At 34.5% G+C, this 72,089-nt stretch overlaps 5 protein-coding genes across 5 annotated transcripts; 1 reads left to right on the forward strand and 4 right to left on the reverse strand.

Moving 5' to 3' along the window:
* Positions 1–236: 236 nt before the first annotated feature.
* On the reverse strand, positions 237–2,216 carry LOC141706416 (small ribosomal subunit protein uS10y-like). The gene is made up of 3 exons (XM_074509182.1): positions 1,767–2,216; positions 843–956; positions 237–596 (listed from the first exon to the last, which is right to left on the reverse strand). Exons 1-3 carry the CDS (start codon positions 1,972–1,974, stop codon positions 433–435), a joined length of 486 nt encoding a protein of 161 aa, XP_074365283.1. The 5' UTR covers positions 1,975–2,216; the 3' UTR covers positions 237–432.
* A 5,406-nt stretch (positions 2,217–7,622) lies between these two features.
* On the forward strand, positions 7,623–8,416 carry LOC141703878 (uncharacterized). Its single transcript, XM_074507273.1, has 2 exons — positions 7,623–7,856; positions 7,946–8,416. Exons 1-2 carry the CDS (start codon positions 7,623–7,625, stop codon positions 8,414–8,416), a joined length of 705 nt encoding a protein of 234 aa, XP_074363374.1.
* An 11,238-nt stretch (positions 8,417–19,654) lies between these two features.
* Positions 19,655–23,419, reverse strand: LOC141708808 (putative F-box protein At1g47730). Its single transcript, XM_074512601.1, has 2 exons — positions 22,072–23,419; positions 19,655–19,979 (listed from the first exon to the last, which is right to left on the reverse strand). The coding sequence occupies exons 1-2, from the start codon at positions 23,250–23,252 to the stop codon at positions 19,976–19,978; spliced, it is 1,185 nt and encodes a 394-aa protein (XP_074368702.1). The 5' UTR covers positions 23,253–23,419; the 3' UTR covers positions 19,655–19,975.
* Positions 23,420–23,874: 455 nt separating this feature from the next.
* LOC141708809 (uncharacterized) lies at positions 23,875–29,373 on the reverse strand. The gene is made up of 15 exons (XM_074512602.1): positions 29,083–29,373; positions 28,356–28,652; positions 28,143–28,231; positions 27,546–27,646; positions 27,293–27,415; positions 27,057–27,126; positions 26,695–26,781; positions 26,525–26,590; positions 26,305–26,397; positions 25,990–26,046; positions 25,763–25,891; positions 25,573–25,663; positions 25,163–25,251; positions 24,789–24,982; positions 23,875–24,244 (listed from the first exon to the last, which is right to left on the reverse strand). Exons 2-15 carry the CDS (start codon positions 28,573–28,575, stop codon positions 24,142–24,144), a joined length of 1,512 nt encoding a protein of 503 aa, XP_074368703.1. The 5' UTR covers positions 28,576–28,652; positions 29,083–29,373; the 3' UTR covers positions 23,875–24,141.
* Positions 29,374–37,023: 7,650 nt separating this feature from the next.
* On the reverse strand, positions 37,024–42,071 carry LOC141708810 (putative LRR receptor-like serine/threonine-protein kinase At4g30520). Its single transcript, XM_074512603.1, has 11 exons — positions 41,543–42,071; positions 41,315–41,447; positions 41,154–41,225; positions 40,909–41,052; positions 40,728–40,799; positions 40,504–40,563; positions 40,264–40,364; positions 40,047–40,181; positions 39,588–39,932; positions 37,869–38,257; positions 37,024–37,673 (listed from the first exon to the last, which is right to left on the reverse strand). The coding sequence occupies exons 1-11, from the start codon at positions 41,637–41,639 to the stop codon at positions 37,314–37,316; spliced, it is 1,908 nt and encodes a 635-aa protein (XP_074368704.1). The 5' UTR covers positions 41,640–42,071; the 3' UTR covers positions 37,024–37,313.
* Between the last annotated feature and the right edge of the window lie 30,018 nt (positions 42,072–72,089).

Genomic DNA, 72,089 nt, shown 5'->3' on the forward strand with positions numbered 1-72,089 from the left:
CCAGTTTTAAGATCTAATTTTAGTACGGATGTAGCTCTGAGATCAAACTTATTCAGAAAAAGCTAATTTATTATTTTGGATACCATATATCATCATTATGTTAAGTTCTTTGTATACCCAAATACGGACTTTTGGATATATGTTAAGTTCTTAAGCTTCTGATCATAGCTTAAGAGAATGCAAAAATATGAAATACCCAACCAAGAAAAGGCTGGAATAGGAAAGCATGAAATACTCTAAATTCTTATACATATGGGTTATAACTTACAAGTATGGAAGGTGAACTCAATGTTGTCTGAATTGAACATCACCATAATGTACCTACAAATCAAGGAAGTACATTTCATAAATTACTAGTAACATTTAACTTAAACCTCAGCCCTGAGGACATAATTTACTCTAAGCTTGCACCGGCTCATGGTATCTGGCCCCCTAGAACACAATTTTATACTCAATGTCGACCCCAGAACCATCGTAATCTGAAATCATCTGCTTAACCAACTCAATGGTGCCGATGAGCTCAACAACTCTCCCGTGATATATCAACTCAGTACTGCAAGCATGGTTGCATCCTGACCAAGGTACACGGTTGTATTCTGACCAACAAAACATAAAATAGTTAGTTTGAGAATATACTGCAGATCAGAATATCAGATAGGAAAAATATATTAAATTTCACAACCCAAGGCTATTCTAACGTGGACAGTCAATATCAGACAGTTTGACCCTAAGACCTTCGTTATCTCAAGCATGTCAAATATTTGTACAAGAATATCACCACACCAAAAATTAAAAACCATCTGATAAGAAAAATGTTAAAATTTTAGAAACAAGCTACATACCTTTAGGAGGTGGGATGAATGTGGTTGTAGTATTCACAACTTTGATTGGCAATATTCCAGGACCCCAGACAATGAGTTGCATGGCCCTTGCATTTCTGTCAAAAGCCTTAGCTACTGCACATCACAACACAATAGCAAAATTAGTGCACAGGTTTCACTAGTAACGTAAACTTTCCATTGAATTAATATATTATAGTATTGACCACAAATCATATAATATATTTCTGACTTTCAATTTTCTATGAGTTTAAATTTGTACCTTATTCTTAGAGCATATCGAAATATTTATTTTGATATTTTGAAACGGAGGAATTACTTTCTTCGATTTTTTCTTTCGTGTCAACACTAATTCACATCGGGTTAAGTATCAAATTTACCACTAGCGAAATATCAAATTTACTACTGATTAATTCGGGATCTCAAATTGGCCATTTTTTACACAAAAATGCTAATTGTATGTGATACTTTTGAGATGTCGTTAGCTTATGACCGACTTGAAAAGTGGTCAATTTGAGATCAACCTACTTGAAAGTTATCAGTTTGAGACCCCAAATTTGTCGGTGGTAAATTTGAAATTTTGCTAATTATATAGTGGTCAACTTGATAATTAAGTGATTCACATCCTACCTAAAACGGAAAAATTGTAATCCAGGGATTGTCATCGTAGATGCTCTAAGTCTTAAAAGGTAGCCTATATATATGTATATGTATATATACCTATCGAAATTTAACAAAAATAAAATAAAATTGAGGAGTATTTACAATGGGTTTCGAGATTTAAAGTAATCACCCCAAATTCAAAAATTCGCACCGGATATAAGTTACACTCGCAAATAATACACATAAACAATGCAATTCTACAATATAATAATTTTAGAATTATTAAAATAAAAAAGCAAAGTGGGTAGAAAATATTGGAAGTACCGTCATCGACAGTCCTTCGCCACCTGGAGGAAAAGGTAACTGATATCTTGTGAAACTGCTTCTCTGGAGGTTTCAGTTTCTCCATCTCGAGAAATTCACCTTGAGGGAAAGAGAGTCGAAGAGGGAGAGAGTAAAGCTTCTCCTCCTCTGTGGTTTGCGGAGGAGAGATAGACAGATTCTGAAATTGCTTCACCATGGCATGCTCCATCACGACCGAGAGAGAGATGGGAGAGAGATTACAGAGAGAGAAAGAGGACAAAGAGAGATTACAGAGAGAGAGATTGGAGAGACCGGGAGAGAGAGGACGGAGAGAGATTAAGAGAGATTACAGAGACGAGGAGAGAGATCACAGAGAGATTTTACAAGTTATATTATTGGAGAGATTTTGGAGAAACCGCCAAAGTTAGTGCGGATGCTTTCATAATCCGAAACTTTATTGGTCGCGACAAAAAAGAGTCTCGAATTTACTTACTATTTGATTTCGAATTGAATTGTGCTAAATTTTTCCATTGGAAAAAAGGAAGCAAAAACTAAAAGTACCTAGCCCATAAGGTAATCCAGCCGCAACAAAACCAAAACAACTATCCAGCCCAGCCCAAAGAAAATATCTTAACCCAGTAACTAGTCCCGTACATGAATGAACATAATAAACTGACAAAATAACAAAAATACTATTTACAGCATCTCCAATAACAAAAACTAAAACTGTTAGCTAAAATAAAATTAACTAAAATTTTATTGAACTTATAAGCACTTTTACTTCAGTGGTATTAGCTATATTCAAAATATTATTTTTTATTAAATTCAAATATATTTTAGTGAAAATAAAATTATAATATTTAATAAAATATATATAATACTAATATTAGAACATTTTTATATTTATGCCAATATTTTAAAGAGAACTAATAAAATAAAAAAATATTTATTAAGATTGATTGAAAATATAATAACATACTTAAAAATTAATGAAAAAATTGATTAACAAATATTACTACATATAAATAAAATATATGATTACTAAAACATATCTTTTATATTAGAATTTTTAAATATTTAGTTAACACTAAAATAAAAATTTTACACTTAATATTACATAATTTTTATTATGTTAAGTAAAAATATAAAAATATAAATAGTGCATCTATACATATAATATAATAATAATGAACATATATAGATAATTTTTATATTATAATATATATAGGCCTTTATTCCGTGAAAAACCATCTTATATGAAAAATCGTGGAGAACCATTGATTTTATTATAGAATCTCATCATAAATTGTAAAATTTTATTCAAAAAATATAAAATTCGATACTAATCTAGAATAATAATTATATTTGAATATAATAAAAAATTTAACAATTAAAATTAGATAAAATTACTTAATTTTAAATTTGATTCTACATTGGAATAATTTTTAATAAGTGTGATTTTATTGTGATTCTACTATAAAACCAATTTAAACTTTTTCATTAATTTCAATGATTTTTTAAATAAAAAAATTGTGCAACTTCTATTTTTAACTTGATAATTAAAATATATAACTATATATGATGAAATATAAAATAAAAAATATATATATTTTAAATTTTTTAAATAATGGTTCTCTACGATTCCTATATAAGACGGTACTCCATGAAGTGCTACCCTATATATATATATATATATATATATATATATCAATCAAAACACTATAAAATATATAAAATATATTATTTTGTGAAGTATGTTTTACGAGTATCACTAATTCATTAAAATTATTGAAGATCATTTAAGTTTAATAGTTAGAATGTGTATGTTCTGCAAACTGAACAAATGTTCTGCAAACTTAACATATTTTGTAGAATAAAATATTTTTGTAATATTTTACATGCAGTACATATATGATATTTAAGATTTTGAATAAAACAAGGATCCTTGTAGAGCATTATTCGCAAAACAATATGTTTTGCAATGTTTTAATGAACACAAGTGGTCTCCAAAATCTCAAAAAAAAGTGGTCTCCATATAATGACAAAAAAAGTAATATATAAATATATGTAGAAACCTATTTTCATATTGACAATTCATAATAATTAAAATAATGGTATACAAAGATATCTACGTAAATTAGGATTGCTGGTTGATGAAAAAAGTTATACATACGCACCTTGGATTTGAAGAAATTAAGAAAAAAGGCGGGATATGACAGTAGAATGATATAGAGAACATGAAGATGATCAACAAATATAGAAGAATAATTATCGATAGGTATTTACGGTTGGAGTGACTTAAAATTAAGACAATAGGTAACGTTGACAAATATTCCTGTTGGAGATGCTGTTACCCAACTCTAAATATTCACTTTACATCATTTTGATGTAAAACTTCTCTCCAACCCAAATCTAAAATTTACACTATTTTGATGATACCAAAAATTACACCAAATTGACCGTCACACTATATTTTTAGAGTTTTTGTATATTCTCGCCCTTGTACTTCTTTAATAAAACAAATTTGTTTTATTTGTATCCCACTACTTTATTAGTTTTAATTTTATTTTTGTACTTTAATAATAAAATATAAAATAATCCATATAGTACAAGAATAGTGTAAAACTTAGTGTTGAAGGGTTGGAGTTGAATTTAAGAATAGTGTAGTTTTTACACTATTTTGGTGTAAAGTCTAAAAATTACACCAAAATAGTGTAATGGGTTGGAGATGCACAAGAGATATAATCTATTATATATATAATAGAGCAAATAGGGGTTGGGTGAGACAATTTATTCCAAATTACTAATTTACCCATCAGTAATAAATACAAATAATTGTCAAATTTAATACCATGTATTAATTACACTTAAGTCATTATTACCCCTTACTAATAAATATAAATAATTTCCATATTTAATAACATATATTGATTATAATTTACACCTAACTCATTAGTATTAATAATTTTATATATGTTACCATTTATCATTGAATATTAACAACCTATAATTAGATAACTAAAATTTAATAATATTTGCTTGTATATATACTAAATTCTTATTTTTTGAAGACTTTCTATAAAAAAAATTATTTTCAGCAAATAAATTTAATATGTTAGCTAATCTGAAAATGACAATGTTAGTGTATCAAGTATTAAATCCAAGAAATATAATATATATTCTCTTTGTATACGAATAAAAGAGTGGGTTATGTGGGGGTTTATAATAAAGTTTAGATTCTTATTGTATGGCCAAATCGAATATAAACTAAGACTCGTTTGAAAATTTTGAATATATATAATAAAATATTAAAATATCAAGTTCATTATGGTTACATTAATATTACACAATAGTAAGGTGAATCATTTTTCTTACATTAATCAATTTAAAGTTTTTTTCAGAGGTACAAGTAAAAGAGTTATAAGAATACTGCAGTGTTATATAAATCGACAATTTCGCTGATAAATTGCTAGAAGGCAACCAAACAATATTATAGAGCAAAACCTGAGCATACAACAGTTTTGCCATTTTCGATCAAAATCGGCAAAATTCCAGTCAAAATTTGACGAATCAAACACATGATTTGAGACTATGAAGAGAAGAAAAGGAAGAAGAAATATACTCACCATCGAATTGGTGAAGAATGACGATTTTAAATGAAGAAATCAGACGGCTGCCGAATAGAAACTGAAAAGATAAGAGAAGAAGAAGAGAGATGCGTAAAGATGATTAAGACTCTTATTATTTTAATAAATAATGCATACAAAATAATGTTATAACTTAGTATGGATGTACAAATGCAATTTTACACATCTCAAATATAATTATTTTACTTATATATATTAAAAAGAATATAAAAAATATGTTCGATATTATTTCGATTTAGCATTTCGATAAATTCCCGATTTTTGATAAACCGTAAATCGGTAGTTCAACCGATTTAGTCTATTTTTCAATTTCCATAACCATTGATTACTGACCTATCTATTTATATATTTATCATAAAAAATGTGTATATTGAAAAATGTATTTATATTTTCAATTGTAGAATATTATATTTAATATGTCGGCTTTCATATCCAATCATTACATTTTCTAATATGGAAAGTGTTGGTTATAGGCCCAACAAGGCCCATCGAACGAAGGCCCAATAAGCGTTAAGCTACTGGGCCGAAGGACCTCTAGGCCCACGAAACGAAGGCCCAAGGAAGCCCAGGTCGAGGCCCACTACTCGCAGACCGTTGGACAGAACAAGGGACATAACGCCCCATTTTCACTCCCTCCTTAATGATTTGTAACGGCTGGACATTCAAGGCAGAATTGGGTATAAAAACCCTTGTGAAGTAAGACAAAGGGGACATTCTCGTAAACACTCTGCTTTTCTTGTATTATTACCCTACCCTTACAACCAGATTCTGATTCTCACATCGGAGGTGAATCGGGGGTACAAACCCTCGCATTCTCTTCACTTTCAGGTACAGCCGAAGCCACCTTCAAGGCAGCCGAAGCCTGTTCAAGCTCCCGAAGGAATCTGGGCGTAACATTTGGCGCCGTCTGTGGGACATACGAGAGTTACAAGCTGAGAACGAGACCATGACATAAACAATTCATGAACATTCACCGCCGCCTGGTTTCACCGACAAAGGACAACCGTCCTCCCTAATCGACGAGGACGGGGTTATTACACTAACCCCTGAAGAAGAGGCCTTACTCCTAAAGATCCGGGCGGAAAAGGCCGCGGAGAAGGGTAAGACCAAATTTGATCAGATTGACAAAGAAGCGGAAGCGCGAGCCAAGAAAAGAGAAGCTGATGCGCTCCGGCTGAAGGTCTTGCAACTGGAGAGGGAGGAAATTGAACTGCAAGAACGAACCTTGAGGGAGGCGATGCGGGCCGACGAGACCGGTAGAGCGCATAAAGATAGAAGGGAACGTAGGGCGTATGACGGAGAAGATGAGTCTGACTCTGATTCGCATCCCCGAAGGAAAAGGACCAAACAACCCTTTTCTTCTGATTCAGATGAGGAGCCCGATGGATCCCGCCTCAGGCTCAACCTCTTAGAGAAGGCCCTGTTCGGTGATAGAAGGCCCGATCGAGAACCTGCTGTGACACAAGAGATTGAGCTATACCGGCCCCCTCCGGGAGAAGAGAGACAATTTCCTAAGATGAGCGAGTTCAACGGGAAAGGAGACCCCGAGGACCACTGTGAAAAGTATGAACTCCTGATGGTTGGGATGGGCCATAATGATATTATGTTGTGCAAAATGTTCAAGACTTATCTCAAAGGGTCTGCTTCGATGTGGTACAAGTCCCTAAAACCTCGGTCCATCGGGTCCTACGAGCAGTTGAAGAGGAAGTTCTTGAAGTACTACTCGCACCTATGTCGAAAGGCGAAGGATACTGAAGCCCTGATCCACAGCCGATAGAGGGCGAATGAAGAGCTGGGGGATTATCTCGCTCGGTTCAAGGAAGAAGCGGGGATGGTCACTAACCTGAATAAGATCAAAGCAATAGGCTTCTTAACGGCGGGGCTAGACCCCTATAAAGGTAAAAAGCTCCGCTTATCTCTTTACGATTTTCCCCCAAAATCCCTGAATGATATATATGTAAGAGGCGAGAATATTCGCCGAAATATGGAAAGTATTGGGGGGTATAAAGATTCAAGGAGGGATGACCGATCAAAGCGAGCCGACAGATATGAGGGCTCAAGATCAGGATCTGATCGGAGGGATAGCAAGAAAGAAGGAAGAAAATAAGCAGATCGTGGGGCTGAACGGCGTCGAGATAGAGATTCGGCCGTGTTCACTCCTTTGAACGCGCCGATCTCCAAGATTCTCCATGAAATAAAGGGCAAGCCAGGGTTCGTTCGCCCCGCCAAGATGAAGGTCCCGAACCACAAGAAAAACCCCGATAAGTACTGCGACTATCACAGGGACAAGGGGCATAACACCGATGAGTGCTATCATCTTAAAAAGCTCACTGAGCGCATGATCAAAGATGGCGAGCTTAATCAATTCGTCCGAGATCTGAGAGATAGGTTGGGCCCGAAGGAGAACCCAGAGGAGGAAATAGAGGCCGATGAGCCAGAGCGAAGGGACAGGATAAGGGGCGAAGTAAAAACTATATCTGGGGGAGTATCCTGGATAAGGATAGTAAGACAGCAAAAAAAAAGTATGCCCGACAGGTGTACAACTTGTATCAGTTCGGACAAGCCAAGCCCCATATGCCCATGACCTTCAGCACCGAAGACTACGAGGATGTCATTCGCCCGCACGAGGATCCTCTAATCATCAATCCTATCATCGGGCAGAATAAAATATGGAAAGTAATGGTGGATACAGGCAGTTCGGCCAACATACTGTTCCACAAAACCTACTGCAAGATGAACTTGGCTGGAGAGCAACTAGAGCCCTGCAACGAGGCTCCCCTTTATGCCATTGGAGGGCATCACATTCAGTTCGAAGGAATGATTACTCTGCCAGTCCTCCTTGACAAGTTGTCATATACCGTTGAAAAGCTGGTAAAGTTCTATGTAGTTCGGATCGAAAGCCCGTACAATGTCATATTCGGCAGACCCTTCATATCGACATTTGAAGCAGTGGAGTCTATACCCCACCTTAAACTTAAGTTCCCCACTGAGAAAAGGGTAGGAGAAATGAGAGGCGAATCATAATGCTCGAAGACCTTGAGAGGGATCAGGAATACGAAGGACCAGATGGAACCGGGAAGAGGAAGCGGTCAGAGTCCGAACCCAGCGGAAGCCGGGAAACATTGAACATCGAGTTGGAAAAGTTTGGGGCCGATCTCTCGAGCCCAATTGCCGAACCCGCAGTAGAGACCGAAGAAGTGGAATTATATGCGGGCCATTCGGGAAAGATGGTTCGGATTGGAAAAAATATGGGGGCGGATCTGAAGGTAAAGGTAACAGCTGTCATTCGGTAATACCATGATGTGTTCGCCTGGGGGCCGAAAAACATGCCCGGATTGGATCCCAAGATGGAAATGCACTGCTTGAATGTGCAGCCCGAGGCCAAGCCGGTAAAACAAAGGAATGGGACATTTGCAGTCGAACGACAGAAGGTAATAGAAGCCGAAGTGGAAAAATTGTTAGAAGCCAAATTTATCGAGAAAATTGAGTATCCCGACTGATTAGCCAACATGGTGGTTGTCAAGAAGTCAAATGGGAAATGGAGAATGTGCATGGATTATACTGACCTCAATAAAGCATGTCTGAAGGATCACTACCCCTTGCCTAACATCGACCAACTGATAGACGCAACGGCAGGATATGAGGTACTCAGTTTTTTGGATGCTTTTTCTGGTTATCATCAAATTGCTATGAATGACAGGGATGTGCCCAAGACAGCGTTCATAACTCCAAAGGGGAATTATACTTATATTAAAATGCCCTTCGGACTGAAGAACGCTGGAGCCACATTCCAGTGAATGGTGAACAAGGTCTTTAAAGAGCAGATCGGAAGGAACATGGAAGCATATGTGGATGATATGATAGTAAAATCACTATTCCAAGACCATGCCGAAGACCTAAAAGAATGCTTCGAAACGCTCCGAAAGAACAACATGAGGATCAATCCGAACAAATGTACCTTCGGAGTCTATAGTGGAAAGTTTCTCGGGTACATGGTCAGCGCCCGGGGAATAGAGGCGAACCCAGAGAAGATCGAAGTAGTTATTAATATGGAGCCTCCCAAATGCATCAGAGACATCCAGAAATTGACGGGCCGGCTCGCCGCTCTTCGACGTTTCATTTCCCGGTCAGCCGAAAAGGCACTTCCCTTCTTCGCCGTGCTCAAAGGGTCAAAGAATTTTGAGTGGGGACCCGAATATCAAAAGGCGTTCGAAGAAGTAAAAGAATATTTGACAAAGGCACCACTCTTGATGAGGCCCGATCCGAAGGAAACTCTTCAGCTTTATCTAGCCGTGTCCAACAGAACTCTGGGGGTCGTCCTTGTGAAAAACTATGAAGGTAACCAGCATCCCGTGTTCTACGTGTCCCATGTCCTCAAGAATGCAGAGACAAGGTACCCCAACACCGAAAAATTCGCATATGGGTTGGTTATGACCTCCCGAAAATTGCGACATTATTTCCAAGGCCAGACAATCCAAGTTGTCACTAGCCAACCTCTGAAGAAGATTTTGACTAGGCCCGAAGCCTCTGGAAGAGTCGTAGCATGGTCCATCGAACTTGGGGAATTTGATATCGAGTACGTTCCCCAAACAGTAATTAAGGCCCAGGCTTTGGCCGACTTCATGGTTGAATGCACATTCTCGGGCCCGAAGGATCTTTCACCTGACGAACAACTAATCCGGATCCCAGGGAAGTGGAAACTTTTTGTGGATGGGTCGGTAGCCGGAAAAAAGTGTGGAGCCGGCTTGATCCTCTCCAACCCCGAAGGATTTGAGATATGCCAATCCATAAGATTCGACTTCCCTTTGACAAATAATGAGGCTGAATATGAGGCCCTCCTCGCAGGGATGAAGCTGGCCCGAAGCCTCGAGGCGAAGCACCTAAGGGCCTTCAATGACTCCATGCTGGTTGTAAAGCACTTCACGGGGGAATATGAGCAAAGGGATCCCCGAACGAAAGCCTATGCTACCAAGGTACGTGATGCTTCCTTATCATTTGAAACCTTTGAACTGAGTCAAATTGGCAGAGAGAACAATTCTAGGGCAGACGCCCTTTCCAGGCTAGCTTCGGCCGAGACACATAACTTAACTGTATCTATTTACCTCACCGAAGCCAAGACGCCTTCGATCGAGAAGAAAAAATGTCTTAAAATCCACCAGGGGAGCGACTGGATGACCCCCCTCAGGAACTTTCTGGAGAAAGGCATTCTACCACCCGACCGAAAGGAAGCGCTGAAAATTAAATACAGAGCATCGAACTACACAATAATTAATAGACGGATGTATCGCCGGTCGGTCAGTCAACCCCTTCTGCGATGTTTGAATAACGAAGAACAACAACAAGCTCTAGAGGCAGTGCACGAAGGGATTTGCGGCGAACACATGGCTGGTCGGTCGCTCGTCTTTAAAATTCTCTGACAGGGATTCTTCTGGCCCACTCTGAAAGCCGACGCCAGCAACTATGCAAAAAGGTGTGTACAGTGCCAGCTGTTCGCCACTATCCCGAAACAACCCCCAGAAGAAATGACCTCTGTACTAAGCCCTATTCCATTCGCCGTATGGGCCGTGGACATAGTCGGCATACTACCAACTAGCACGAAGCAAGCAAAGTACTGCATAATCGCCATCGACTACATGACGAAGTGGGTCGAAGCCCGTCCTCTGTCATCCATAACCGAAGAAGCCGCGAAAAAATTCTTCCTGAAACAGCTCATTCTCCGATTTGGCATTCCAAAAATATGCATCTCAGATAATGGAACTCATTTTATTGGGAACAGATTCCGCAAGTTTCTGCACCATTTCGAAATTGAACAAAAATTTAGCTCAGTCGCCCACCCGCAAGGAAATGGGGCAATCGAAGCGGCAAACAAAGTGATATTTCGAGGGATAAAGAAGAGGTTGGGCGAGGCCAAAGGAAGATGGGCGGAAGAGCTCCCTTGGATCTTATGGGCTTACCGAACCACCCCTAGGACATCAACGGGAGAAACTCCTTTCAGAATGGCATATGGAACCGAGGCCCTAGTTCCCGTCGAAGTGGGCTTGGAATCATACCGAACCGAGACCTACAATGTGGAAACTAATTGCTTCGGGTTGAGGGCGAACGTAGACTTACTGAAGGAGGAAAGGGAAGCTGCCCACCAAAGGAACATGAGGTATTTGCTACAAGCGGCACAACACTATGACTCCAATGTGAAAAAAGGTCCTTCGGAGTTAGAGACCTGGTCCTAAGGGAATTGGCCGCATCCATGCTGTCCAAACAAGGAAAGCTCCAGCCTAACTGGGAAGGGCCCTATAAGGTGATCAAGGTCGTTCGCCCCGGAACATATAAGCTCGAAACACTGTCAGGCGAGGCAATCAAAAACACTTGGCACGCCAGTCGCCTTCAAAAATTTTATCAGTAAGAAATTTCTTGAAAGTTTGTATTTGAATTATATGTGAAGAATGTAAACAATTTGATTATAAATAAATATGCATTTCCTATCAAATTTCTTTATTTACACATGCCGCGACCGCCCGAGTATTATCTGAGGGCGATCCCGAAGAAGATAAACCCCTCGGCCGCTGCCCTTGTCTAATTTGTTAATTGAACACTAGACATAAGGGGCAATCATCCAAAACTCGAACATCCTTCACTACACTATTATGACTCAATTTGAACATGGTAAACACGAACTAAGGGCCTTAAGGGGCAATCCTAGAATAACGCCCTATCATTCGTCTCCCCTTATTCATTTGATATTAAAAAGGCCGAAGGAACCCCTGACCTGGGGCAATCTAGGAGAAGAACATGGTCCTTCGGCCTCAATCATGTGTTCTAAAAGGGATCCAAAACCAGGTCTAGGGACAATCATGTGTCCTACTCTTGGACGAACGAACCATGACATGCTGATCTAGGGGCAATCGCTGAAAGATCAGCATCCCTGTTCCTTCGCCTAAATCCAGTAAAAGGATTAACGGCCCGAAGTCACCTTCGACCTTTAACCCTTGGAGCCGTAGGGGGTAGTAAGGCAGCAGTTCATCAAGATCGTTAAGGCGAATGAATAAGCCGAAGATACGATTCATTTTATTAAAATTGTTAAAATTGTTAAGGCAGATAAAACCGAAGATACAATTCATTAAGATCGTTAAGGCGAATTAATAAGCCGAAGATACGATTCATTTTATTAAATTTGTTAAAATTGTTAAGGCGAATGAAGCCAAAGATACAATTTATTTTATTAAAAAAGATCGTTAAGGCAAATGAATAAGCCGAAGATATGATTCATTTTATTAAAGTTGTTAAAATTGTTAAGGCGAATGAAGCCAAAGATACAATTTATTAAAATCGTTAAGGCATCAATGATACCGAAGAAACGATTCATTAAAGTTATTAAGGCGAATGAAGCCGAAGATACAATTCATTTTATTAAAATCATTAAGGCATCAATAATGCCGAAGAGGCGATTCGTTTTAATTGTTAAGGCGGATGAAGCCGAAGATACAACTATTAAAAGCAGTAAATAAGACAATGCTGACGAAAGATGAAAGTTGCATTAAAATGTAAAAGTCCGAAGGCTAGTTAAATTATAAAAGCTCGAAGGCAGGAGTACCAATTACAAAAAGCAAGAGTACCGATTACAAAAAATAAAAATACAAGTCAAGAAGATGAACGAAGCATGCCGCTGCAAGAGTTGGGTATGACCATGGAAATACCAACGGCAAACTTCGCAACAAGATCATCTTCCGTCATATCAAGCACCTCAGTGCTGAAGGCTTAGGCTTGAGGGTCTTCATCCGAGAGCTCTTCGTCTTCGCCGGAGGAGACAAGAGGGACTTCGACTGCCGGCCGGCCGATTGGATCCTCCAGGTTGTCGTCCAGCAACTGCTTATAATCCCAGTTCAGGCCATGGGCCTTCTCCAGGACATAGTCAGCGCCGAACTGGAAACAACGCTCCTCCGTCCGGTCCAGCTGCTTCTGCTTCTTTCGAAGCTCCTTTCGGGACCTCTTCAGCTGGACATTCCGGTGGGAGATCCTCTGGTTCGCCCTCTCCAATTCCTCTTCCAGCCGGGATCTGTCCGAAGCCACCTCCTTTGTGGATTGCCGGTCCGGGTACACAATATGGTCGGACGTGAGCACGCCCCACCCTGGGAGACAGGAACGCATGATCCCCTCCTTGCTCCGGGTCCACTTGGAAGGGTTTCCCTCTCCCATGTACTCCAGGTCGTCCCCTTCCTCGGCCTCAGAAGCCACGTGAGATTGGCGGGGCGGTGAAGCCCTCTCGGTCTGAGCCCTCTCGCCTGTGTCCTCCGAAGGATCTGGCGTAGCCCTCTGATCGGCGACCTTCTTTGCCGCCTCCTCAGCCGCCCTCTTCTCGGCCGCCCTGGCCTTTTTCCTCTCGATCAAAGCCTCTCTCGAAGACACTGAAATATAAAGGGGAAACAAGTCAGTCCAAGCGTATATAATCGAATGCATAACAAGGAAAAACAAATATACCGGTGATGGGACAAAACTAATGAAAGAAAAAACAAAGGAAGAAGTTTTGTTACCCCCACCCCACAAGCTGAAGAGCCAGTCCTTGTCCCGAAACTCTCCGGGACCCAACTTCTTCACATTGACGTCCACTAACGCCGTGCAATTCTCCTTCTCCTCCAAGGTCAGGCTCGGCATAAGAAGCAGCGAGGGATTCATATCTCGCCAAACCGACATGGCAGCCAACCGTGGACCACTCACATAACACCAATGAGTGTGAGTGGATTTGTTGTTCGAGTTGGTCGCCGTCCAATCGAGTCGCCCTGCTCGACGGGCGATGATGTAAAAACCGGGACTCTTCGGGTTCTTCCGAAAGTCATAATGGTACCAGAATAGACGAGTGTTGGGTGCGATCCCGGCGTGAAGACATCTGTTCTGGAAACAGTTAATATGGATGAACCCATTCGGGTCCATCTGTCCGAGGGCGATGCCCATCTGGAAGAAAAGATGCTTGATTAACTTCAACGGAGGCACCCTTAAGCCACACTTAAAGGCCGCTTCCGAAACCCCTACGGCGCAGCCTCCGTATCCATCCGGCACCCCGGGAGTATCATAGATCCTTTCGCCCTCCCTCAGCGCATACAGCCAACAGAACCCTCGAGGGACGGAATAATCATCGTACATCTGAACCACGCGTCCCTTAGACAGTTCTGATCGATTATTGGCTGCGGGATAGTCCGCAGCCGAACCAAAAAGGGCTTGTCCCGTCCGCTCGGGGCAAAGGGAAGACGTTCCCTCCAAGCTGTTCGACAAGGGGTCCCAAAAATCTGGGGGCGGTTTGCTCGGTCCATGTCCCTGTATCAGGAACAGAGAGACATTAGTCCATGTACTCGGATTAGCAGACAGAAAAGAAAAAATAAAAAACTGAGTACACGTCCTAGGACCGAACGAACCAAAAACCCGGAGGCGGTTTCCGAAGGTTGCTCCTGGGGCAAGCCAGCCCGAAGGATGTTCTTGCCTACAGAACCTTTCGCAAACATCTCAAACTCCGGACCACATGTTTACACCCTGGGTCGGCTCCCGAAAGACGTTCTAAAACCAAGAAATCCCGAAGAACGTTCTTGGTCAGAAAACGCCTCGCATGCCATCTTTAAACCCATGGGGCCCCCTCAAATTGGTAAAACCCAGAGAAACTTCTATTACCTACCCAGAAATGCCCAAAAAACCCAAAAAACACAATGGCACACGCACAAAACCCAGAAAAACCCCATGAACCCAGAACAAAACCACTAAGTCCACATGCAAACATCCTAAAACACAGAAAACTGGCATGCAAATTTAAAACTGAAAAGCAAGAAAAGGGACTTACTTATCTGGAGATGTTCTTGGATTGAAATGGGATGATCTGGGAAGACGGAGTTGCTGTTGCACGTGATTGAAAGATTCACCGCAATTTTTCACTGTGTATGGAGGAACTAAAAGTGATGAAAAGAAAAGAAAATGCACAAATGGGCTTATATAGGCGCCTAAAATAAATTCAGAAAAGCGACGTTTGGGGGTTTTTGAAATAAACATCCCAAATTAAAATGGTTGATATTCAACGGCTGAGATTGAGCCATGGAACGACGTGCCAACAACTGTCACATTAATGCACTGCAAGTCCCCACAAGCTTGCCACGTGTACGACCGAAGATCGAGGCGGAACGGAAGCGATCGCCCTAGGGTTTCTTCACCCCAATATGGGCCGAGACCGGTGTCCGTCGGCCAGCCCGAAGGCCCAGCCGAAGGACAGGGACATGTTGGTTATAGGCCCAACAAGGCCCATCGAACGAAGGCCCAATAAGCGGTTAAGCTACTGGGCCGAAGGACCTCCAGGCCCGCAAAACGAAGGCCCACGGAAGCCCAAGCCGAGGCCCACTACTCGCAGACCGTTGGAGAGAACAAGGGACATAACGCCCCCTTTTCACTCCCTCCTTAATGATTTGTAACGGCTGGACATTCAAGGCAGAATTGGGTATAAAAACCCTTGTGAAGTAAGACAAAGGGGACATTCTCGTAAACACTCTGCTTTTCTTGTATTATTACCCTACCATTACAAACAGATTTTGATTCTCACATCGGAGGTGAATCGGGGGTACAAACCCTCGCATTCTCTTCACTTTCAGGTACAGCCGAAGCCACCTTCAAGGTAGCCGAAGCCTGTTCAAGCTCCTGAAGGAATCTGGGCGTAACAGAAAGTAAGAATTACCTCATATTCATTGTATTTTGTATCACTAATTGTACCATGTAAACAACTATAGTAACTCTTTAATTAACTCCGCAATATTTCATTCTTATGAGTTATAAATATTTTTAGGAGATATGTGTGCTTTTATTTGTATTATGTTTTGATCGTATATTTCAATTTCATTGCCGCATATTCAATTCATTTTGAGAAAAAAATACGTTAAGTACGACATCGATCTCAATTCCGTAAAAAGAGATATTTAGTTAATCGATCCATCATGAAGTAACATGAATATATCGTCGATAATTACAATCAAAATAATATCAATTCATACTATAGAAATGCCCGTGCATTGCACGGGCTATAAAGCTAGTTATACCAAAATAGTGTAATGGATTGGAGTTGTATATTAAAGAGACAACTTGTCCGAGCTATTCATCTCCGTTAACCTGTGTTAATGTACCTATATACGATATACGAACGACCTATCTCAACTAGCTATTGTAGCCATTGGTGTTTCAACCACATGTGAGGATGAGCAAAAAAATATCCCACACGGAAGCAAAATCCATAAAAAAAATGAGTTGTATGCAATTTTATCCTACTACTTTTCTGTGAAGACCCGAGGCAATTTGCAAATCCTAAAAAGTTGTACAACAAATAGGTTGCAAAAGTTACCATTTTAATTATGTTGAAGTGAAAAGAAGTACATCTGTAAATAAAGATAAATATAATTGATTGTTCAAAGTTACTAAAACGTAGCATAGTTGTAACATCCCGATTTTTTATAATTATTTTTAGTTGAATTATTTAATTTAATTATTTATTAATGTCAGTGTGTTGTAGTTAAAATAGTTTTATAAGTTTATTTTTATTCTTATATTCAGAATATTGTTTTAAGGGTATTGGTTTAAAAAAAATAGTAAGGCTATTATGAAAAAAGAGTGAGGGTTTTAATAAAAAAAAGAAAGGAGGAAGAAAGAGTTAGGGTTTGAAAAAAAAAACAACAGGGAGAAGAAAAAGAGATTACTTACGTTTTATGAAAAGAGGAGAAAAGAGAAAGAGATGGAGAGAAGAGGAGAGAGTAAAATAGATAGAAAAGGAGGAAAATAGAAGGCAAAACAAGGAGAAATAGATGAACAATAAAGTCAAATTGGAAATTATGGATTTAGAGTTTAAGGGATTAGGGTTCTTGTGATTTGGGGTTCTGAATTCTTTGTTAACATTCTCGATAACTAAGATCTCGAGGTACAAACATCTTTTTTTTGTACTCTTTCTTTTCAAATTCGAATTCGTGTGTACGGATATATTTGTTGTACTCTTTATTTTCGTATTCGAATTCGTGTGTACGGACATCTTTTTTTGTACTCTTTCTTTTTAAATTCGAATTCGTGTGTACGGATATATTTCTTGTACTCTTTATTTTCTATTCGAATTCGTGTGTATGGACATCTTTTTTATACTCTTTCTTTTCAAATTCAAATTCGTGTGTACGGACATCTTTTTTGTACTCTTTCTTTTCGAATTCGAATTGGTGTGTACGGATATCTTGTTTGTTCTCTTATTTTTCGTTTCCGTATTCTTCATTGTATACGATCTGATTTCTTGTTAAATTCATATCTGATTCGTTATCTGTTAGAATTTATTGATTTTATCATTTCGGAAAGGTCTTTTAATTATCTACAACTTTCGTTCCTTGCCGTTTGTGAAATTCGGTCTCTAAATATGAGTTTTTCTGCAATTTGTATGACCTGCCTGTTTGACTTCGGGATTTGAATATCCAACCTTTGAAAAATTATATTAAATTGAATATTTGTTCAAATATTATGAGCAATACCATTCTGGAAAGCTCTTTTCGATATCTACAATTTGCGTTTACATTCGGCTGCTAAATTCTGTGATTTTGATGTCTTAAATATCAAAATATAATTGTAATCAGGGGCTGATTCTGTTCTGCAGTCCGCATTTATTTATTTTCTGAATTCGTTACTTGTTCGTTTTTGACGAGCCTCACCATTCTGGAAAGGTCTCGGAATTTCCTACAACTTTCGTGTTTCGTACTTTTTCAGTTGACTTCATCTTTATGCAGTAATTTGACATTCTTTGAAACTGATCAGATTTGAGTTTATCAATAATTAGTGGTTTGTTATGTTATTTTGTTTCGTGATGTTGGGTTATAGTGTTTTGAGGTTATTGATAAATTTATATATGATTTTGGAGATGTAAGATATTTGAGTGTGTGATCTTTGAGTACTTATTTTGAGTTATTTATGTTATTTTGTATGACTTGGGAGTTTGTAAGACATCCATCGCGAGTGGATAATCTCGTGCTTGGCACCTCCTATGCGGTGTACTTAAATTGTATGGGCGTGTCGCCGAAGTTGTGGGACACGTATAGCCATGGCTAGTATATGTATGATTTGGCCTTTTGGGTAGCACGTGCTTATTGTCGTGCAAGCCCCTGTAAGATATTGGGTAGCATTTGTTTTGTGTTGTGCAAGCCCCTGTAAGTTTTGATGACTACATATTTCTGGATTACCGAAATTGTAGGACATCCTGTAAGTGTAAGATTGTCTCCCATGTTCGTATGTAAGCTATTTTGTGTATTATTTTGTAAGTGTGAGAATATGTGTAAGAGTATGTGTAAGGGTATGATTTCATTTTTTCATTATTCTTTCGATTATATTATTTGAGATTATTATGTATAATTGATAAGGATATGTGTAAGAGTATGATAAGTTTTATGTGGTAAGCATTTAGTTTTGTTTTGTGAGTTGATTATTCATTTTTTATATTGTCTCATTCACTATTAGTATTGTGCTTCATTCAGATATTCAGTTGTGTTCTTAACCTCGTTATCTTTTAATCTTTGTTCAGTTATGCTTTATTTTATATCCGTATATGAGCCTTTCGCTCACTGCCGGTCCTTTGTTCTCTTTGTATTCCTCCGGCAGATATTCTTACTTAGGCGGGCTACTTATGGGAAGGGTGCGAGTTATGGAACTTTGAGTAGTTTGGTCTTTCTTAGATTTCTCTGAGAGTTTGTTGGCATGGTTGTAATTTAGTTGTATTTTAATTCAAGAATTGTAAGTTTATTGTATTTTTGAGAAGTTGTAAAGTTTTATCGGATTTTAATGGAGTTTGGATTTAAATAAATATTATCTTGAAAAACCTTAATTAGTTGGATTGTTAAAATAGTTTTCACAATTCGAATTCAGTTTGGGTTTAAGACATAATAAACTACTAAGATTTAAATGATGAGTAAGCCACCCAAAACCAAGCCATGACATTGGGGAATATCCATCAGGGTGTATGTCACAGCGATACGGGCATGTTAAGATGTGCATGTCATGACGTTATGCCTTTTCATGATTTGACATGTCTTTTTAATAAAAAAAATTATTTTTTAATAATTATTTTAATATTAGAAATATCTAGAAATTACAAATATAATTATAAAATATTTATATATATTTGAGTATCTAAAAAGTTACTAATATAATTGAGTATTATGATGGTATTCGGTTGTTACTGTCAACTAACTTTAATTTTACATTCAAGTTCAGTGTATATTAGTATAATAAATGTGTTTTAAATTTTATTATATTTAATTAATAAATGGCATGTCATTTTGTCAAAAAGCATACCTATAAGCATGCCTTCGTGGAGTCTCGAGACAGAGACCCTGCTACACATACAAAGTATGCAGATGAACAAGTCAAAATATCCTCTTAGAGACATAAATTAAACACAACAGCAGGTTACACCAACTAGATTCCCTAGAGATTGGACATGACTATCTGGGGTTCAAAAGTTCTACCATTCAGTAAAGCTAGCACCATTTAAACTATTTTAAATAGGCTGCACCAAGAAGAACTGCGAGGAGATCCGAAACCAAGTCAGCAACCTTACCTGCAAATGGATATCAAGAACAGACAATGTAAGTCCATGGGAAAGTAATCTCAAAACAAAAAAACAGATGTAGTCCATAGGCATAAAATCATATATGTTATACAAGTAAAACTTGTATATATGTCAAATTTTGGTTGCTAGATTACCAAGTCTAGAAACGGTTTCAAGCTTCAGTTGATTGGGGGACTAACGGAAGGACACATTATAGTTAAAATAATTATGTGGATAGTAAAAACAAAATTCAAGAGCATGATTAGAGAAATATCTATCCGCTTTCAATGTATTCTGCCTAGTCCTGCCGAACTTGATATGGATATAGATAATATAACCAAAAAAGCGTTCAACAAGCACCTAGTGAAATAAAATAAATGCCCAAAATAGTGAAATGCACAGAGTACCTTCAGTATGAAGGACATCGTACACTATGCAGAGAAACATGTGGATATAGGACCAAAATGAGAAGCATTGCCAGATACACAAGGCATAAACTCTTCAGATATAGTAATAAAAAGATTCAATCGATTAGTACAAGATTTTAAATCAATCAACGCACACATCATAATAATGCGGGAGCGACATAGAAGGCAGGAGAAAAGCATAAAATATAAAGGGATATTCTCAATGGTACCCTTGTGGTTTTGACTTTTTCAAATGGTACCATTGAGAATATCCCAAATATAAATAATCCTTCTTCACAAGTAATTCTTGAACTTCAACATATGTACTCGTGAAGAAATCACACCGTCTGGGGTTCTAAGTAAAAATTACTGTGTCATGTATGAGAGGTTGCAATACTTTAACTCTTCCCAATCCAAATTTCATATGTTTTACGAGCTGGAAACTAGCTAAGATCATGCGTGACATTGTGACCTGCTAAAGATAAGCGTATATAAGAGTAGAGGGAGAAGAAGATCTATATGAAGCGTGCAACTATACCAATCAAAAACAGTTAAAACATTAACTGTAGATACATTTTTTAAAAACAAGTGGACTAACAACAGCAAGTGCAGCATACGGAAACCCCACTATGGGATCATCGGTCAATAGTCCTGTACCGAACATTCCAAATATCGTAGTAATGAAGTCCAGACTTATTATTAATTGCTAAGCCTATAACAATTAAGAAGAACATCAGGGAAAAGATAAGAATGTGGAAATTCAGCTTCAAATACAACCCAAAAGATCTCCACTGGTTAGGGCAAAACATACAAAGATCGGTCAAGAGGTCCATTATCGCCTATCTGTAATCTTTTGTTCTCATAGCGAGTTTCTTTAGTAACTAAAAGAACTATCTAAAGCAGCTTTTCGGTTGTCTTCCAACATTTTTTTAGCAAGAAAAGTATGCATCTACATGTTGTATCCTCGGCTTTTTTTCCAAGTACAAATCTTGTTAGCAATTAGTAAATTCCAGAGATTAAAGTGATTAGAACAATTTAGTTCTGAATTCATAGTGTGATAAGGTGGAACAGAATCTGTAATCCTTTGAGCTTTCGAGTTTATGGCCAGAATAAGATGGCTTTGGAAATGGAATAGAGGAAAATTAACCAAGAGTGGACGAAGAAATTAAATAGGTTCATAGAGATATCGAAATAAACCATAAGGTTCCTTTTTAAATCAATGTTTTTTTAACAAACTTTGAAAGTGAAATCCTATAACAGCTCACAGATCACCTTCTGGGATTTGTTCCATTATAAACCAAATCAGATTCATATGGAACTTAAAAGCTATAAAGATCAGCTCACTACAATCAACATACAAGCACCTTAGTTACTTAATTGCGATTTTAAAAAATGATAACTGCAAACTTTTATCAGGCAACTTGCCAAAACACGCATCCTCCATAATAAAATGAGACAGCAAATAATATGCATGTCAGCGAGAAACTTTTAAACATTACATTCACTTGGTCTAGAAATTCGTTAAATAAAGTAAGAACATTCAATTAATTTGTACAATATTTTTTAACCAGTCAAAGCTTGCTTAAAAATTATGTGTCATGATTGAATAAGATGGTGGCATAAAAGTATAAAAATAATTAATCTGTCTTGAGCAAAACAGTAGAGACGATTGACATAGAATGATACCTACTTACCAGAAGGATATTAAAGACGATCCGGGGCAACTCACGTTGCAGATTTCAAGTTCCAACAGTTCAGATCCTCTTTCATGCATGACCAAACTCTCTATGAAGGAAGCGTCTACACAAGGAGGAAGAGGAAAAAGACCCATCCTGTCAGAATTTGTACCACGTGACATTAATAAGTGTCCGCTCTTTGTAAAAGTCAAAGGCCATTGTACTCTCTCATATACAAATTTAGAATGAGGAGTCCAGGAAACGGTACCATCTTCATGACTCATTAGCCATATATAAAAAGGCTGGCTGTATATTCCATTACTTCCATTTATTTCAAAAACACAAATAGCAAGTGAATCCTTAAACTTCATTAGACTAAAAGAGGCACAATCTCCTAAACAATAGCGAACATCATCTGTCAATTTCATTAGCCCAAACACCTCATTTCTAAAATCAAATGACATGAGACACACTGTGCAAGAATGGGTTTCAGTGCGTCCTACACAATCTAACCAGTACACCATATGACCAACACTTATCCCTATTTCTTCACTTGCAACTCGAGGAACCCTGGTGTTTTGAATCTCCCTCCATTTCTTCTCCCTTAAGCTAAAAACCTCAACTACAGGAGCAAATTCTCCAACCAGCTTACCCGGGTTTTGGTCCCAATACATAATCCTAACAACCCTAATATCTTCACCAGGTTCGACAACTCCAAACCCGACTACATTGAAAATTCTGTCCTTCTCTTTCCATTTATGATCACAAGAAGTAACAATCGATAGATACTTCCTAACCGACGGGTTCCAGAAATGCAAATCTCGACCAACATACGGAATATTAACATCAGTCAAGCACAAAAGCCCGTTAACCGACCCGACTAACTGCATTGTATTAGTCCTAGTCTTAAAAGGAATCTCATATTTATCAATAACATTCCCAGTTTCAAATGAATATAAAGAAGCATACGGTTCTTCGGAAACATTAGAATGAGGAATGACAAGAACAACATCTTCATTAACACTAGAGATTGTATGTTTAATATGAGCTGAAATAAATTTAGGGTTTGTAATAAGAGAGTACCATGATTTGTTGACCGAGGTTGACCGGATTAGGGCTTTGACTGGAAGTCTTGTGAAGATTTCAACAGCTGTTTCTGAAGGAAGATCGTCAAAGGATGTTTCACTCACATTTGCCATTGTTGTCTGAAAAAGGGGTTTTAGAGATTGTCTCAAAAAGGGGCTTTAGAGTTTAAGGTTTAAGGTGATTATTGTAATGTTTCTACTAAATCAATTTCTTGTGTTTTTAACCATTGTTTTCACTTATGCTGATATGCGGAACAGCTTAGAATTTGGGGTTTCGGATCTATTTTGTAAACGAGCCAATGGTAAATTAAGTTAAAATCACTTAAAATTGAATGAAATTGAATTTGTAAAGTGTAAATGAATGAAATTCTTAAATTGGATTATTTCGGTCATTTCAGGATTCATCAGGACATTTTCGAATTTTGTCTCAGGAAATCGGATTGCAAATTAGATATTCGGGTTTCAATTCATGTCCAATATTGACAAATATTATTGGCTCAGCTAAATCCGCCTACTCCACAAATATCCAAGGATTTAACTCCGAGAGAATGTAATTGCAATTTGCAACCCCATGGCTTAAACTTATGTTAGTTTGTCAATAATAATAAATCTACTTGACAATTAAAGTGATCTCATGATACAAGATTAAAATTACTTCTAAATACTAATGCACAGGTTCAAGATGGCAGTTATACATTTCTATAGCGAAATTCTTGCAGGTTGTATAGGCTGTGAATAGCAGGAAAACTTCTTTACTGTAAAGTTTCGAACCATTGTAACTTTCATATAATCGGAGACTCTGATTGTTTATTGGTATATATGTCTATAAGATAAGTTACATCTAATTACACTAATGAATTTTATATATGTCTATAAGATAAGTTACATCTAATTACACTAATGAATTTTCAGATACAGATTGAACTGACATCTTGTAACATGTTGTAATAATCATCTAATCATACAATACAACAGTGGTCTGCCCGGGATCTAAAAGGTGCATTCATGCTTGTATGGCCTCCTTACTGTCACTTTGAGGGAGCCACTTCTCTGCTATTAGTTCGGCATGCTGCTCCAAATACTCCGAGCTATTCATCTCTGTTAACCTGTGTTAATGTTTCAACCACATTTGAGAGCGGCACACAATTATAGAACACTACCTTATTTGGTGGTGCAAACTCTACTCAGATTAAGCTAAGCAAATAAAATTCCACTCGGAAGCAGAATCCATAAAAAATTGAAATGTAGGAAGCTTTATCATACTAACTTTTCCATGAAGACCCAAGGCAATTTGCAAATTTTAAAAAGTTGTACAAAAAATTGGTTGCAAAAGACATTGTGAAAGCATTATATGTATGATGCACTTGATAGAATTTGTGATGAACCAACATCCGGATGTAATAAGTTCTCAATGAAAGAATGCTTCCTCTTTATGTAGGTTTGCAGAATAGCCCAGGAAACCAGGCAAATTTGGTTACTAGTTTACTACTAATAAAATGAAAAAACCCGAAGGACACTTGCAAAAAATAGGACATGCTTAAAGATAGAGATCAGGAAGACAAGCATAGTAAACATGAATCACATCTGTTTAAGGAAAAACAGATTCTTGTGCTAGATTGATAAAAAGAGATGCACGGAAGATAAATAAACCTGCTAATTGTGCGTTCTTTAGCAAAACCCAACTCATTATCCACACAAAGATCAAAATCATCATTTTTTCTTGATCTTGAAGAGGTTCGAGGTGCCATCTGTTGTGCATCAGATATGGTTACAATCCTCTCAAAGAGGTCAAACGGGGTCCCCTCAGCTGAGCACATTAATCTGGCTTTATTCTCATACATTACCTGTATATAATATACATATATATACTGATTAGAGCGCATATCGCAAGTATGACTTCCAATATTTGTAGTACGAGACTCTTGTACTTCAGATTCATGGTGCAACCTTTTCCAAGAGCTACGATACTGTGGGATTCTATACATGTCCAACTGTTGAAATCAGTTACAAAGAAAATGACTAACATCAACTAGAGTAACAAACCGATATGCTGCTGTCCTGTTGTGGAGCCCAAAGATAGGTACACCATCTAATACCAAGGTATGAAAGCTCTCTGCACAAATAACACGTTTCTTAGAAACATATTTCCAAGCACAGTACTTTAGAGTGCGCTGTTTTTTTATGTTATCTCAAATATTGAAAACAAATGAAATGAATTGATAACTGAAGTGAACCCACATGACATAAGAAACATATAGAAAGCCAAATGATTTATACTTAACACTACTGTGATAGTGTAATATGTTGTTCTTGGAGAGTTGATCTTGTTTCAACAAAATTTCATTTAAGAAATCCAACTACCAAGCTGCTTGGTAGCAGCCAAGATAACTTGTATGCATATGTATGTGGGAACACTTTAACTGACATGACTTACTAAACAATCCAAAATAATCTGCAGCTCCAAGAGGTCTGTCACAAAGTTCCTCAAACGGGAAGTACGCACAGCCATTAGCACCAAGTGGAACCTGACAAGGAAAATAATTAAAATAGAATTTGTTAGATATATGCCTAAATAAAGCATTGCTACAGAAGTATATGAGGGAAGGAGCTTAGTTCATACACACCAGCAATCTCCTTCCCATAACAACTTCCACCTCTTGCGGATGAGCACTATGACCACCAATCAATTGTTCAAACTTCTCCTTTAGGATGTCTGACTCATATCTTTCGATGAAATAAAATCCTTGCTCAGCCTGCAGTGCAGGTTAGGAATAATAAGGCACTAAGAAAAAAGTAATGAAGTACGACGATTTTTGTGTAATTAAAAAGAGTAGATTTAATATTACTATACCGAAGTCATTTTCCGATAGTCTGTTGAAGAACCAATCTCATGAGCTACACATCTTTCCTACATTTAGACATTTTCCAAGTTACTTATCCAATAAAACAACAAAGTTAAAACTTGAATATTGCCCAGCGTAAACACTATGACAAGTACTACTCAGTAGCAAATGACCAGATAAGCTCAAACCAGCACAAACGTTTCTACAATGTCAAAAGTGTCTGTTAAGGATTTAGAAATCAAACTTTGTTTCTTACATTGCTAAATGAGAAAATCACTGGTTTTAGCTTTTCTGATCACCATATTTACTTGATTAATGTGTACCTTCAAAGTGGCAATGAATGGTAGAAAAAGATCTCTTTGCAACCCACGTTCATAAAGGTTATCTGGAGCCCGGTTTGATGTAGCAACAAGAATCTACTTTCCACGGATCAACAAATGAACACAAAGGAAATTATCATGTCATACTCTAGAAGTGAACCAAAAGTTGAACTGAAGAGAGAGGATACTCTCAGATAATAAAACAGGAGGTTTGTTGACTTACAACACCGTTATTGAACAAATGTCCAAACAATCGATTTAGGATTAACGCATCAGCAACATCAGTAACCTTTAAGACAATAGGGAGAAGGGAATATGAGAAAACCAGAAAAGATAAGGACAGTCAAACACCATCTACATTAAAACAAAGATACTTGAGAAGCCATGACATACCATAAATTCATCTAGACACAACAAAATTGATTCGTCAGAAATTTCCCCTGCAACAACTTCAAGGGGATCAGCAACACCCCTGTGTTTCTGCGATATATTATTTAAAAATTACTGTCCTGCCATCACTATATTATTCTCCAACTGGAACCAACAAGAAAAAAATGCTACAAAGCATAGTCTGAGGTGGTGTTTGTTGTGGTATTCAAGCTGTTACTACAGCTCATTACCAAGATGTATATATTTTGGCTCTTCCTAGTTCAGGGATAGATATGCACAGGAAATCGTAGATAACAGGAGACCCTACTTGAGATTGAATGAGTGACAAAGTTTAGACCTAATAGGATACTATGAAATATTCTTACCTGCAAGCGGCTGTGGACAGTCAACATGAAGTCGTGAAAATGGATCCTCTTTTTCCTCCAATTTGAAGGCCTGGTTGTACAGACACACGAAGATACATTACTAAACAGTACAAGGTAGCAGGTAGCCGCTTCAGAATTTCTAAAACAATATGCTTATCTACATAAGTGAAAGGATTACTATTTCATATCAATATCAAAGTATTTATAAGGGAAATCATTAATAACAAATTTCTTACAGTTGTTCAAAAAACAAATCCATCAGCATAGTTTTTCCGGTGCCAACTCCTCCATATAGATAGAGACCTTTCACTGGTGAGTATGATGACTGTGGCATGAAACGTGACCATAACCACCTACTCCTGAAATTGGACTAAAGTTTAAACCGATATGTACATAGTGGCAAGAATCAATTGCAAACATACAAATTGCAATTTGCAACATCCCTAAGTAGTTTTAATGCCTAAGGTCAAAATTTATCAAAGAGTTTACCTTCCTGATTTTTCTGAAGCAGTATACCGATCTAGACGACAAGCATCAGCTAATTCGACAAGTTCATCATAAAGTCTTTGAAGTTCTTTTAAGGTTCCTGTCTGGCAAAGGTAACAAAAAAGTACTTTATTAGAGGAAAGCTAGGAGGTTATTTTAAATAAACCCATTTTGCTTACAGCTCACTGCTTTTCCAAATTTTGGAACAAAAGTTACTTAACTACAGTTAATTTGAGGTTACTTAATATACCATGATAAGAAGTGCATCATGTGATTGCAACACAAACAATCAATTGAATGCTTAAATTTTGAACATCTATTGCATAGAGAAATTCATAAAAGAAAGAATAGGTGATTATACAAACAGTGCGTCAACAACTTCTATTAGCAAGCTGAAAAACCTGAAAATTATATTTAAGTAAAACTATGTATGCAGGCAAACATTTGGAAGCGTTCTACTGAAGTCGATGAATCTAGAATACCTCATCCAGTAATAATAAAAGGAAGTCATCTTTTTTCGAACTGGGGAAATTAAAAAACATAATATTCATTTGCCAAAGCAAGTGAGCTGAAGATATTGTGACTAATACTCATCTATACCTGGCAAGCATCACCGTCCACAAGTTCCCCTGCAGCAATTCTACGTTCATACTCCACCAAAGGGCCAGAAGGACCGGAATTGCTCAATTCTGTAATATAATCAATAAAACCCAAAGCACATAAATGAGATACAGATAATTAGGCAAAACCACTATTACAAATTACAAAAAACAATAAAGGTAAAAATTAAATGATAAAAAAATGCTAACATACCTTCAATAGCATTTCCTGAAACATCAGCATATAAAGTTCTTGATATCACAAAAGACCGGTGTCCGCGTAAGCATTGATCAGCAATGTAAGACTGCTTATACAACGACTTGAGATTTGTATCAACAAAATAACTTCTCTTGCTTATCCCACAATAAACTATATCACTTTGGCGACGAAAAGCTGATCTAAGATATCTCGCGCAAGCAACAAATTTTCTCATCTTCAAATCGAATTCCAGAAATATAATCACAACCTTAATGAACACCTCCAGCAAGTGCTCATAAGTCTCTAAATTATCTGAAACAATTTATAAAAACACTATTCAAAATCATCTTATCAACTAATAGAAAGAATTCAAAATTTTCAATCTTGTACTAAATGAATATCTGTTAGTTGAAGCACTATTAGTATTAGGTAATTACTATTCAATGGTATCAAACAAGCTATCTTTTTTTCTTTTTCTAGCAAAACAAGAATATTAAACAAAACCAAGAATAAATTACTTTACAAAATTCACATGATCCATTAAAAGAAACAAATTTGTGTGGACATACATATATGCATATATACAAGCATAATGAATCAAGAATTACAAACAATGCAAAATCTTGATAAAGAACAAGAATCATGAACAATTATGCAATAAAGGTGGAAACTTTATTAGAAAATTATATAAAAAGATTAATTTTTTATGGTTTTCTGCAGTCAGAGAAGTAAAAAGACAAACCTGGATGGGATAATCTTGGCAAGAACAGAGAATTGATACACAATTCAAGAAAGATCAAGGACTAAAGTGGTTAGTAGTTGAATTGATGATTAAATAAATATATTATTTTTTATGTTTTTTTGGGAAAGATAAATTTTTTAAAAAACATGTAAAGAAAAAAACATGTAAGCAATAATCTCTGGGACTCCTAGAATTTAGAAAGGTTTGACAATGGGATCAGGGTCTCCAAGACTCTTTGAGCAGGCTGCTTTGGGAGTTGTTTCTTTTAATTTGTTGTTATGAGAAAAGTAGTGTGTGTTTGTGTGTGTTTTTTGTATAAGTATGTGCTGTTTTGACACATTGTTTAACTGTGGACTCCTCTTTTCTACTTCGGTCTCTAAAAATGTTTCTTATCTGTGTTGGACATATTTGTCAATACACATTTTTAATATCTTTAATTTCGTATTAGTATTAAATATAAAAATTTCAATATAATACTCATAAATAAGAATTTAACAAGATCACTCATGATTATATTTTGATCATATAAATTAGATATAAATTAGTAGTCAATCGTTTATCATAAAGAAAAAATAAAATCATTTATCATAAATTAAAATGAAAAACGTAATAAGGGACGAAGTGGCCAGCGGGTATTAGATTAGATTCTTGCTCTTCTGATAATATGACTCATCCAGCGTGATAAACCGAGTTATGTGTGGTCATTGTCAGTGGGGCGCCGGTGAAAATATATTTATTGTACTTGGATATTCGAATATTTTCTAATTTTGTGGAGAAATTGCTAAAAATATTATTTATTTTTTTACGATTTTACTATTTTTCAAAATATATGTAAAACTACGATTTAATTAAAATTAATGAGATATACAATTAATTGTATCAAATTTTTTAGCTATGTTCAAGGTTGAATCTAGTCGCATATATACCAAATAGGTTGTATCGAGTTAAAAAAAAGTATAGTTTTTTAAAAAATTGAAAGATATAATTTTTTTTGTTTAAAGAATAAAAAAATTACAATTTTTTTTCCCAAATAATCAATTTCACAAATATATTCTTTTGCCCATAAGGATTGATTCAGTTGGTTAAAGAGAGATCACTATCTTTGGTCTTTATGTCTTCTTTATCTTTATGATTATGTTTGCTGCCCGTCGTGTAAATATGATTTATCTCGGTTCACGTGATTTGTATGTTATTATGTTTGCGTGAGCACGTGAGATTTAACCGGTAAATACCCTATATTTAACGGTTAAGGGTTCACGACAATAAAAAATATAGATATTTTTTTTTGAAAAAAAAGTCCCAAGTTTTTTTTTTTGTAAGTCAATTTTGTATCAAACTTCACACTATACTCTCATACTGTATTATATTAATAGTTTTATCCCCATTGGTGGCCGTCGGAGGTGGTTCCAAGTTAACACTCCAAAAAGTATGATTAAAAAGTAAGGTTTGGTAATTATATCCAAAATTGTCATTCTTATTATAAATAAAAAATTAATTAATATATACCCAGAACACGTCAGTTCTAGTCTTCTTACGTAAACGTCGCCTCTAGTTAGAAGAACAATTAGTTTAAGTAATTATTAAAATACTAAATGGTCCATTTTAATATAAAAATATTTACAAAATTATTGTGTAATCAGTTTTTTTATTATTAATTTATACACTTGCGGACTGTAATAACGTATCTTTATCTGACACGCAAACCGAGGAAGTTACAAAATTGTACTCCATTTATCCCTCCCATTTGTTTACACTTTCTTTTTTTGGATGTCTCTTCCAATTGTTTACATTTCAAAACTTTCCAAAAATGGTAAGATTTTTATAATTTTTAAAATAACTACATCCACTACTTCTCTTCACTATACCCATTATATATATAATATTAATCGATCCCACTACTTTACTTACTTTTTTAACTTTTCTCCACTATTTTATCATTTTTCTTAAACTCCGCGCTCCACCCAAATGTAAACATTTGGGAGGAACGTAGGGAGTAAACAAATCGAATTTAAATAAATTGACACGTATGACGTAATGCAGAGTCCCATTCCCCATCACCTTCACCTACTGCGCTGGATAAAGAAGATTGGACTACCCACTACATTAAAGTAACAAGTTGGAGCATAAAACTTAAGCCCAGCCCATACCCTTCCATCGGATAATAACAACACTCTTGTGGTCCATGCCCGTCACCTCCGAAAAAGATAAAAATATGAACTAATAGTTGGGGTATCTTACATACTCCACTGATAATTAGATAACCTATCGGCTAAAGTTGATCAATTTTTAAAAATTGATCATTTTTGTTAATTTTATATATAAATAGGCTAAAGTTGTCCTTCACCCATCCAATCCTCCACTATATACGGTAAAATCTTAATTAATTAATAATTGATAAATTAATAACCCATTTTAAATTAATATTAAAATACAAATGTTTGGGTCCGATATAATATCACCCGTGCATAAGTTATATTAATAATTTAATAATATCATTAAATTAATAAAATTTATGGATTCCAAAGTTATTATTATTTTTAATAATTTATAGAGGTTTTTATTGTATAATGGACTTAAGAGTATCTCCAACCATTATTAACTAAAATGTCTAGGTGACATAATTATATACATATTAGCTAAAAACCATACTACTCCAATCTTGATACCTGTTAGCTCAAAATTTAGATATCATGTATCCCAATTTCTATATCTGTTGATTCTGTAGTCATTAGCTAAAATATTTACTTCATATTTCTATCAACTTTCTATCTTATTTTAACCTAACTTTACAAATCAATACAAACATATATTCATATTATATTTATATTATATATATATGTGTGTGTTAATTTTTTTATTTCATATTTAATATTTTAACTTTATGTTATATTAAGTGTTAAAATATATTTTTTTTATTGACCAATTTTATTAATTATTTTAAGAAACATTACATATTTATAAAAAATATTAATAAATCTAATCTAATATAATATAATAAAATATAATATAATATAAATATAAAATTTTATTATACATATAAGTATATATTTTTAACACATATAAGTGTCTTATTATAATTAAAAATATATATTTAATATTTTTTCATTAAATATATATTTTATTTGTATTTGTATTTAATTAAATATTTAAATTTATTTTAACATGTGAAATTTCCATATATATGAAATAATTTGAAAATTCATATAATATATTATTGTTGAATTTAACTAATCAATATAGTTAATACTACTAGAACAAATAACCTTACAGATTTAACAAAATTATCATTTTAGCTATTATAGTCGAACATGTTGTAATGGATAATTATATAGGTTTTATTGTATAATGGACTTGATGGGTAAATGTATGGTCTGCCTCTGGGTTAATACACAAACACCGGTATGATGGCAAAAGTGAAGTACAATGAGTCCACTTAATTTGGCCTAGCCCCATTACTGTCTTTGGTTATGCACATTTATCATGCTTTAAAGCTTGAAATCCCGCGTTCAGTCATTCGGATGGGTTGACATTTACTCCCCCGTCCCATTGAATTATCCTATGGAGGGTTGGGCGGGGAGTTTTAAAAAAATATATAATTTAGTAAAAGTAATATAATAAAACTAGATAAACGTATACATCCCAGTGCGACGGTGCTCAGAGCAAGCAGAAGAGAGGGGAGGACCCCAAATCCTCATTGCCTGGTAGGTAGGAACTGTGAAAAAAATGGCAGTTGCTTCGCAGGGTCTACTGCTATATTTCATCATTAGTGGGCTAGACTGATCGGCAGGGCCAATGTTGGAGTAAGGTATTCTCATTTTTCAGGCTCCCACTCTTTTTATTCCTGCCGTTTATGATTCGCCTTTTTCATTTCTTTCATTTTATCTTTTTATCTCTTTAGTGTTCGATTTATCTGTAAAGCTGCTATTTAAAAGGAGTAGATTTTTAACGCTAATCGTTCTTTATTTGCTTTTTTATAGGAGTATTTTTTATGTCAGACAAGTAACTAAGGAATAATTTCTGCATAGTTACGACTTAGTTGTTAAATTCAAGCCTATCTACAGAAGTTTTTTTCAGAGTTTAAGACTCTACAAATCATCTCTTCAAATTCGTTCACTAACTATGAAGTAGATTATTCTATTATCAAGTTTAGTCCCATGTAAAACAACCCTTATAAAAATGTGTTTAAGTTAACGTTTTATCTTAAATATTAAATATTGACATGAGCCGCTTTCGCTATGAGAAAAAAGATGATGGGGTTTATACATAAATTTAAACGGAAACGTCTATAAGTATTTCCGCTCATAATAGTACATCTAATAAACAATTTAATAACTAATACTCCTGCATTCCCCCACTTAAACTGGACCGAGTGACAATTTTTTAAGTTATAAAATAGATCAATTTGACAAGAAAAACCTAACGAGCCAGTTTAGGGGGACCGAGGATTTGCTCCGTTTAATGTGCATTTCGTTTAAGACTACAATTTTTTTTTTATCTTAGAAAACCCGCAGCCGCTACCCTTCGGTTGCGTATCGGGTAAACTCTACGGGAGTCATAAGTGATATGTTCTAACTCAGGATTCAAGAGTCATAATCATAAATTCTCCTCCCATGAAATTTGAAATTTCAAATCACTTTATTTGAATTATCATTTCAAATTTTTATATTTATATTTAAAATTTGAATGTCTTTAATTATAAATAAAATTTAAATATATATATATATATTCATTTACTTATTCAAATATGCTATTTAATCAAATTCAAAAATTCGAATGAAATCCAAGTTTTCAAACCAACTCGTATATTTGTAGATGTTAGTCTTTAAGTGTAACATTATACTGGATAACAATAAGAAATATTTAGAAGAGATATATAGGGGTGAACAAAAATTGAACTAACCGCATAACTCGACCCAATCTAGTCCTATTTTTGACCGAACAAATCGAACTATTTTGAACAGAAATATAAAAGGATTTTTTAAAACTCGAACAAATTGGGTTTGGTCAAGGTTTATTGTATTTTAATCCTTATCCCATCTGAACCAACCTGTATATATGTTATTACAATTTATGTGTTACGATATACAATTTATTAATTTTCTTTGATTTATCGCAGCCTATATCCCATATTTTCTCTTCAGTTTTTTCTTTTCTTTTTTCGTATGATCAAATAATTTGCTATATTATACTATGAAATATCTGCTTATAATATTTCACTAATTTATCTTTTTAGTCTTGCATAACAACTCAAACAATATAATATATGCTTGCTTAACTAGAGCATAAGAGCATATTCAACGCTAATAACCTGTTAGGTATAATATCTAGTTGTCACTCTATTATACATAATATGTAAAATATACATCACTCCAACGTTATTATCTGTTAGGTATAATTTTAGATAACGAGAAATTAACACGCTACATCTGTTGATTCATATCCCATCATCTATATTAATCCACGTCATCTACCCGGCTAAAATTCTTATATGTAACCCTAGTTATATTTCATTATAAAGTTTTTGTTATATATGATCTATATATAACATGCTATTTTAAGTCTTTTTTTCCAATATTTAAGATACTTTTCAAATATTTAATTATGATTATGAAAATAATGTATATATGTGATTATTATTATATGTATTGATGTACTATTTATATTTTATCTATAAAATATTAATGTTATGTAATATTAACCATAAAAATGTTCCTTTATTTTTAGCTAAATCTAAAAAATTCTAATATAATAATATTAAGATATTTTTTCTATTAATTTTTAAGAATTTTAATATATTTTCAACCAATCATAATAATTTGTTATTATTATTTTATAATGTTTACTTTAAAATATTGACATAAATATAATAATGTTAATTAATTTACTTTCAATAATATATATTTACAATTATTAAAAATTTATTATTTTGAATATAACTAATGAATATACCTAATATCATCGGAGTAAAAACACTTACATGTTCAATAAAATTTTAGCTAATTATATTTTAGCTAACAGTTTTGACTATTATTCTTGGAGATGCTCAAACGGTGGTAAATAAACGAATTTTTTATTTACTACGATAAGCAATGTCAGTCTAAGTTGATATTGATGATTAATATTGACCAAATTATTTTGGCATTGGTAGAAATGAAGTCTAAATTGATGTTGTTGATTAATATTAACCAAATTATTTTGACATGAGTAGAAATGGAAATTATCGAAGATACCATCAAACTAAAGGAATAAAGATACAAATTTAAAGTAGAGTAAGAAAAGTTAATACATAAAATTCATTAATTTCAAATCAGGAGAAAAAACCCACCTAGATAGCCACGTTAGTTAGCACATAAAGTTTGTGGCATAACTTTGAACCATAATATTGATTTTGTTAATATACATTGAGTATTTTTTAACTACCATTTTATATAAGTCTACAGAACTACATAAAAATTGGGAAAATTTGGAGACTCTTTATTCAACATAAATTTAATAGACCCAAAATCCGATCAACCCAACCCGATTTGACCCAACCTAACATACAAAGGATATGGTTAGGTTGAAAATATATTTTTGAATAAACGAATTAAATTTTTAAAAGGGTTGGGTGGTGTTATAGCCTCTAAATTGAGCTACCCAATCCGCGTTCACCCCGATATGGATAATGATAGGGATGACAATAGGGTCGGATCAGGTCAGGTATTTCAGAATTCATATTCAAACCTGAAATTTTATCCATATCCGAACCCGATCCGAACCTGAAAAATACCCGAAATCCGATTTTTTTTGAATTGGATTTTCATAACCGAAACCCGTACCCGAACCCGAAATCTGAAAATCTGTATAATTATTGATATTACAAGTGCATGGGATTGAACACGCAACTTACAGAGAAAGAGTTTTTAACGTATCATCTTCAACCATTCCATTACATTATTAATTGTGTTATTATATGTATAACTAATATTTTAAAAAATAACTCATTTGATACCCAATTTTTTAGATTTATCACTAAAAGATGTTTTGTTAACCTTATAACGTAATCACCCGTTTAAATGATTGAATAATTATATTTCATTAAATTTTTTAATTAAATAATTTATAACATAAATATAAAAACATATGTTCTAAAAATTATATAATAATTTGTATAATGTATATTATATAAAATTATATATATATAATATTATAATATGTTATATATAAAATTCTAATATTTATATATAATAAAATATATATATATATATATATAATAATTCGGGTTTTTTCGGATTTCGGGTTCAGATTGAGTTTCGGATTTCGAACCGGGTTTCGGATGAGTATACCTAATATCCAAATCCAAAAAATTTCAGGTTTAAAAATTAAATTTAAAGTCAAAAAATTGGGTTCGATAAATCTCCACATTTCGGATCGAATATTTGTCGGATCAGATTATTTTGCCATTCCGGATAAAGATCGAAATCAGATGGCGTCATACGGCTCTGCAAAAAGCACATATGTGAAATTGACACTCAGCCTGCCATTCAAACTTGTACAAACCCATCCAGTCATTCATCCATCAATTTATGATGTCCGGAATCAAATTTAGAAACTTGGGGGTTGGGGCACAAAGTTCCTGACCAACTCCCCTTTCGCTTTAGCATTTCATATTTGCTTTAACCAGTAGACACCTCCCCTTTTTCTTTTACTCTCTCCCATGTATTATCATTTCTATTAATAAATACATGAAACGTTTGTATATTTGTTTCACTCCCAAGACTTTGAAGATTAATATGCACATATACCTTCTACTTAAGTGAAGACTCCTACATATATATGTATTATGTATACAACAAATAAAAAAAGGATCATGGTCCCTTATATTCAATTGTTGAATGCAGTAGGGCCAAATTATCTATTCGAGCTTAAACTTTTATCTGTAAGCAAAAAATTATAACGAAATAAAAACATAATGGTATGCCAATCATCTCCAAACAAGGACACTCTTCCTTCCTGCTAGGAGTCTACTACCACACTAAAAACATTTATCTTCATGTAAACTGAAAAATCACTCTGGCAGTTATTTACCACATATACAAGTACAACCCCACCAACTACATTACATGGAATAGACTAGATAAAATACAAAAACATATACACGAGTGAACTAACAAAAACCAAGAAATTTATTTCCAGGTGAAGAATGCCCTATATCTTACTTTTGACCCTGTTAATGACCCCTACTACTAATACTATCTTGGACCAGAGAGCTCTATAGCATGGGCATCATGGTCGTGGTCCATCATCATGTCAAACATACTGCTTGAATAGTCATGATCATGGTCCCCGGACATGTTTATACGGCGTGACTGCGAGTAACCTGGGTTCGAATTCATATTGTTATGCTTATGGCACGCTGCCCATTTTTCCGCTAGTCCGTCTCCCTCCAGCATCCGGACCACTTCGGACATCTTCGGGCGGTGGGCCGGAAGGTATCGAGTGCATAGTAGAGATACTTGCACCATTTCTCCCACTTCTATCCTGTCATAGTTGTTCCCAAGTTCCCTATCTACCAACACTTCTACTTTCTTCTCTTCATGTGTTCTCTTCACCTACATCAATCGAAAAAATGAAATCTCGTTAACTCTGAAATTCGATTTTTTTAAATGAACTTGTAAACCATGTTATTATGTTAATACATGCTTGTAATCTTTGTCTAATATTTTAATCTTCACATGCAAATCATATATATTATAGGATAACTAATTGATCTTGTTAAGCTAAAATATATTGCTGGAGAAACTTACCCATTCAAGCATAGCCCCTTTCTGATTAATGGTCTTCCCCGTCTTTCCTAGTTCAAGAACTCTCATCCCTGTAATGAGCTCTAACAAAAGAATGCCAAAACCAAACACATCTGTCTTATCAGATGATTGGCCGGTGGATAAATACTCTGGAGCAATGTGTCCAACAGTGCCACGTACAGCAGTAGTGATGTGGGACTGACCATGGTCAAGGAGCTTCGCAAGGCCAAAATCTCCAACTACGGCTTCGCAGAAGTCGTCTAAGAGAATATTAGCTGCCTTCACATCCCTGTGGATTATTTTTGGATCACATTGCTCGTGTAAATATAGAAAACCCCTTGCAGCTCCTATTGCTATTCTCTTCCTAGCATTCCAGTCCAGTGCTGGTTTTCCTAAGAATTGAATAACCAAGGTTCCAATGAAATATATATTGAACGAGCTATACATAAATATAATAAAACAAAACCATCCGAATAAATTTGGAGTCGTTCATCACATCTCATGTAATTTTAGTGCATAGTAAATACTTAATTCGCCCTAAGAAAAAAGAGCGATACTTTCCCTCTTTCTTGTCACGACCAAGGAACCTAATCACGTCAAAAAACTAAATTAATTTAATTTTTCTTGTATCATTTGCATGCTAAATGAAATTCTATATTTGTGTTGATGTTCAATCTATTGAAATGCATTTAGTAAATTAGGCAAACATTCAGGATGCAATGTGAAGTCTTGCGAGTGAAACATGATCAAAGATACAAATACATGTCTCAATTATAAACCGTAAGCTGTTCCTAATATATTGTCATATAATTTGAACTTTTAAGCAAGAGGACTACATATTTAAGGAGCATCTACTACAAAAAGTATATGTACTTGTTTTGATTAAACTTTAAATTATATGATTATTATTATGCATGTATTTGCATCTATGTATTTGTATCTATGACCAGGTCCCACTTGCAAGACTTCTCATTGTATCCCGATTGTTTACCTAATTTGCTATAAGGCTTAGACTATATTGAACCTCATCTGCCACAAATATATACATGAGTTTCATTTTGCATTTACTACAAAAAAGACCACAATGTAAACCTTAAAAATTAAAATTATCATCTAGCTATATTTAGCAACTAAATACCCTTAAACTTTAACTAGACTAAAAATCCACATGTAAATTTTCGGGCTACATAGGACAGAAAATTTTATTTCAGCAAACAGAGAACACCAAAATAATTTAAAATTTAGGAATTTCTAAAATAACTAACCTTTCTTTTAGCTTCTATAAACACCCTATGGATATGATAGTTTACAATTATTGACAACGCAATTTCCTACATTCTTTTCAAAAAAATTATCTTATGCAGGTTCCTCAAACTCAAGCATGTCACCACAGGTGTATTTGAAATAGTCCATACTCATTTCAAAGGGAAAGTAGAAATGCAAAGCACAGCTAAACATGGTCCCAATCTCCACCTACAGGAGGGAAGTTAAAAACCACAACTTATACTTCCTGTTACCCCCCGAAGATATATGGTAGTCCCAAATAAATTCATATGACATGTACTATAATTAGGTAAATTGAGCTCCAACATATGACATGTTAGAAAAACATACTTGAGGTGTATAGCCCATGACTGTAATTAACAAATGTTACAAGTGACAATGGAAGAAGCCATAGAACAAAATAGTTCTAACTTATAAGCAGGCAAGAAAGATACCAACCTGTAAGCCTCGAGGCCACACTACCATTGGACATGTAAGGATACACAAGTAGTCTCTCATTCGGGGTAGCACAATATCCTATTAAGCGGAGCAAATTCCGGTGAACAGCTAAGCTTATCAGCTCCAATTCTGTTCGAAATTGTAATTCCCCAGTTGTCCCATTCAGGTCTTTTAATCGCTTTACAGCCACCAATGTCCCATCCCCAAGCTTTCCCTTGTAGACGTTGCCAAAGCCTCCCGCGCCAAGAATGTTCTTTGAACTGAAACTGTTTGTTGCAAGGTGGAGCTCCTTAAATGTGAAATTCCTTAGGTTGCCTACGCTTATCAGATCCTCTTCTTGCATGCCTACGATATGTAAACAAAGTAAAATAATAGTCTCCATTATTAAGAGTGCACCAGCTTATTGCTAAATTCTGACGCTAGGTAAAACATTGAGCTGAAAATTGGCAAAGTACCAACCGTTATTGTTTAGAATTTCTTGCTTTCTTTGCTCAAATTTCCTCCACAAGAGAATAGCAGATACTGATAGAATAAGTGTAACAAAGCTGAGACTGACCCCAAGAGCAACTGCTAGTTTCTTGGAGTTACGTTTACCTGAACAATATAACCAAAAATAAATAAGTATACTCAAAGGAAAACAGACTAAGATACCAGTTTAAAAGTTCGGAATTGGTACCGGAGGAAGAATTTAGGGAAAATGAAAGAGGAACGGGAGTAACTGATCCAGAGCAACCTTCATGGACATGGCTTCCGCAAATCAAAGTGTTCCCCAGAAAACTATATAAAGGGAAAATTATGTGAAAGCAAAACGAAATCAAACACACTTTACCAAACTGATGAATAAATAGAAAACTACACCAATTGTACACATATCTTCTGTGAACAATTTAAACTAAATAAGGAACAACATGCATACTTGAATGTTCTTGCTGGAAACATAGGTACAGGACCACTGAGATTATTGAATGACAAATCCCTGAATAATAAGAGAACCTCATTCATCATTCACAATCTGATTTCATATTCACACACTAGGAGAAACTAAATGCTGTTTAAGATTCCTATAATAACATCAGTAACATCAAAAAAATAAAATCAATAAACAAACAGTTGTTAAAGTATAAACAGTTTAAAGCTTACAGGAAAGTAAGCTGGGGGACTCTGACCAAATTCAATGGAAGAGCTCCAGACAAGCTATTGTTGTTCAATCTTCTACTTATTACACATTCACATGATCAAACATAATACACAGAGATCAGAAACTGAAACAACAAAGAACAAAAGTATATATATTTTTTTCCAAAAATAAATTTATTCCTACAGATACTGAAGGCTATTCAGCAGAAGCAAAGACTCAGGAACTTGACCAAACAGCTTGTTATTAGACAGATCCAATGTCTGAAGATTATGAAGACTGCCTAGTCCCACTGGAATTTCACCTGTAATATTATTGTTCTGCAACAACCTGCATCATAAATAACAAATACATTATAAATTCATATACAAGTAACAATAATATACAAATATATGTAATGTAAGTTTTGGTTTGTTGTGATATGTACATACACTTGTTTAAGATTTGTAAGATTAGCTATTTTCCCAGATAAAGACCCTGATAAACCCTGGCTTGGAGCTCCTCTACAATACCAAAACATTGATAAAAACTTCAAAAAATCAGAGATTAATAGCAAGTAAAATACAGAAAAATAAAAAAGATTGTTATTTACAAGGAAGTAACGAGATTATCAGGGGAACAAGTGATCATAGCCCAACTACATGGATCAACAGAGTCCTCATCCCAGTTGTTTAAAGCTCCATGTGGGTCTATAAGCCCACTTCTTATACTTATCAGAGCTTCGACTGCAATATATAGTCAACAAAACCAATATGATTAATAAAAAATAATAAAATCATATGGGATATTCTTAAATTTTAAAGAGTAGAGTAGTGTGTACCTTCAGGATTTCTAGCTTCAAAAGCAAAACAAGTGAACAGGGTAAAAAATGGCAAGATTAGTAATAGGAAGAAGGAGGTCATGCAATAGCTAGCCATTTTGGTATTGTTGAAAAGTACAGGATATCTTAACGTCTTAGGTTAGTTAACTGTTAACACTTGTATATTTGGTAAATTCAATAGCCTTGTGCATGTGTATTTTTAGCTAATTCTTGAAAATATTCTTGTTGGTGTTTTCAGGGGTCACTATTTAGCATGGAGAAGGAAGAGAAGAGTGAATAACACAGAGAGGAGGAATGAGGTGAGAGATAGTAGATGGAAGTAGAAGCATAGAACTGAGAGAGAGAGAGAGAGTGGAAGAGAACTTTTGAAGTGTTTTGGAACTAAAATGTATATAAATCTCCCTTTGCCCGCGGTTGCTTGTTGCAGAACAATAACCAGAAGGTTAGCTTTTTTTTTTGAAAAGGAGAGAGAGAGAGGAGAATAGCAGAATCTATGTTATTGTTTGTCAGGACTCAGGAGTGAGCCCTTTTGAGGTGAGAAGCAAAATATTAATCCCCGTCCCAATTTATCAGTTCGATTTGATTTTTACACATAGTTTAAATATATTTACCGAATAGTTTTGTTATTTATTCAAAAAAAATTAAAAAATAATCAACCAAAATATAAGTAAACTACCTGTAAAAGTCATACATATATTATATTGGAGTGCTAGTGCAATGTAGATTGTAGACTGTAGTCTGTAGTGGCAAATAGATAAATGAAAAAACAGTGATGAGATTTGATTTGAGGGTTGGAGTGGTGCTGTTTGATAGTCTAGAGGGGGGTGTAGTCAGTAGTGTAGGTAGACTCCCGGACTGAAAGAAAAGACTAGACACCAAAATACAACACACAATCTTATGATTACTTCCTTCTTGTCTCAATGTCTAGAGCCTTCATTTTGCCCTCTCTCTTTCTGTACTCACACTCCCCCGCCACTTTATTTTAATCGGTCACAAAACAAGATTGAAATTTGCACCCATATGGTCGTAACTGCGTTATAAAAATTCCCCTTTTTTTCAAAATTATATAATAAAACACAAATTTGTAAATTGTTCCCTAATTTCGAATCAAATTATATTTTACATAACAATTAGTCTTTATTTAGGAAATTTATTAGATATGACCTGAATAATTAGTAAGTTAGGTTCTGACGTAAATTATTAGTTTTTAATTACAAATTTAGCTAAATATAATTTGAAAATGTTTAGATTAGTCTTGTCAATGAATCAGATTTAGATTGAATCGACCTAAATTCATATTCATATTTATTTAATTTTTTGGATTCGGATCGGATCGGTTCCGAATTTTTTATAGATCGATCCATATTCGGATCCGTTCGGATCACGGATTTCGGATCAGATATCCGCTTCATATATATTTATTTTTTAACGCAACTTATTACAAAAGCTATAATAATTGTTAACATACTCAATATTAGACATAACATTGAATTGTAGAGTATTTAATTCTAATAATGAGAAGAAGTGGAACTGTTACGTGAATTGAGACTGGTGTTATATGCAGTTTTGAAAAGTTAAAAGGATCCAGGTATAATATAGAAATAGATTGGACTATAAAGACTGCATTGAATGTAGTATAGACAATGGACGTTGATTGAAGATAAGAATTTTAAATTAGAATTAGTAATTTTTTTATCATATAACATGTATATATATTTTTGTAAATAAATATATAAATATATATAAAATAAATCGGGTTATTAACGGTCGGATCAGCTTAAATTCATTTCCATTATATTTATAATCGGATTTTTTTTATTGGATCGAATTCCAGATCAATTTTTTAATAGGCGGTTCCATATCCAATCGGGTCGGATCGGATTTTGACTCTATTGAGGTGCCTATATTAGATATAGGATCCCAAATTTTATGACATACTTTCCTAAGAAAATGAAGTTTGTGTACAGATAACAATCTCGTCGATTAAAATTATTAATTCTTAATGGCAAATTTAGTTAAATATGATTTGAATATGCTGAGAAATTGGATTCCGAATTTTATGACATATATTCTAAATAAGATGAATTATGTGTACTACTATACAAACAATCTCATCCATTAAAATTATTAAAATAAGAAAAATAAAATCAGTTCATCAAACACAAATATCATACTCACCAGTGTTGAATTATATACATAGGTCATAGGGTGGCAATCCATATAGGATTCTGTTAGATAGAGGTCCGCAAATAACCATTATTTAAAAAAATATAAATATATAATTTATTTCATTTTTTATCATATATAATTAAAAAATTTAATTACCAAATTAAAAAAGAAGTTGCACAATTTTTTTATTTAAAAAATATTAAAATTTGATGAAATAGTTTAAAGTGATTCTGTTGTAAAATCACAGTAAACTCACACTTATCCAAAATTATTTCACAATATAATCAAATTTAAAATCAATTATGTTTTTCAAATTTTAGTCGTTAAATATTTTATTACATTTAAATATCAGTATTATTCTACGTTAACAACAAATTTGATGAAATTTTATAATAGAATTAAAGATTCTCTACGTTTTTTTTATGCAAGAGGTTCTCTCAAAGAAAAGCTATATATATATATATATATTTCAACTGAACATCTGTAGGAGGTTAGAATAATCTATAAATCAAAAGCACCTAAAATTTAGTATTTTTTCAGAAAATTTGTTAAACATTCTTCTACAACCATTTAATTACAATAATACAAAGTTCATTTAAAAAGCATAAATTCTGGTTTTTTTCTACTTCATTTACGTCAAAATTACAGGATAAATTTTGCTCTATTCAGATAAAAAATTAAGACAGAAAACAAAACAAAAAGCAAAAGCAAAAAAAAAGGGAGGGGAAGAAAGAAAAAGGCGAAAAATAAAGGCAAAAGTAGAGACAAGAGCGAAGCTTTTCCTCGCATTCTCACATTCATTTTAGCTTTTCTATGGAAATATGTGTAAACAATATTCATGTATCAGTATTGAATTTATAACACTGCAGTAGTGCACTTCAGTATTTTATTAATCAGATGCTTGCTGCTCATATTAGTAGAACAATTTATACAGTAAGTGGATTTGTGGGCCTGGAGCACCAAAATCTTTGTAGGAGTGCGTTTATTCTTCTTCTTCCTTCCATGCCATTTCATATTTCTTCTTCTTCTTTCTCTTTTATCTTTTCTGTCTTTTGCTGTAAAAAGAATGGATTTTACATGCACGCGGGTGGATTTAAAGATGCTTTCTTTTTTTATTTTACACAAAGAAGTTCGGTTAATTAGGCTGCATGCATGTTCATCAATCCATATACGTACATGTGCATGTAATATTTAAATTTATTTATTGAAATATCAGTTGTTGGATCAGTTGGTCTGGGTTATTACTCTTATCCCAAGTGAGGATTATGACCTAACTAGCCTCAGATATAGTTTCGTATAGTAATTTGTACTCAGTTTTGCTATTTTACTTAAAAGTTTGACGCGAGCTATAATTTTGTACTCCTCTTCTGTTTGCTGCAGTTTGCACATTTTACACACAGCCAAGCTCTGGTTTTTCATTAAATCTGCACGAGAATATGAGATGCATGTTTGGTCAAGTACGAGAACAAGCGAAACCGTTGTTTTTGTGTTTCATGGAATAGTTATTTATGTTCGAGTCATGCCCTATTTATTCTATTCTCTTATCCTCCGCCTTCTGATTTTCAGATCATATAAGCCCATATTTCTTGATACCCCGGACATGTACTATCACTACAAGAAAAACGGGCTTTTTTTATCGTAAATTTTCTATCGAAAATTTTCTACCGACACATTTCCTACCAACCATTTGCTACCGATTATCAAGTTAAAGGACCTTTTCCTACCGTAAATGAAGTTAGTAGGAAATGCAAACCATTTCCCACTATATTTGTAGGTAATGGATATAGGCGGGCCCACTTTGCCACATAAAATTTGCCAACGCATTTTAAATAATGAAAACTACGTCGTTTTGAGCATAAAATTTATTGCCGTGACCCATTATTGGTTTTGTGTCCGAACTCGGGTAGGAAATATGTGTGGTAGGACCTGCATGCCAGAATGCCAACAACGTTGTTTTAGGCAACTCATTTCCTACCAAAGGACAGTAAGTTTTGTGTTCACCATTTCCTACCGATACCGGTAGGAAATGGTTTATCGTCTCAATTATGATAGAAATATGTGTTAACTTATGATTGACTGATCTATTGTGGGACATTTTTAACCAACTAGCGGTAGGAAATCCTATTACAGGGCATTTCCTACCAACTAGCGTCTTTTACCTTTTCTTTTTTCTTTTTGCTCGGTGGAGAGAAGAAGTTGAGAAAGAAGAAGGTGAAGAAGATATTCAATGTAAGTTCACATATTTTACAATAAATTATTGGTTAATTATTGTTTGATATGTAAGATATTAAAATGTATATTCTTGGAATATATGTTGGATAAAAGAAAGTTTTATTTTTGAAATATTTATGGTATGAAAAGTAAAGAAATGTGTATGCTTGAAATTATTGTTGGACATGTTTATGTTAGATGTTATTGTAAGAGGGTATATTGTTAAGAGTTTATGAGGGTGGTTATTTTAAAAGTAATGAAATGTTATGTGTAATGTTATGTTTTTGTTATAATATCGTAGATGTCAACCGAAAGTAATCGTGATTGGATTAATCGTCCTTTACAAAATGACTGTATTACATTAACAACGGAGTACAAGAAAGGTGTTGATGAGTTTGTAGATATTACAACTAAGTTTGGCTTGGTTGGAGGTAAAACCAAGTGTCCTTGTGTTAATTGTAAAAATTTATGGTGGCAAACTAAAATGATGTTACCTTTCATTTGTATGCCGATGGATTTTTGCCAAATTATAACATATGGAATTGTCATGGTGAGAAAACCCAAGAAGAGAATTTCAACGACCACAGCGTCGTCGTCGAACCATACCAATTGATGTAGAACCACTGGTTGATGTAAATGAGATGTTACGAGATGCTGTCGATCAAGATTATTATAGTTTCAATGATATTGCGGGTACCAGTACTCAAAATATTGAACAACCCCCACATAGTGATGCTTATTCGTTTTATACCGAAGTTAATACTTGTGGTGCTCCCATTTATCCCAGAAATAAAGACTACACAAGACTCTTCTTTAGTACAAGATTTTTACATTTTAAAGATGCATTCAACTGTAGCGAGAAAGCATTCAACTTGTTACTTGAAATCATCGGTGACGTGTTTCCAAAAAAGCATACACTACCTGTTACCTATTATGAAATAAAGACGATGGTGAAGAAATTGAAGTTGGATTATGAAAATATTGATGTGTGTGAGAATGATTGTATGCTATTTTACGGTAATGACTCAAAGAAAATTATTTGTGACATTTGCAATAAGAGTCGTTACAAAGACAATAAGAGAAAAAATGGAAAGAACATTCCTAGAAAGATTTTGAGACATTTTCCACTTATTCCTCTTCTGCAATGGTTATTTATGTCAGATCGTATGACTAAATATATGACTTGGTATAAGAATAGGGAAGTAAAAGAAGGCGAACTAAGTCACCCCGCAGGCGGAGATGAATGGAAATTTTTTGACAAAAATACCCATTGTTTGCTAAGGAGTTCCGTAATGTTCGACTTGGATTGTCAAGTGATGGTTTTAATCCATTTGGAAATTTGGGAAATAATGTGTACACATTGTGGCCGGTTGTAATTGTTTATAACCTTTCTCCATCTATGTGTATGAAAAGACCCTTCATGTTCATGACTCTTCTAATTTCGGGTCCCAAATCTCCAACAAAAGATCTAAATGTATTTCTAAGACCACTCATGGATGAATTATTTATTTTATGGCAAAGTGGAGTTGAAATCTATGATCAATCACTAAAGCAAAATTTTAATATGAAGGCGGCACTAATGTGGACAATTACTGATTTTCCCGGTCTTGGTATGCTTAGTGGATGGTCAACAAAGGGAAAGATGGGTTGTCCGGTTTGTGTGGGAGATGTAAAAGGTTTCCAACTTAGAAATGATAAAAAAAAATGTTATTTTTATCGTACAAATCTTATTTTTTTGGAAGAAAATGACCCTTAGCGGAAGAAAAGTGCAAAATTTCCCACGACGGAGCATAAGATTTTTAAAGGAAGGTCCACGGGCGAGTCTTTATTGTATTCTATATTACAACTAAAATTCTCCGCACCCGGAAAAGGTCATAGGATAAAAATGCCTAGTGGTTATGGGAAGGAGCACCATTGGACTCACTTTTCAATATTTTGGGAATTACCTTATCGGTCATCTCATAAGTTAAGACATTGTATTGATTTTATGCATACTGAATAAAATATTTTTAAAAATATTTTATACATGATAGTGGAAGATAGAAAAAAGAGTAAAGATCGTGACTCAAATGCTAGAAAGGATTGCAAGCTTCTTGGAATAAGGCCTGAATTGTGGCTTGATGAAAATGGAGTGAAACCGAAAGCACCATACACACTTACTAGGCCTCAACTTCGACTTTTGTGTAATTGGATCTCTTCGCTAAAACTTTCGGAAGGATGTGCTTCAAATATATCCTGTTGCATCAAATGGGATACTTTAAAAATCACGGGTTTTAAATCATATAATTGTCATATTTTTGTGCAAAAGTTAATGCCCGTTGCTTTTTGTGAGTTTTTGCCATCTTATATTATGGATGTTCTCTCGACCCTCTCTTCCTCGATCTTTGCTCATCGGTTTTACTACACAAGGATTTGGATTCTTTGGAAAATCTATAATTAGGACAATGTGTGTCCTTGAAACATTTTCTCCGACAAGTTTTTTGATATTATGGAGCACTTGATTTTATACTTAATTGAATAATTTAGACTTGGAGGACCGGTGTACTATCGATGGATGTATCCTTTTGAAAGGTTGTTGAAATTCATGAGATAAAGTGAAAAATAAGGCACAAGTGGAAGGTTCAATTCCGGAAAAGTATGTCGAAGAAGAGATGATCAATTTTTTCTCATTTTACTTTCGTTCCACCATAGAGACGTTTATAATATTGTGCGAAATGAAGTTTTGATGGTTGCACGAGATGAACCTATTTCAGAAGTTTTTGCATATCCGATTCAAAGTAGTGGAAAACAAGTCATTGGGTACTTGAATGATAATGATTTGAAGATTACCGAATATTACGTACATTTAAACATGATGAAACTCCAACCATATATTCGGTATAGTTACTTTATACCTTATGTTATTTAGTGATAAATCAATGTAATTTATATTAGCAAATTTTTTTAAATCCATTTATTTCAGGGAATATGATGCCCATGTACGTGAAACTTTTCCGGGCGTATCGAATGAGCAATTAGAATCACTTCAGAAGTCCAAATTTTAACATTGTTTTTGTCAAAAGGTAGATTGGTAATTTAAATATTTGTGTGCTTGGATTTTGATATGTTTAACTTATATTTTATATTTTCTTATAATATATTAGATTGAGAATGACAATGACAATGCAAAACATTTTCTCTTCAAGAACTTGATTGATGGACCGATTCGCAATATTTTCTCCTTCCGTAGTTGCGCGATTTATGGATATAAGTTTCATATTAATGACGGTTTTTTTGTCAAAGGCACTACTCACAATAATGCACCAATTAATTATTATGGGCAATCGGTAGATATTATAAAGCTTGTATATGGGGGAGGAAATTTCGTATACTTGTTTAAATGTCACTGGTATGATAACTTTGGAACTGGGGTACAAGTTTATAAAAATTGAGTTGTGATGGTTGATATAAAATCAAGAGCGCCTAGTGTATTAAACCCTCGAAGTAATATGTATACGGTGGTTAATTGTAAAAATCGTTCCATTGATGAAACTACTAATGAGCCAAATGATGATGCTTTCTGTCACGCCCCCAAATCCGGGGTCAAGGGATTTGGTCGTCACTATAAAACTTCAATCCAAATTAACCTGTTAAATCAATAAATAAATGCCAGCGGAAGATAATTATCATAAATGACCCCAAACTACTCCAAGATCTTTTAAGGTTACAGTTCTAGAAACAAGAAATCCAAGTTCCACAAATAAATTTTTCACTTTCTTTTAAATCTCTTTTCAATAAATTCCAACTCAAAACTAAACCCACTAGTATAACTTCGAAATGAAGTATACTAGGCCCAAATAAAATACAAAACTATAATATAATATAATATAAACAACTTTACACAATAAAACTTACACTAGCCCGCAAACCCTTGATCAACCACCTTCCAAAAGCTTCTTCTTTGCTTCCTCGAATTACGTAGCTAAACAGCGCAAGCTAATCCTCACTGGAGGTTAAATTTAAAAACAGGCAAGTATGAGCGGAAGAAATGCTCAGCAAGATCATTATAGCATATATAGGGTCTTTTGATATAAAATCGATATCTGCATTAGAGCAGAACATTTAAAATCATAATTGCTGAATTATAAACTCTTTTTGATATTTTCAAGCGAAAGGCTTCAGCAATACTTTGAATCTTGACGAGAATAAAACTCGTAAAACAGTGTTTACGGAAATATCGTAAACCACAATAACATGAAACAATGATTATGGATTGAATCATAAACTTTACTCAAAACTCAACTCTTAATATTAATACTTATTTTGTTGTCATATCAAATTAGATATCAATACGAACTTTGATGCTCACAACACCCATACTGAAATCAGCATCAATCATCTATACTAATACCACCTTTGATATTTAACAACAACGTAAGTATCCACAAAATCAGAAACTGAATCAAAGCCACAATTCACTTTTAATCCAAAACAGAATCAGTACTTTTAATCCAAAATAGAATCAGTTGATAAATCATTTATTCTATGAATATCAAAACAATAAAGAATTTTAGATATCTATTTAGATTGGAACCAATTATGCACTATGCTGTTCCTGATGATCAGTCACGAAACAACACCGGTATCCCGCAGCCATACCGTAAATATAGGTACTACCCGTATCCCGAAGGCATACGGTACCTATAGGGCGCCAGAAAAAGGCATAACTAGCCTTGTAAGATATTACACTTCTGTATTGTACTTCCGTATAATAGCTCACGCTGGACCGGTGCCTCGGCCTCTTACGCTACCAGTAACCATCAAATCTCAAAACCTTTTATTGAAAAAGGGGTCATAATATTCGACACCCGAAATAATTTTATTCCCCCAATTCTTGGGTAGGAATATTCACAACCAAATCACTTTTCTAAAAATCCAAAACATTTGTAAGTCCGATAATTGGATAAGTAAAATCACTTGACTATTCTGAATATAGAATAGCAGATGAGTATTTGCATAAACAGAATTATTTAATTCAGCGATATGTAAAACATTTATCTATTCCGAACAGAGAATAGGGAAAGCAATACTTGCATAATATGATTCGAAATAACGTCACTTGAACAATAAGTGAAGTCAGGGGTACTTGCCTTTGGGTTTTTAGCAGTTAGTCACACTCGTAAAGACGCATCTATTCTGACATTCTGTCTTAAAACATCACCGTCCTGCTTTTCAACACTTCACCGATATGCTGGTCATGCGATTGCTAGAAGCCAAATATCCAAATGCCATTCCATCTCATTCTTTATCCAACGTCTTGTCCTGATCAACTCGAGAGATCCGCATCTATAATTAAAATATAGGACTTTAATCGACTAAACGATAACCACTCGACGAATTACGCGTCAAAAGCCTATCGTCTACCCATACGATAACCCGCACATAAAAGAAACAGTCATACACAAGATTCTTATGACCCACACATAAATATAACAGACAAACATAGGACCCTTGATCCACATACACACCTAATTCACATAACACATAAGCACATAACTCATATATCACATAATTCATATCACATAAGACTCGGTTCATCAGAAGGGTCGACTCGATATGATTAAAACTGAAATCGGGTCAAAAATATGATTTTTCGATCAATAATCGACTCAGAATAACTTGTAAAACAAACGACCTTTCGAAACAAAAAGGATTTGGGTCTCGAAAGTATTTTTAATGAAAGCGGAATATTTTTCTGAGTCTGTAGGCGTTCGTTTCGTATTAAACGGACGAACGGTTTATTTAATATGAATTTTTGAACATTTTTCGGAATAAAAACGATCTCCGAATCATTTAATAATAAAATAATAGGGTTCGAACACCCTAAAATAATTTTATAAGATTTATCGAGCCTGGAAAATAATTTAAAATAATATCTTAAAGCTCGAAACTATTTTTCAGAATTTTTAAATCAAAAATAAATAATTAAATCTAATTAAATAATCAATTAAAATTAATTAATAACTAATTAAATTAATTAATCAATTAACATTTAAATTAATTGAATAATTAAATAATTAATTATTCACTAAAATTAATTAATTAAATAATTGGATTTATTTTTGAATTAAAATAATTTTTAGAAATCAAAAATAAGATTTTTGAATTAAAATAAAAAAGAAAACTGCAGAAACATTTTCAGGACTATGGGTTGTCATCAACCCTGGATTGAACGGCGGAATTCAGGTGGGGAGGTTGCCGGAAAAGGACGAACCAGTCACCGGAATCTGGAATTGTCCAGAAACCGGTCGACATCCGGCTCGATTCCGGCGACACCATCCCGACTCCAGAAACCCCATTTTTCATGGTTTCAACTCGATTTTGATGCTGAGTAATTCTACAATACTCCTACAACTCAAGAATCAACACAACGGCCACAAACGGGGCCAGAATCAAACTCTCCGGCTAAAAACGAAGAACAACCGGCGAGTTCATCGGAAAAAAAACGAACTCGAGCAATTCTAAACCAAAATCAGCGATTCCAGTATCAAAATAAAGCTAACATCATCCATAATCAATTCAGGCCATCAAAAACAACCAAGAACACCGAATAAAATTGAAAAATCGATTTAAAAGAACAAAAATTTCAAGAACTCGGTAGAATCATCGAGCAATAGAACAAGCATAAAATTATCAATAATCGATTGTAAATAATCATGTAAAGCTAATCATAACATCAAAACAAGCCAAAAATCCTTATACAAGAAACCCCCAAATCGAACATAAACCCTAAAATTACCAATTGAAAAATTATCTAACCTCGAATTGATTTGATGATATAAAATGATAGAGAATCATCTGTGATTCATTTTGGTTATTCATACTTGTGATTTGGTGTTCAATAACACCTTCAAAATTGGCTTTGATTTTCAGAATTCTCCAAGAACACCAAGAACACATATTCAAGTAATTTTCAGAAAATTAAAACTCAATTTCTATATGATATTGAACTCAGTTTTTGACGTATAATATATCAAATTGACCAGAAAAACATGCTCTACAACATGGAAGCATCAAATCACATCAACAACATCAAGAACAAAAATTCGTAATTTAATTATCAAATAATTCGAATATAAATAATTAAATAAGAAAATTACTGTGATTTCTGGGCAGAAACTGATGATTGATACAGATAGAGGATTCCGAGAGCTTCGTTTTGATATGCTGCACGCCCGAATCGGAGTTCGATAACGCCTTCGTTCGTGTGTTTGATTCTCGGGAACGTATCGGTTTTCTCGAGTTTTTCTCTGTATTTACGGTGTTTTAACTGGTTGCAAATGAATAAACGGAATAAACGAAATAAGAAATAGGCTATTTATATTTATGGAATATTGGATCGTTCTGGATCGTTTTGGATCGTTTTGGATCATTAAATTAGTTGCTTAGCCGCTAAGTAACTGCAATAACGATCCGATTCAATACCAAAATTGGATAATTATCAAAACCGAGCTTTTTATAAAATATTATATACGAGAATAATATAAAAATATCCCGTCTCTCGAAAATACGGGTTTTATTGATAACCGAAATAACTATCGTATCGAAAATATTGCGCCGGGCCGCGCACGGGTTAAACCGTAATCCGAATCGAAAAAGTCAAAACACGGAAAATGTCCGGAATTACCAGATTAGGTTAGGAAGGAGTTTTCGGAAGAGTTTCGGGTTGTAAAAACGCAAAAACGGTTGAATTCGGACGATTCCCGGCTTTATAAAATAATTTTGGTAATTATTCAGAAAATAATTAATAATTCATAAATTAATATAAAATCATCTAACAGTCCAAAAATTACCAGAAAAATATCACAATTATCTATATTTTATTCTGGACATATAAAAATTCAAATACTCAAATAATATCACATCTAAACACCCAAACATCAATTCCACTTATCAGATAATTCACCAAAATTTACATAAAATCACATAAATAATTCCAAATAATAATAATAATAATATTTGAAAATATGGGATATTACAATCTACCCACCTTATAAGGATTCCGTCCTCGGAATCAGCAGAAGACAGTACTAAGGGTTCTCTGATCAACTTTCCGTCACACCGCCTTACTTTGACTTGACCAGGATACTCAACTTAACTTGATTGGTATACCTTCGAATATTTGAGATGATAAAATCATAGAAAAGAAAAGAATTTCATATCATAACAGGATAGAATCTGAATTGGAGAGAAAAAAAAAAATATTGTTGAAATGAAATAATAACTGAGAGATCAATATGATCAAACGAACTTGGTATTGCGTGTCCAAATTAAGACACTACTAAAGGTTGTTAACCTTCATGTATTCACAATACACACAAGTGATGGCGTCCCATCCAACTCCTATCACACAGACAGGTATACCTTGTGTCCCCTATAGTTAGGGTTGTTCATCCCAGTCAGAATAAAAGAATGTCAAAGGAATTCAAAATCAAATGAATAAACTGAAAAGATTTCAAAGCTGATATTTCTGAAGGAAATGAAATCCAGAGAACAAAATTTTGGCACCAGATGAGCAAGTGGTGTCACATTACCAAGAAACTATCCACCAAATAAGAAAAGTGGAAGTTAAATTATAATAACTTGACAGAGCTATCAAAACCTGAAAAATAGGCTTCACGACAGCCTCTGGCACAATTAAAACACATATATGATTGAAAATGAGTGTTAGGGAATATCTCCTCTAACAATCACTTCTTTTGAGAGATGTCAAAATGAATTATAGAAAGAAAAGGTATTGCCAAAGTCTTAATATTTATCTTCAACTTGAACTCTCCAGTTGACTCGCCATCTGATTCTAGACGCTTCTTCATGTTCCAAGGATATCGATAATCTTCATCGTCGTCGAATCGTAGTAACCTCGGAAGATTCCACAATAGAAGTTTGCAGCTTCCCGGAGTTCCGTCCAGCTCAACACAACCATCTCAAACGAATACGCCTATCTTAACTTACTCGTTGGTACTATATCCAATAGTCCAACAGGAACTCGATATGAGCTCAAACGTCCTCACATAGCTATACACACTCCTACACACTCTCGTTTCTAGTTTACTATAACCTCAGCTCTGATACCAACCTGTCACGCCCCCAAATCCGGGGTCAAGGGATTTGGTCGTCACTATAAAACTTCAATCCAAATTAACCTGTTAAATCAATAAATAAATGCCAGCGGAAGATAATTATCATAAATGACCCCAAACTACTCCAAGATCTTTTAAGGTTACAGTTCTAGAAACAAGAAATCCAAGTTCCACAAATAAATTTTTCACTTTCTTTTAAATCTCTTTTCAATAAATTCCAACTCAAAACTAAACCCACTAGTATAACTTCGAAATGAAGTATACTAGGCCCAAATAAAATACAAAACTATAATATAATATAATATAAACAACTTTACACAATAAAACTTACACTAGCCCGCAAACCCTTGATCAACCACCTTCCAAAAGCTTCTTCTTTGCTTCCTCGAATTACGTAGCTAAACAGCGCAAGCTAATCCTCACTGGAGGTTAAATTTAAAAACAGGCAAGTATGAGCGGAAGAAATGCTCAGCAAGATCATTATAGCATATATAGGGTCTTTTGATATAAAATCGATATCTGCATTAGAGCAGAACATTTAAAATCATAATTGCTGAATTATAAACTCTTTTTGATATTTTCAAGCGAAAGGCTTCAGCAATACTTTGAATCTTGACGAGAATAAAACTCGTAAAACAGTGTTTACGGAAATATCGTAAACCACAATAACATGAAACAATGATTATGGATTGAATCATAAACTTTACTCAAAACTCAACTCTTAATATTAATACTTATTTTGTTGTCATATCAAATTAGATATCAATACGAACTTTGATGCTCACAACACCCATACTGAAATCAGCATCAATCATCTATACTAATACCACCTTTGATATTTAACAACAACGTAAGTATCCACAAAATCAGAAACTGAATCAAAGCCACAATTCACTTTTAATCCAAAACAGAATCAGTACTTTTAATCCAAAATAGAATCAGTTGATAAATCATTTATTCTATGAATATCAAAACAATAAAGAATTTTAGATATCTATTTAGATTGGAACCAATTATGCACTATGCTGTTCCTGATGATCAGTCACGAAACAACACCGGTATCCCGCAGCCATACCGTAAATATAGGTACTACCCGTATCCCGAAGGCATACGGTACCTATAGGGCGCCAGAAAAAGGCATAACTAGCCTTGTAAGATATTACACTTCTGTATTGTACTTCCGTATAATAGCTCACGCTGGACCGGTGCCTCGGCCTCTTACGCTACCAGTAACCATCAAATCTCAAAACCTTTTATTGAAAAAGGGGTCATAATATTCGACACCCGAAATAATTTTATTCCCCCAATTCTTGGGTAGGAATATTCACAACCAAATCACTTTTCTAAAAATCCAAAACATTTGTAAGTCCGATAATTGGATAAGTAAAATCACTTGACTATTCTGAATATAGAATAGCAGATGAGTATTTGCATAAACAGAATTATTTAATTCAGCGATATGTAAAACATTTATCTATTCCGAACAGAGAATAGGGAAAGCAATACTTGCATAATATGATTCGAAATAACGTCACTTGAACAATAAGTGAAGTCAGGGGTACTTGCCTTTGGGTTTTTAGCAGTTAGTCACACTCGTAAAGACGCATCTATTCTGACATTCTGTCTTAAAACATCACCGTCCTGCTTTTCAACACTTCACCGATATGCTGGTCATGCGATTGCTAGAAGCCAAATATCCAAATGCCATTCCATCTCATTCTTTATCCAACGTCTTGTCCTGATCAACTCGAGAGATCCGCATCTATAATTAAAATATAGGACTTTAATCGACTAAACGATAACCACTCGACGAATTACGCGTCAAAAGCCTATCGTCTACCCATACGATAACCCGCACATAAAAGAAACAGTCATACACAAGATTCTTATGACCCACACATAAATATAACAGACAAACATAGGACCCTTGATCCACATACACACCTAATTCACATAACACATAAGCACATAACTCATATATCACATAATTCATATCACATAAGACTCGGTTCATCAGAAGGGTCGACTCGATATGATTAAAACTGAAATCGGGTCAAAAATATGATTTTTCGATCAATAATCGACTCAGAATAACTTGTAAAACAAACGACCTTTCGAAACAAAAAGGATTTGGGTCTCGAAAGTATTTTTAATGAAAGCGGAATATTTTTCTGAGTCTGTAGGCGTTCGTTTCGTATTAAACGGACGAACGGTTTATTTAATATGAATTTTTGAACATTTTTCGGAATAAAAACGATCTCCGAATCATTTAATAATAAAATAATAGGGTTCGAACACCCTAAAATAATTTTATAAGATTTATCGAGCCTGGAAAATAATTTAAAATAATATCTTAAAGCTCGAAACTATTTTTCAGAATTTTTAAATCAAAAATAAATAATTAAATCTAATTAAATAATCAATTAAAATTAATTAATAACTAATTAAATTAATTAATCAATTAACATTTAAATTAATTGAATAATTAAATAATTAATTATTCACTAAAATTAATTAATTAAATAATTGGATTTATTTTTGAATTAAAATAATTTTTAGAAATCAAAAATAAGATTTTTGAATTAAAATAAAAAAGAAAACTGCAGAAACATTTTCAGGACTATGGGTTGTCATCAACCCTGGATTGAACGGCGGAATTCAGGTGGGGAGGTTGCCGGAAAAGGACGAACCAGTCACCGGAATCTGGAATTGTCCAGAAACCGGTCGACATCCGGCTCGATTCCGGCGACACCATCCCGACTCCAGAAACCCCATTTTTCATGGTTTCAACTCGATTTTGATGCTGAGTAATTCTACAATACTCCTACAACTCAAGAATCAACACAACGGCCACAAACGGGGCCAGAATCAAACTCTCCGGCTAAAAACGAAGAACAACCGGCGAGTTCATCGGAAAAAAAACGAACTCGAGCAATTCTAAACCAAAATCAGCGATTCCAGTATCAAAATAAAGCTAACATCATCCATAATCAATTCAGGCCATCAAAAACAACCAAGAACACCGAATAAAATTGAAAAATCGATTTAAAAGAACAAAAATTTCAAGAACTCGGTAGAATCATCGAGCAATAGAACAAGCATAAAATTATCAATAATCGATTGTAAATAATCATGTAAAGCTAATCATAACATCAAAACAAGCCAAAAATCCTTATACAAGAAACCCCCAAATCGAACATAAACCCTAAAATTACCAATTGAAAAATTATCTAACCTCGAATTGATTTGATGATATAAAATGATAGAGAATCATCTGTGATTCATTTTGGTTATTCATACTTGTGATTTGGTGTTCAATAACACCTTCAAAATTGGCTTTGATTTTCAGAATTCTCCAAGAACACCAAGAACACATATTCAAGTAATTTTCAGAAAATTAAAACTCAATTTCTATATGATATTGAACTCAGTTTTTGACGTATAATATATCAAATTGACCAGAAAAACATGCTCTACAACATGGAAGCATCAAATCACATCAACAACATCAAGAACAAAAATTCGTAATTTAATTATCAAATAATTCGAATATAAATAATTAAATAAGAAAATTACTGTGATTTCTGGGCAGAAACTGATGATTGATACAGATAGAGGATTCCGAGAGCTTCGTTTTGATATGCTGCACGCCCGAATCGGAGTTCGATAACGCCTTCGTTCGTGTGTTTGATTCTCGGGAACGTATCGGTTTTCTCGAGTTTTTCTCTGTATTTACGGTGTTTTAACTGGTTGCAAATGAATAAACGGAATAAACGAAATAAGAAATAGGCTATTTATATTTATGGAATATTGGATCGTTCTGGATCGTTTTGGATCGTTTTGGATCATTAAATTAGTTGCTTAGCCGCTAAGTAACTGCAATAACGATCCGATTCAATACCAAAATTGGATAATTATCAAAACCGAGCTTTTTATAAAATATTATATACGAGAATAATATAAAAATATCCCGTCTCTCGAAAATACGGGTTTTATTGATAACCGAAATAACTATCGTATCGAAAATATTGCGCCGGGCCGCGCACGGGTTAAACCGTAATCCGAATCGAAAAAGTCAAAACACGGAAAATGTCCGGAATTACCAGATTAGGTTAGGAAGGAGTTTTCGGAAGAGTTTCGGGTTGTAAAAACGCAAAAACGGTTGAATTCGGACGATTCCCGGCTTTATAAAATAATTTTGGTAATTATTCAGAAAATAATTAATAATTCATAAATTAATATAAAATCATCTAACAGTCCAAAAATTACCAGAAAAATATCACAATTATCTATATTTTATTCTGGACATATAAAAATTCAAATACTCAAATAATATCACATCTAAACACCCAAACATCAATTCCACTTATCAGATAATTCACCAAAATTTACATAAAATCACATAAATAATTCCAAATAATAATAATAATAATATTTGAAAATATGGGATATTACAATCTACCCACCTTATAAGGATTCCGTCCTCGGAATCAGCAGAAGACAGTACTAAGGGTTCTCTGATCAACTTTCCGTCACACCGCCTTACTTTGACTTGACCAGGATACTCAACTTAACTTGATTGGTATACCTTCGAATATTTGAGATGATAAAATCATAGAAAAGAAAAGAATTTCATATCATAACAGGATAGAATCTGAATTGGAGAGAAAAAAAAAAATATTGTTGAAATGAAATAATAACTGAGAGATCAATATGATCAAACGAACTTGGTATTGCGTGTCCAAATTAAGACACTACTAAAGGTTGTTAACCTTCATGTATTCACAATACACACAAGTGATGGCGTCCCATCCAACTCCTATCACACAGACAGGTATACCTTGTGTCCCCTATAGTTAGGGTTGTTCATCCCAGTCAGAATAAAAGAATGTCAAAGGAATTCAAAATCAAATGAATAAACTGAAAAGATTTCAAAGCTGATATTTCTGAAGGAAATGAAATCCAGAGAACAAAATTTTGGCACCAGATGAGCAAGTGGTGTCACATTACCAAGAAACTATCCACCAAATAAGAAAAGTGGAAGTTAAATTATAATAACTTGACAGAGCTATCAAAACCTGAAAAATAGGCTTCACGACAGCCTCTGGCACAATTAAAACACATATATGATTGAAAATGAGTGTTAGGGAATATCTCCTCTAACAATCACTTCTTTTGAGAGATGTCAAAATGAATTATAGAAAGAAAAGGTATTGCCAAAGTCTTAATATTTATCTTCAACTTGAACTCTCCAGTTGACTCGCCATCTGATTCTAGACGCTTCTTCATGTTCCAAGGATATCGATAATCTTCATCGTCGTCGAATCGTAGTAACCTCGGAAGATTCCACAATAGAAGTTTGCAGCTTCCCGGAGTTCCGTCCAGCTCAACACAACCATCTCAAACGAATACGCCTATCTTAACTTACTCGTTGGTACTATATCCAATAGTCCAACAGGAACTCGATATGAGCTCAAACGTCCTCACATAGCTATACACACTCCTACACACTCTCGTTTCTAGTTTACTATAACCTCAGCTCTGATACCAACCTGTCACGCCCCCAAATCCGGGGTCAAGGGATTTGGTCGTCACTATAAAACTTCAATCCAAATTAACCTGTTAAATCAATAAATAAATGCCAGCGGAAGATAATTATCATAAATGACCCCAAACTACTCCAAGATCTTTTAAGGTTACAGTTCTAGAAACAAGAAATCCAAGTTCCACAAATAAATTTTTCACTTTCTTTTAAATCTCTTTTCAATAAATTCCAACTCAAAACTAAACCCACTAGTATAACTTCGAAATGAAGTATACTAGGCCCAAATAAAATACAAAACTATAATATAATATAATATAAACAACTTTACACAATAAAACTTACACTAGCCCGCAAACCCTTGATCAACCACCTTCCAAAAGCTTCTTCTTTGCTTCCTCGAATTACGTAGCTAAACAGCGCAAGCTAATCCTCACTGGAGGTTAAATTTAAAAACAGGCAAGTATGAGCGGAAGAAATGCTCAGCAAGATCATTATAGCATATATAGGGTCTTTTGATATAAAATCGATATCTGCATTAGAGCAGAACATTTAAAATCATAATTGCTGAATTATAAACTCTTTTTGATATTTTCAAGCGAAAGGCTTCAGCAATACTTTGAATCTTGACGAGAATAAAACTCGTAAAACAGTGTTTACGGAAATATCGTAAACCACAATAACATGAAACAATGATTATGGATTGAATCATAAACTTTACTCAAAACTCAACTCTTAATATTAATACTTATTTTGTTGTCATATCAAATTAGATATCAATACGAACTTTGATGCTCACAACACCCATACTGAAATCAGCATCAATCATCTATACTAATACCACCTTTGATATTTAACAACAACGTAAGTATCCACAAAATCAGAAACTGAATCAAAGCCACAATTCACTTTTAATCCAAAACAGAATCAGTACTTTTAATCCAAAATAGAATCAGTTGATAAATCATTTATTCTATGAATATCAAAACAATAAAGAATTTTAGATATCTATTTAGATTGGAACCAATTATGCACTATGCTGTTCCTGATGATCAGTCACGAAACAACACCGGTATCCCGCAGCCATACCGTAAATATAGGTACTACCCGTATCCCGAAGGCATACGGTACCTATAGGGCGCCAGAAAAAGGCATAACTAGCCTTGTAAGATATTACACTTCTGTATTGTACTTCCGTATAATAGCTCACGCTGGACCGGTGCCTCGGCCTCTTACGCTACCAGTAACCATCAAATCTCAAAACCTTTTATTGAAAAAGGGGTCATAATATTCGACACCCGAAATAATTTTATTCCCCCAATTCTTGGGTAGGAATATTCACAACCAAATCACTTTTCTAAAAATCCAAAACATTTGTAAGTCCGATAATTGGATAAGTAAAATCACTTGACTATTCTGAATATAGAATAGCAGATGAGTATTTGCATAAACAGAATTATTTAATTCAGCGATATGTAAAACATTTATCTATTCCGAACAGAGAATAGGGAAAGCAATACTTGCATAATATGATTCGAAATAACGTCACTTGAACAATAAGTGAAGTCAGGGGTACTTGCCTTTGGGTTTTTAGCAGTTAGTCACACTCGTAAAGACGCATCTATTCTGACATTCTGTCTTAAAACATCACCGTCCTGCTTTTCAACACTTCACCGATATGCTGGTCATGCGATTGCTAGAAGCCAAATATCCAAATGCCATTCCATCTCATTCTTTATCCAACGTCTTGTCCTGATCAACTCGAGAGATCCGCATCTATAATTAAAATATAGGACTTTAATCGACTAAACGATAACCACTCGACGAATTACGCGTCAAAAGCCTATCGTCTACCCATACGATAACCCGCACATAAAAGAAACAGTCATACACAAGATTCTTATGACCCACACATAAATATAACAGACAAACATAGGACCCTTGATCCACATACACACCTAATTCACATAACACATAAGCACATAACTCATATATCACATAATTCATATCACATAAGACTCGGTTCATCAGAAGGGTCGACTCGATATGATTAAAACTGAAATCGGGTCAAAAATATGATTTTTCGATCAATAATCGACTCAGAATAACTTGTAAAACAAACGACCTTTCGAAACAAAAAGGATTTGGGTCTCGAAAGTATTTTTAATGAAAGCGGAATATTTTTCTGAGTCTGTAGGCGTTCGTTTCGTATTAAACGGACGAACGGTTTATTTAATATGAATTTTTGAACATTTTTCGGAATAAAAACGATCTCCGAATCATTTAATAATAAAATAATAGGGTTCGAACACCCTAAAATAATTTTATAAGATTTATCGAGCCTGGAAAATAATTTAAAATAATATCTTAAAGCTCGAAACTATTTTTCAGAATTTTTAAATCAAAAATAAATAATTAAATCTAATTAAATAATCAATTAAAATTAATTAATAACTAATTAAATTAATTAATCAATTAACATTTAAATTAATTGAATAATTAAATAATTAATTATTCACTAAAATTAATTAATTAAATAATTGGATTTATTTTTGAATTAAAATAATTTTTAGAAATCAAAAATAAGATTTTTGAATTAAAATAAAAAAGAAAACTGCAGAAACATTTTCAGGACTATGGGTTGTCATCAACCCTGGATTGAACGGCGGAATTCAGGTGGGGAGGTTGCCGGAAAAGGACGAACCAGTCACCGGAATCTGGAATTGTCCAGAAACCGGTCGACATCCGGCTCGATTCCGGCGACACCATCCCGACTCCAGAAACCCCATTTTTCATGGTTTCAACTCGATTTTGATGCTGAGTAATTCTACAATACTCCTACAACTCAAGAATCAACACAACGGCCACAAACGGGGCCAGAATCAAACTCTCCGGCTAAAAACGAAGAACAACCGGCGAGTTCATCGGAAAAAAAACGAACTCGAGCAATTCTAAACCAAAATCAGCGATTCCAGTATCAAAATAAAGCTAACATCATCCATAATCAATTCAGGCCATCAAAAACAACCAAGAACACCGAATAAAATTGAAAAATCGATTTAAAAGAACAAAAATTTCAAGAACTCGGTAGAATCATCGAGCAATAGAACAAGCATAAAATTATCAATAATCGATTGTAAATAATCATGTAAAGCTAATCATAACATCAAAACAAGCCAAAAATCCTTATACAAGAAACCCCCAAATCGAACATAAACCCTAAAATTACCAATTGAAAAATTATCTAACCTCGAATTGATTTGATGATATAAAATGATAGAGAATCATCTGTGATTCATTTTGGTTATTCATACTTGTGATTTGGTGTTCAATAACACCTTCAAAATTGGCTTTGATTTTCAGAATTCTCCAAGAACACCAAGAACACATATTCAAGTAATTTTCAGAAAATTAAAACTCAATTTCTATATGATATTGAACTCAGTTTTTGACGTATAATATATCAAATTGACCAGAAAAACATGCTCTACAACATGGAAGCATCAAATCACATCAACAACATCAAGAACAAAAATTCGTAATTTAATTATCAAATAATTCGAATATAAATAATTAAATAAGAAAATTACTGTGATTTCTGGGCAGAAACTGATGATTGATACAGATAGAGGATTCCGAGAGCTTCGTTTTGATATGCTGCACGCCCGAATCGGAGTTCGATAACGCCTTCGTTCGTGTGTTTGATTCTCGGGAACGTATCGGTTTTCTCGAGTTTTTCTCTGTATTTACGGTGTTTTAACTGGTTGCAAATGAATAAACGGAATAAACGAAATAAGAAATAGGCTATTTATATTTATGGAATATTGGATCGTTCTGGATCGTTTTGGATCGTTTTGGATCATTAAATTAGTTGCTTAGCCGCTAAGTAACTGCAATAACGATCCGATTCAATACCAAAATTGGATAATTATCAAAACCGAGCTTTTTATAAAATATTATATACGAGAATAATATAAAAATATCCCGTCTCTCGAAAATACGGGTTTTATTGATAACCGAAATAACTATCGTATCGAAAATATTGCGCCGGGCCGCGCACGGGTTAAACCGTAATCCGAATCGAAAAAGTCAAAACACGGAAAATGTCCGGAATTACCAGATTAGGTTAGGAAGGAGTTTTCGGAAGAGTTTCGGGTTGTAAAAACGCAAAAACGGTTGAATTCGGACGATTCCCGGCTTTATAAAATAATTTTGGTAATTATTCAGAAAATAATTAATAATTCATAAATTAATATAAAATCATCTAACAGTCCAAAAATTACCAGAAAAATATCACAATTATCTATATTTTATTCTGGACATATAAAAATTCAAATACTCAAATAATATCACATCTAAACACCCAAACATCAATTCCACTTATCAGATAATTCACCAAAATTTACATAAAATCACATAAATAATTCCAAATAATAATAATAATAATATTTGAAAATATGGGATATTACACTTTCCAAGAAAATGTATCAAATACATCATCATCATCACTTTTTATTGATTTTTCACAATACAAACCAATTCGGATTGTTAGAGATCAAAATGTCGAAGAAGAAGATGAGGAGGATGAGGACGACGACGACGAAGAAGAAGAAGAAGAAGAAGAAGAAGAAGAAGAAGAAGAAGAAGATGAAGAAGAAGAAGAAGAAGAAGAAGAAGATGATGATGATGATGAAGATACCGATAATTATGAAGATATTGACTATTTTTTATTGTAAAAAATATTATAAGAAAGAATATTTGATATTGAACTTTAATTCTTAATTAAATGTGATTTTTTGCTTCGAGTTGATTTTCTATTTGAATCATATTTTTTCTTCAAAGTTTTAATGCTCAATTTGTATAAAAGTTAATGTCGGTGGGAAATGTATAGTAGGAAATTACATCGGTAGGATAAGGATACTAGGAAATAGCATCAACAAATCAATATGGGCTTCTGTTATTCCTACCTAGAGATGCACAAAAGGCCCATCGGGCCGGGTTTTGACCGGGCCTTAAAAGCCCGGGCTTTGACCGGGCCGGACTTTTCGGGCTTTGACTTTGACCGGGCCGGACCGGACCGGGCTTTCCGAAAATGTCAAAGCCCGTTTGTGAAAGGAATATGTCCTAAGTCCAATCATGTATTAGGATTTAGGAATAACTTTTATGTAATCTGTTTTGATTTCATTGATATTAATAAAGACTTGTTTTGTTTTTATTACGGGCTTTATCTATTTAAGTGTTTAAATAAGATATACCATAGTTTAGAGTAAAGCTTTTTATGGATTATGATGAGATCATAATAGTGAGACCTAAAAAGATGATAACTCTAAACTTAAATAGTTCCTGGTCATAGGATTACTAACTGGTAATTAATAATCCGCAAAGATCGGTACATACTATGCTTGCTTCATTATGAAGGATGTCTGTTCTCATAGATATTTGTGTGGTGACACTATAGCTAGTATGTAGGTGCTTATTATAGAATAAGTTCACTGAACATGACTCGCCCAGCTGAACAACTGATGGAGTTCACTCACGTGTCAGCAGTTGTTCGCTTAGTGATAGTTGTACAAGTATCCTTAGACTTGAGATCATCATAGTCATCTTGTGTACACTGAACTATGCTTTGGTTTAGTTCTTAGTCTCCAGGGACAATTATTAGGGCTCTTCTGGGTATAGGAATTTGTACACGAAGATAGTGTATGATCAATAAAGGATCTACCCCTTCCAGTGAAGGAAGCGAATGTTCAAGGCTGATCCACTTATGCTAGTTCAGGAATCTCTGGCCAGAGTAAATGAAATTAGAAAGGAGTTTCTAATTTGCATAGAACTACGCATAATAGATGGTAAGCAAGTGATTGAATTAGATAGGCTTGACACGAGATCCATGCCTTGTATTTAATCGGGACATTGTAGGGTAGAAGGAGTTTATTGTACGGTAACTATTCACTGACAGGTTCTTGGTATTCTAAGCAGTGAATTCATATTATCCGGATAGTCGCGATATGTTGAAAAGCATCACTCACGATGTAGAATAAATGTGATTAATTAATTAATCATATTTAATAAATTAGAGAATTTATATAAATAATGATAAAATAGTTTTATTATTATTTATTTCTACTACCGGCTTAATATTGAACCTACAGGGTCACACCATAAAAGAGAATGATTTTTTGGTGGAGGAATTAATTAATAATGGCTAATAATTATTTATTTGTGAAATAAATAATTAATTGGAAAATTTAATAATTGATTAAATGAGATTTAATTGATTATAAATTAATTAAGAAAAGTTCTTAATATTATTAATCAAGGATTTAATTTTTGGAAATTAAACCAAGAGAGAGAATTAATTCTAAAGTGTTTAGAAAAAGGATTAATAATTAAAAGGTGTTTTAATTATTAATGAGAATAATAAATGGGATAATAATAATAATATTATTTATGGGAAAATTTCAGCTGAAAATTTTGCCTATAAATACACTATTATAGACCCTATTTTATTAAAACCCAAGAAACCCAAAAGTTTCAGAAAACCAAATTCTCTCCACCTCCTCCTCCTCCTAAAAGTCGTTTTCTTGGTGGATACCGGTGGAGTGCTTCACACTTGAGGAGCAACTGCTAAGGATCTCTGATCGTTGTCTCCGAATTATTTTAAAAGGTTAGATTCGATCCCTCGAATTTTTATTCACGATTTATATGCTTTTATTTGGATTTTGTGTGTGTAAAAGTGTTTTTCCACGCCCCGCTGCATTTAAAAATCCAACAATGGTATCAGAGCCAGGTTGTATGCATATAGATCTGTGGTAAAAAATTCAGAATTTTATGTGCTTGTATGAATTAATTATGATTTTTACAAGTTATATCATGGATTAATTTTGTCTGATGAGAAATCGTTTCTCATAATAATTTTGAATGTTGATCTGGGTTCTACAAGTGTTGTAGATCGTCTGGGTATTTTTTTCATAATTTTAGGATGTATAGATTTTTTATTATGAATTTTTGAAGTTGTTTCAATTAAAATTCGTAATTTAATAAGTAAATAAATCTTATATATATATATATATGAATTGTATGTATGTATATGTCTGTGCATCTACTATTGTATTTGTACTGCTGTCTGTGCACGGAAAGAATGTAGGCAGAGACATGTCAGATCAGGTGCACGGAATTCCGTGCGGGAGAGAAAAGATAGATAGATAAAAAAAAAAAAAAAAAAATATAGGGGTGTAACGCATTCCGGGAATGCGTTACACACCTGTGGCGCATTCACGGAATGCGTTACACTCTTTAATGGCTTAAAAGGGCTGTAACGCATCACCAGAATGCGTTACAGGGCTTGTAACGCGTTCCTGTATTGCGTTACAGCCCTTCTGTTGATTTTAAAATTGATTTTCTGGGAGTTTCGTAACTCCGTTTTAGGCGTGTAATATACCGTTGGATTCGTTTTTCCGAGACGGATCTAATGGAGCGATCAATTTTAGTTTATATAAAAGTTTTGAACTGTTTATATTTCCATGAAGTATTTTAAAGCTGTTTTGACTGTTTTTAATTTCTTTTAAATGCTTCATGTGATACATAGAGATGTATATTGCTTAGACCAATGTGCTAGATGATGTAACATGGCTACCTTGATGTTTATTCATGTTGATATATGTGATATATGCTTAGTTTATCATGCGATGATAGATTTAGGTGAACTTAAATGAACATAAGGCGTTTGTTAGATAACCTAGTATAGTGAAATTGTTTCATAACCTTAAGAACAATATTATGAATACAATCATGAGATTCTTGTGTTTGTGAAACACGTAATTGAATATGAATTTTCGATATGAGAGAAAGGATGATTCTGTCAACAACAGATTTCTATCTGTAAGAAAGGGTTATTAAGTGACGCCTCTTGACAATGCTCCACCCGATCTGGGAATCATCTGATTATTGATTATTGATTTGAAATATTTAATTTAAAAGGAAGAATCTCTTTATAATATGATTATGATTGTAACGTAATATAATCCCTCTAAAATTAAATAATATCAAGTAGTAATTGGCCAATGACACAACGGGCTTGTGTCGGTCATAGCCTTCCAACATGATAGAAAAGTAGTTCTTATTTTTGAATCATTGTCGGTTCGTGCTACAGCCGAGGGCTTTGATTTCGAAATAAGAAATACTTGTCTATTACATAGAGATGTGTACATTGAATAAGAATCTAAAGGTCGGTACGTGCTACAGCCGTGGGCCTTTGGGGACTGATTCAATTGTACGGAATGTTGGGTTAAACTTGACTTAGAATATTGAGTTTGTCGTGCTACAGCCGAGACTCAATTATTCAAGAGGCTAAAGTTTGATTAGGGAATAACATGAGATGTAATTGACAAGAGTTGTCTGCCTATTGAACATTGCATGGCGGTTCGTGCTACAGCCGGGGTTGTGTAATGGAATGTAGGATCCCTATTCCCACTAGCATTATGAATGCTTAACTTTTCACGTAGAGGGTTGAATAAATTAGGAAAACTAGTGGGAGCCACTTATGAATAAAGACCCGATTCATATAGTGTTTTGATATGAAATCGAATATTTGCTAAGTGTTGTTATGTGTTTATCATTTACAGATTTACTTTGTACGTTATGTCTTCTGCACTATCACTCAGGAGCATACTAGATGCTCACAAATTGACTGGTCCTAATTATGCTGACTGGCTTCGAAACTTGAGAATTGTTCTCAGGATTGAGAAGCTGGAATACGTGATTGACTCACCTAAGCCTACTGAATCTGCTAGTGATGCACATAATGATGAACACGTTGTGTATCGTAAGTGGATAGATGATGCAAATGTTGCTCAATGCATCATGCTAGCTTCCATGAACATTGAGCTACAGAAGCAACATGAGCATATGGATGCTCACACTATCCTCATGCATCTACAAGAGTTGTATGATGTGGCAGGGAGGACAGCTCGATATGAGATATCGAAGGAGCTGTTCGGGTGTAGGATGTCCGAGGGATCATCTGTGAATGACCATGTACTTAAGATGATCAATTTGATTGAACGTCTTGGACAACTTGGTTTTGCCATGGATGGGGAGCTGAGCCAAGACTTGGTCTTGCAATCGCTTCCGAGTTCGTTCTCGCAGTTTGTTGTGAACTTTCACATGAATAAGTTGGATGTCAGCCTGCCTGAACTCCACAACATGTTGAAGACTGCGGAATCGAATTTTCCCCCTAAGAAGAGTTCTGTTCTTCTAATTGGTGAAGGTTCCAATCCTAAGAAAAGGAAGAGGAACTCTTCCAAGAAGAAGAAAGTGGGTGAGAAAACGCCGGTTCCACCAAAAGCTGAAGACCCCAAGAGCAAAGTTGTTTGCTTTCACTGTAATAAGGTGGGGCACTGGAAGAGGAACTGCAAGGTTTACCTTGCAGAATTGAAGAAGAAGGGTAGTGAGACTACCGCTTCTGATTCAGGTATGTTCATGATAGAAGTGAATATGTCATTTCTACTTGGGTATTAGATACCGCCTGTGGTTCTCATATCTGCAATTTTTGCAGGGACCAAGGAGAAGTAGGACTCTTGAAGAAGAGGAGGTGATTCTACTGATGGGAAATGGAGCAAGAGTTGCTGCTGAAGATGTAGAATCATTTCATTTACATATGCCTACGGGCAAGACTATTGTTTTAAATAATTGTTATTTTGTTCCCTCGATTGTGAGGAATATTATTCCCATGTTAGACTTGGCTGGATTTTTCATTTATTATTGAGAATAATGAATGTTCTATTCTTAGAGATAATATTCTTTATGGACGTGGTACTTTAAATAATGGTCTGTATATATGTGACATAATTTACTTCAGATTGAACAAACTAATAAAAGAAAAGGGATGATGAAAATCTCACTTCATAGTGGCACTGCAGTCTCCATTTAGTGGACATGGAGAGAGGGCTGCAGATTTGCTAGGAATGGTACACACAGATGTATGTGGACCAATGTCTAAGCAAGCCATGGGTGGATTTTCATACTTCATTACTTTCATAGATGATAGATCTAGATTCAGATATGTGTTTGATGGAACACAAGTCTGAAGCCTTTGAAAAGTTCAAAGAATATAAGTATGAAGTGGAGAAACAACCAAACATAGTATTATAACTCTTCGATCAGATCGAGGTGGTGAATACTTTAATGGAGTTTTTCTAGATTATCTCAAAGTAAATGGTATAGTCTCCCAGTGGACTCCTCCAGATTGGTATCTGAAAGGAGAAATCGAACTTTGTTAGACATAGTTCGGTCCATGATGAGCTATGCAAATCTTCCAGTATTCCTATGGGGTTATGCATTGGAAACCTCGGCATATTTACTGAATATGGTGCCTTCCAAATCTGTTCCTCAAACTTCATATGAGATATGGAAAGTAAGGAAACTGAGTCTTAAACACGTTAAGATTTGGGGATGTCTAGCTTATGTCAAGAAAGTTGACCCAGATAAGCTGGAATATCGATCCGTAAAATGTAGTTTTGTGGGATATCCTAAAGAGATTTTAGGGTATTACTTTTACATCGATCATCGGGTGTTTGTATCCAGACATGCTACCTTCTTGGAAAAGGAGTTTATCCTTGAAGGAAACAGTGGGAGCAAAATTGAACTTGATGAAGTTCAAGAAGCACAAACTACTACGGATCAAGTGGAAACACCTGTTCTGACTGAACAACCTTTTGTGGAATAGCCCATTCATAGAACAGGGAGAGTGTCTCGCCAACTTGAGAGGTATTATGGCCTTGTCATTGAGAATGACAATGAGTTGTCAATCATTTGATGATGACGACCCTGTGACCTAAAATGAGGCTATGAGTAGTGTTGACTCAGAGAAATGGCATAGTGCCATGAAATCCAGAATGGAATCTATGTATACGGTATACAAAAGATAGATTATAGCAGATGGCCAGGTGGAGACCTATAAGGCCAGGCTTGTGGCAAAAGAATTCAAACAAAGGCAATGGATTGACTTTGATGAAGCCTTTTACATGTAGCCCTGTTAAAATCAGTTCGGATTTTGCTTGCGATTGCTGCTTACTACGACTATGAGATCTGGCAATTAGCCAGATGGTTTTCTTTCCAAGAGAAATGAAAACCTAGTGTGTAAGCTACTGCGAACCATAAGTGGTTTAAAGCAAGCTTCTCGTAGATGGAACATTCGTTTTGATGAGACAATCAAAGAGTTTGATTTTATCAAAAACATAGATGAACCATGAGTCTATAAAAGGGTTAGTGGGAGCGCGGTAACATTTCTTATATTGTATTGAATTAGAGTTGACACACATAACAACATAGCAGACCCACTCACAAAGCTACTTTATGAAAGTCACTTTGATCGTCATAAAGACAAGATGGGTATTAGATACCAGAGTGATTGGCTTTAGTACAAGTGGGAGATTGAAAGGAATATGTCCTAAGTCCAATCATGTATTAGGATTTAGGAATAACTTTTATGTAATCTGTTTTGATTTCA

The sequence above is a fragment of the Apium graveolens genome, chromosome 2, assembly GCF_009905375.1.
Source record: "Apium graveolens cultivar Ventura chromosome 2, ASM990537v1, whole genome shotgun sequence".
Classification (NCBI taxonomy): domain Eukaryota; kingdom Viridiplantae; phylum Streptophyta; class Magnoliopsida; order Apiales; family Apiaceae; genus Apium; species Apium graveolens.

What these genes read in the sequence shown, in the direction of transcription:
- LOC141708810 (XM_074512603.1), bottom strand. Translation starts at nt 41,639, where the DNA reads ATGGCTAGCTATTGCATGACCTCCTTCTTCCTATTACTAATCTTGCCA. An exon ending in CTGAATAGCCTTCAGTATCT is followed by an intron (nt 40,800 to 40,908) that starts GTAGGAATAAAT and finishes TGTAATAAGTAG; the next exon opens with AAGATTGAACAACAATAGCT. An exon ending in AGAAATTCTAAACAATAACG is followed by an intron (nt 39,933 to 40,046) that starts GTTGGTACTTTG and finishes TACATATCGTAG; the next exon opens with GCATGCAAGAAGAGGATCTG.
- LOC141708808 (XM_074512601.1), bottom strand. Translation starts at nt 23,252, where the DNA reads ATGGCAAATGTGAGTGAAACATCCTTTGACGATCTTCCTTCAGAAACA.
- LOC141706416 (XM_074509182.1), bottom strand. Translation starts at nt 1,974, where the DNA reads ATGGAGCATGCCATGGTGAAGCAATTTCAGAATCTGTCTATCTCTCCT. An exon ending in GCGAAGGACTGTCGATGACG is followed by an intron (nt 957 to 1,766) that starts GTACTTCCAATA and finishes TGTGATGTGCAG; the next exon opens with TAGCTAAGGCTTTTGACAGA. An exon ending in ATTCATCCCACCTCCTAAAG is followed by an intron (nt 597 to 842) that starts GTATGTAGCTTG and finishes TTTGTTGGTCAG; the next exon opens with AATACAACCGTGTACCTTGG.
- LOC141703878 (XM_074507273.1), top strand. Translation starts at nt 7,623, where the DNA reads ATGAAGGTCCCGAACCACAAGAAAAACCCCGATAAGTACTGCGACTAT. An exon ending in GGGACAGGATAAGGGGCGAA is followed by an intron (nt 7,857 to 7,945) that starts GTAAAAACTATA and finishes AACTTGTATCAG; the next exon opens with TTCGGACAAGCCAAGCCCCA.
- LOC141708809 (XM_074512602.1), bottom strand. Translation starts at nt 28,575, where the DNA reads ATGAGAAAATTTGTTGCTTGCGCGAGATATCTTAGATCAGCTTTTCGT. An exon ending in GATTTGTTTTTTGAACAACT is followed by an intron (nt 27,127 to 27,292) that starts GTAAGAAATTTG and finishes CTGTACAACCAG; the next exon opens with GCCTTCAAATTGGAGGAAAA. An exon ending in CATTCATTGCCACTTTGAAG is followed by an intron (nt 26,047 to 26,304) that starts GTACACATTAAT and finishes GTCTAAATGTAG; the next exon opens with GAAAGATGTGTAGCTCATGA.